The sequence below is a fragment of the Salmo salar genome, chromosome 20, assembly GCF_965601325.2.
Source record: "Salmo salar chromosome 20, fSalSal1, whole genome shotgun sequence".
Classification (NCBI taxonomy): Eukaryota; Metazoa; Chordata; class Actinopteri; order Salmoniformes; family Salmonidae; genus Salmo; species Salmo salar.
Window position 1 is genome coordinate 86,461,330 of NC_138310.1, and position 71,380 is coordinate 86,532,709.

A 71,380-nucleotide genomic window follows, 5' to 3' on the forward strand; every position below is an offset into this window, starting at 1 on the left:
GCCGGCCGCCCAACAACCTGCCCGCTTGACCCTATCCCCTCCTCTCTTCTCCAGACCTTTTCCGGAGACCTTCTCCCTTACCTCACCTCGCTCATCAACTCTTCCTTGACCGTTGACTACGTCCCTTCCGTCTTCAAGAGAGCGAGAGTTGCACCCTTTCAAAAAACCTACACTCGATCCCTCCGATGTCAACTACAGACCAGTATCCCTTCTTTCTTTTCTATCCAAAACTCTTGAGCGTGCCGTCCTTGGCCAGCTCTCTTGCTATCTCTCTCAGAATGACCTTCTTGATCCAAATCAGTCAGGTGTCAAGACTGGTCATTCAACTGAGACTGCTCTTCTCTGTGTCACGGAGGCTCTCCGCACTGCTAAAGCTAACTCTCTCTCCTCTGCTCTCATCCTTCTAGACCTATCTGCTGCCTTTGATACTGTGAACCATCAGATCCTCCTCTCCACCCTCTCCAAGTTCGGCATCTCCGGCGCGGCTCACCATTGGATTGTGTCCTACCTGACAGGTCGCTCCTACTAGGTGGCGTGGCGAGAATCCGTCTCCGCACCACGTGCGTAGGTTCATGCTCTACAACATTCGCAGAGTACGACCCTGCCTCACACAGGAAGCGGCGCAGGTCCTAATCCAGGCTCTTGTCATCTCCCGTCTGGATCACTGCAACTCGCTGTTGGCGGGGCTCCCTGCCTGTGCCATTGAACCCCTACAACTCATCCAGAATGCCGCAGCCCGTCTGGTGATCAAACTTCCCAAGTTCTCTCACGTCACCGCGCTCCTCCGCACACTCCACTGGCTTCCAGTTGAAGCTCGCATCTGCTACAAGACCATGGTGCTTGCCTACGGAGCTGTGAGGGGAACGGCACCTCCGTACCTTCAGGCTCTGATCAGTCCCTACACCCAAAGAAGGGCACTGCGTTCATTCACCTCTGGCCTGCTCGCCTCCCTACCTCTATGGAAGCACAGTTCCCGCTCAGCCCAGTCAAAACTGTTCGCTGCTCTGGCACCCCAATGGTGGAACAAGCTCCCTCACGACGCCAGGACAGCGGAGTCAATCAGCACCTTCCGGAGACACCTGAAACCCCACCTCTTTAAGGAATACCTGGGATAGGATTAAGTAATCATTCTAATCCCCCCCTACCCTCCCCCCAAAAAAAGATATAGATGTACTATTGTAAAGTGGTTGTTCCACTGGATATCATAAGGTGAATGCACCAATTTGTATGTCGCTCTGAATAAGACCGTCTGCTAAATGACATAAATGTAAATGTAAATGCAGTGGTAGTAGTAGTGGTAGATGTAGTAGTAGTAGTAGAAGTAGTAGTACTTGTTTTAGTAGTGCTAGATTTAGTGGTAGTAGTAGTAGTAGCAGCAGTATTATTAGTAGAAGTAGTAGTAGTGGTAGTAGTGGTAGTAGTAGTGGTAGCAGGCCTAGTTGTTGTTGAAGTGGTAATAGTAGTGGCATTAGTAGTAGTAGTGGTAGATGTTGTGGTAGTAGAAGTTGTGGTAGTAGTAGTAGTAGTAGTAGTGGTAGTAGTAGTGGTAGTGGTAGTAGTAGTGGTAGTAGTAGTAATGCTAGTAGGCTTATGGTAGTTGTAGTGGTAGTAGTAGTAGTAGTGGTAGTGGGAGTAGAAGCGGTAGTGGTAGTAGTAGTGGTAGGAGATCTAGTGGTAGTAGTGGTAGTAGTGGTAGTAGTAGTGGTTGTAGTAGTAATGGTAGTAGTAGTAGTGGTGGTAGTAGTATTTGTAGTAGTATTAATGGTTGTAGTAGTGGTAGTGATAGTAGTAGTAGTGGTGGTAGTAGTAGTAGAAGTAGTAACGGTAGTGGTTGTAGTAGTAGTGGTTGTAGTAGTAGTGGTAGTAGTAGTGGTAGTAGGCCTAGTGGTAGTAGTAGTGGTAGTAGGCCTAGTGGTAGTAGTAGTAGTAGTAGTAGTGGTGGTAGTAGTAGTGGTAGTAGTAGTAGTGGTTGTAGTAGTGGTTAAAGTAATAATGGTAGTAGTAGTAGTAGTGGGGTTAGTAGTGGTAGTTGTATTTGTAGTAGTATTGATAGTAGTAGTTGTGGTAGTAGAAGTGGTAGCGGTAGTAGTAGTAGTAGTGGTAGTAGTAGTGGTAGTAGGCCTAGTGGAAGTAGTAGTAGTAGTAGTGGTAGTAGTAGTGGTAGTTGTAGTAATGCTAGTAGGCCTAGTGGTAGTTGTGGTAGTGGTAGTAGTGGAATTAGCAGTGGTAGTAGATCTAGTGGTTCTAGTGGTAGTATTGGTTAGTAGTAGTGGTAGTAGTTGTAGTGGTGGTAGTAGTGGTAGTATTATTGGAAGTAGTATTAGTGGTGGTAGTAGTAGCAGTGGTAGTAGGCTTAGTGGTAGTAGGCCTAGTGGTAGTACTGGTGGTGGTAGTAGTATCAGTTGCAGTAGTGTTAGTAGCCCTAGTGGTAGTAGTAGTAGTAGTAGTAGTAGTAGTAGTGGTAGTAGGCCTAGTGTCTCAGTTGGTAGAGCATGGTGTTTGCAACGCCAGGGTAGTGGGTTCGATTCCTATGGGGGGCCAATACACCAAAAAAAATGCTTGAAATGAAATGTATGAAATGTTTGCATTCACAACTGTAAGTCGCTCTGGATAAGAGCGTCTGCTAAATGACTAAAATGTAAATGTAGTAGTAGTAGTAGTAGTAGGCCTAGTTGTGTAGTAGTAGTAGTAGTACTACTACTAGTGGTAGTGTTAGTAGGCCTAGTTGTAGTAGTGGTGTGGTGGTAGTAGTAGTAGTGGTAGTAGTACAAGTGGTAGTGGTAGGTGTGGTAGTAGGCCTAGTGGTAGTAGTAGTAGTTGTGTGGTGATGGTAGTAGTAGTAGTAGTAGTAGTGGTAGTGGTGGTAGTAGTACTAGTGGTAGTAGGCCTAGTGGTAGTAGTAGTAGTAGTGGTAGTAGGCCTAGTGGTAGTAGTACTTGTGGTTGTGGTAGTAGTGGAAGTAGTGGTAGTAGGCCTAGTTGTAGTAGTAGTAGTAGTGGTGTGGTAGTAGTACAAGTGGTAGTGGTAGGTGTGGTAGTAGGCCTAGTGGTAGCAGGCATAGCGGTACTAGTTGTAGTGGTAGGTGTACTAGTTGTAGTGGTAGCTGTACTAGTTGTAGTGGTAGTACTAGTTGTAGTGGTAGTACTAGTTGTAGTGGTAGTACTAGTGGTAGTAGTCCTAGTGGTATTAGTAGCAGTGGTAGTGGTATTAGTAGTAGTGATATTAGTAGTAGTGGTAGTAGTCCTTGTGGTAGTGGTAGTTGTAGTTGTAGTAGGCCTAGTGGTAGTAGGCCTAGTGGTAGTGGTAGTAGTAGTGGTAGTTGGCCTAGTGGTAGTAGTAGTAGTAGGGGTAGTAGTGATAGTAGTACTTGTGGTAGTTGTAGTGGTTGTAGGCCTAGTGGTAGTAGTGGTAGCAGGCCTTCCCTGTGGCTCAGTTGGTAGATTGTGGTGTTTCAACGCCAGCATGGTGTGTGCAGCACTAGGGTTGTGGGTTTGATTCCCACGGGGGGCCAATACACAAAAAAAATGCTTGAAATGAAATGTATGAAATGTTTGCATTCACAATTGTAAGTCGCTCTGGATAAGAGTGTCTGCTAAATGACTAAAATGTCAAATATAAAAAAAATGTTGTGCTAGTAGTAGTAGTAGTAGTAGTAGTAGTAGTAGTAGTAGTAGTCCTAGTAGTAGTAGTAGTAGTAGTAGTAGTGGTGGTAGTAGTAATAGACCTAGTTGCAGAGGGCCTAATGGTGGTAGTGGTATTTGGTTTGGTAGTATTCTCAAGCAATTGAAAAAAGTGTTTCAAGACAAAGGCGGGCGAGGAAGTGTATTTCAATGAGAATGGGATCATGACTGCCAGCTATGACATTGTCAACTGGCATCTGAAGGAGGATGGCAGTGTGGAGTGAGTTACTATGGGTCTCTATGATGCCTCGCTACCTGCAGACAGGCAAAATACTATCAACAACAGCTACTTAGTATGGACACAGAATTTTGTAAATGCATGATAGGTGTTGTAGGCTGTCATTTGTAACAGTATGCAGAGTAGTTGATTGTGTCACATTGGTCCCTAAAGTAAATCACCCACGCTTCATTGCAGGTGCCTGTGGATATAGGACTCCTGGCTGTCTTGTGCTTTGTGCTGGATTTTCTGGCTCGAAAGCTGCCTGATAACTTCAATTATGCCAAATTCATCACCTTCAGCATGCTCATATTCTGTGCAGTCTGGATAACCTTTATCCCAGCTTATATTATCTCTCCTGGGAAGTTCACTGTAGCCGTGGAGATCTTTGCTATTCTAGCCTCCAGTTTTGGTTAACTTATCTGCATATTTGCTCCTAAATGTTTCATTATGTTGCTGAGGCCAGAGCAAAACACCAAGAAACAAATAATGGGGAAGACATCCAGTGATGTATGTTATAACATTATGACATTATATCATATACCATTATAACGTTATTAACATATTTCAGAAAATGCCTACTAACTGAGACCGTATATCTGAAATGTTCTGTAATGAACTGTGAGGACAACAGCTGCTGCGTGTTTCCACCTTGAAGAATATAATATAAGTCAGTACTGTGTTTTTCAGTGTTGTGTGCATTTAAATAATTCACATTCAACAAGAGAATTGATTATTGCCTTTTGTCAAATAATTGATATTCTAACATGAACATGAGGACATTGTCGAAGACGGACAGGCTACCTCAGATGTTAATACTGTATGTAAACAAAATCACAGGGCATCTGAATATCGGTGTATTTTATACAATTACCAACTGAGCCATAGGGAAAGCTAACTGAGCATCAGGGAAAGCTACAAAACAAGACAATTGAGATAGACTATGTGGATTAAGTATACATTATGGAATACATGTTTTACATTTGCAGTGGTTTGAGGTTTGCATGTGTTATGCTTTTGCAACATAGTCAAGATGTATTTAGTCGTACCTCTGCCTGGCCCCCTGCCCAGACCAGTTTTCCCTGGTTGAAGGTAAAGCGCTGTTCAGGGGGCATCGAGGAATCATACAGCCCCACAGCATGGAACTGCAGGGTCCCATCCTCCTCCTGCTGCCAGTTCACTAGGTCGTAGCACGCCACCACATCTCCGTTAGCATCAAACCAGATCTCCTCTCCTGTCTTTACTCTAAACCTCACCTCCTTCAGGTACTGCAGCACCTGCTCAACAACATGGAGAGACAGACAGACAGACAGACAGACAGACAGACAGACAGACAGACAGACAGACAGACAGACAGACAGACAGACAGACAGACAGACAGACAGACAGACAGACAGACAGACAGACAGACAGACAGACAGACAGACAGACAGACAGACAGACAGACAGTAGGATGACTCTCTACAGGTAGAGGAGCTGCTGCTAATGCCACAGAGCTCAACCCCAGGGGAGGAAACACATCAAGGCCCCCAGCTCGTCCTCTAATACAACAACAACAGTAGCAGCTCCCCATCCAGGGACACAGTATCATATACAGATACTGTCAAATATTGGCCATCTTTGCATGATTCACTATTTATTGTAAAGTAAGTTGAAGTTGAAATGGAAACATTTGGTGTTCACATTTGATTTAAAAGTGCACAGGACCAATAGAAATGAAAAAGTCCAAAGTAATTTGGTTGGAAGCAATGATACTCGTTTACTGTCACGCCCTGACCTGAGAGAGACGGTTTATTTCTCTATTTTGTTTGGTCAGGGTGTGGGGTGGGCATTCTATGTTTTGTATTTCTCTGTTTTGGGCCGAGTGTGGTTCCTAATCAGAGGCAGCTGTCTATCGTTGTCTCTGATTAGGAATCATACTTAGGCAGCCTTTCCCCACCTGTGTTTGTAAGTAGTTATTTTCTATTTTGTTATTCTGTTACCTGACAGAACTGCTGGCCGTTTGTTATTTTTGCTTTAGTGTTCTGAGTTAAAATAAATATTAATTATGAACACTCAACACACTGCACCTTGGTCCCCTCTTTACGACAGCCGTTACATTTACTGTGTAACTTAACTCACCTGGGGTTAGTTGCACATGCGTACAGGTTAAAAATAGTAATCAACAAGTTTTGAAAAGAAAAACAGAATATTCTGCTCCATCACTCTCCATTGTATAGTGCAAGGATGCCAAGACCAGTTGAAGTCGGAAGTTTACGTACACTTACGTAGGTTGAAGTCATTAAAACTTGTTTTTCATCCACTCCACAAAGATCTTGTTAACAAACTATAGTTTTGGCAAGTCAGTTAGGACATCTACTTTGTGCATGACACAAGTCATTTTTACAACAATTGTTTAAAGACAGATTATTTCACTTATAATTTACAGTATCACAATTCCAGTTGGTAAGAAGTTGAAATTCACTAAATTGACTGTGCCTTTAAACAGCTTGGAAAATTCCAGAAAATGATATCATGGCTTTAGAATCATCTGATAGGCTAATTGACATCATTTGAGTCAATTGGAGGTGTACCTGTGGGTGAATTTCAAGGCCTACCTTCAAACTCAGTGCCTCTTTGCTTGACATCATGGGAAAATCAAAAGAAATCAGCCAAGACCTCAGAAAAAAAATTGGAGACCTCCACAAGTCTGGTTCGTCCTTGGAAGCAATTTCCAAATGCATGAAGATACCACGTTCATCTGTACAAACAATAGTACGCAAGTATAAGTAGCTATGGAATAATCTTGATATTAAGACTATAGACATGTCGATTTTTCTAAAAATCCAGGAGTGCAACCAGGGAGACAGTGAGACATTTAGTTAATATTGGGAAACAACCAGTATTTATCACTGACTGTTATGAGAAAGAGCGACAGACAGATAGAAGGAAGGACAGATGGAGAAGTCATCCCCGCACTGCCGAAACCTTGAGGGTTGGGGAGTAGCAGGAAAAAGGAGGGGGGGCCAGCAGGAGAAGGTAGTTGTCACGTCCTGACCAGTAAACGGGTTATTTGTTATTGTAGTTCGGTCAGGATGTGGCAGTGGGGTGTTTGTTTTATGTGGTTCGGGGTGTGTTGGGATTTGTGTTTATGTAGAGGGGTGTTTGTTTAGAGTATTTCGGGGTTTTTGGTTATGTTCAATGTTTTGTATTTCTATGTGCTGTCTATGTTATGTATTTCTTTGTGTTGGCCTGGTATGGCTCTCAATAAGGAACATCGTTGTTGCTGATTGGGAGTCACACTTAGGTAGCCCAGTTTTCACCTGTCATTTGTGGGATAAAAAACATACCCGATTTAATCTGATTATTACTCCTGCCCAGAAACTAGAATATGCATATAATTATTAGCTTTGGATAGAAAACACTCCAAAGTTTCTAAAACTGTTTGAATGGTGTCTGTGAGTATAACAGAACTCATTTGGCAGGCCAAAACCTGAGAAGATTCCTTACAGGAAGTGCCCTCTCTGACCATTTCCTGGCCTTCTACACTCTCTTTATTGAAAACTGAGGATCTCTGCTGTAACGTGACACTTCCTACGGCTCCCATAGGCTCTCAGAAGGCGGCAAAACGGTGAATGATGACTCTGGTGTCCCAGGCTGAAAAACAGTAGCGCATTTGGATAGTGGTCGATCAGAGAACAATGAGACTGGAGGCGCGTGCAAGAGGCGACACCATGTTTTTATTTTTTCGTCTTTGAACGAAAACAGGGTTTCCCGGTCGGAATGTTATCGCTTTTTTTACGAGAAAAATCGCATTAAAATTTTAAACAGCGGTTGACATGCTTCGAAGTACGGTAATGGAATATTTAGAATTTTTTTGTCACGAAACGCGTCGGGCGCGTAACCCTTCGTCACCCTTCAGATAGTGTCTGGAACGCACAACAAAACGCCGCTATTTGAACATAACTATGGATTATTTTGAACCAAACCAACATTTGTTATTGACGTAGAAGTCCTGGGAGTGCATTCTGACGAAGAACAGCAAAGGTAATCCAATTTTTCTTATAGTAAATCTGACTTTGGTGAGGGCCAAACTTGGTCTACTCAGAATATTGCAAAATGTGCTTTCACCGAAAAGCTATTTTAAAATTGGAAATAGCGATTGCATAAAGGAGTTCTGTATGTATAATTCTTAAAATAATTGTTATGTTTTTTTGTGAACGTTTATCGTGAGTAATTTAGTAAATTCACCGGAAGTTTCGGTGGGTATGCTAGTTCTGAACGTCACATGCTAATGTAAAAAGCTGTTTTTTGATATAAATATGAACTTGATTGAACAAAACATGCATGTATTGTATAACATAATGTCCTAGGAGTGTCATCTGATGAAGATCATCAAAGGTTAGTGCTGCATTTAGCTGTGGTTTTGTTTTTTGTGACATTATATGCTAGCTTGAAAAATGGGTGTCTGATTATTTCTGGCTGGGTACTCTGCTGACATAATCTAATGTTTTGCTTTCGCTGTAAAGCCCTTTTGAAATCGGACAGTGTGGTTATCTAAAGGAGAGTCTTTAAAATGGTGTAAAATAGTCATATGTTTGAAAAATTGAAGTTTTCGGATTTTTGAGGACTTTGTATTTCGCGCAACGCCCATCATTGGATATTGGAGCAGGTGTTCCGCTAGCGGAATGTCTAGATGTGAGAGGTTAACAGAACCTGGTATGGGCCTTGCCAACGGGGCTGCTTCCCGTCTTTTCTCCTCAGGGACTGGATCCACACCCAGTCTCCTGGTTGGATTGAGTGAATCACCTTCTCCTGTAATTAACCTGTTGGACACAATATCTAGGACATACGAGTTTGGTTAACAAACAGTCTTCTCATGTGCTCTGATAGTATTTCTTCAACTTCTATGTCTACCTGTTCTGGTATCTCTAACTCTGGCATTCTATTTGTTCAACCCGATTAGCTAAAATGTCATCCATCATTTAACCTGTTAGGACTAGGGGGCAGCATTTGCACGTCTGGATAAAAAAAATGTACCTGATTTAATCTGGTTACTAATCCTACCCAGTAACTAGAATATGCATATACTTATTATATATGGATAGAAAACACTCTAAAGTTTCTAAAACTGTTTGAATGGTGTCTGTGAGTATAACAGAACTCATTTGGCAGGCAAAACCCTGAGACATTTTCTGACAGGAAGTGGATACCTGATGTGTTGTATTGACTTTAAACCTATCCCATTGAAAAACACAGGGGCTTAGGAATATTTTGGCACTTCCTATTGCTTCCACTAGATGTCACCAGCCTTTACAAAGTGTTTTGAGTCTTCTGGAGGGAGATCTGACCGAACAAGAGCCATGGAACGATGATGTTCCATTAGACACCTGGCGCGCGAGTTCATGTTGGGTACCCTCGTTCCAATACGTTATAAAAGAGTATGCATTCGTCCACCTTGAATATTATTCATGTTCTGGTTAAAAAAGGCCCTAATGATTTATGCTATACAACGTTTGACATGTTTGAACGAACGGAAATATATTTTTTCCCCTCGTTCATGACGAGAAGTCCGGCTGACTTAGATCATGTGCTAACAAGACGGAGATTTTTGGACATAAATGATGAGCTTTTTTGAACAAAACTACATTCGTTATGGACCTGTGATACCTGGAAGTGACATCTGATGAAGAGAATCAAAGGTAATGGATTATTTACATAGTATTTTCGATTTTAGATCTCCCCAACATGACGTCTAGTCTGTATCGCAATGCGTATTTTTCTGGGCGCAGTGCTCAGATTATTGCAAAGTGTGATTTCCCAGTAAGGTTATTTTTAAATCTGGCAAGTTGATTGCGTTCAAGAGATGTAAATCTATAATTCTTTAAATGACAATATAATATTTTACCAATGTTTTCTAATTTTAATTATTTAATTTGTGACGCTGACTTGACTGCCGGTTATTGGAGGGAAACGATTTCCTCAACATCAATGCCATAGTAAAACGCTGTTTTTGGATATAAATATGAACTTGATAGAACTAAAAATGCATGCATTGTCTAACATAATGTCCTAGGAGTGTCATCTGATGGAGATTGTAAAAGGTTAGTGCATCATTTTAGCTGGTTTTATGGTTTTGGTGACCCTGTCTTTGACTTGACAAAACATTACACACAACTCTTGTAAATGTACTGTCCTAACATACTCTAAATTTATGCTTTCGCCGTAAAACCTTTTTGAAATCGTAAAACGTGGTTAGATTAAGGAGATGTTTATCTTTCAAAGGGTGTAAAATAGTTGTATGTTTGAAAAATTTGAATTTTGACATTTATTTGGATTCAAATTTGCCGCTCTTGAAATGCACCTGCTGTTGATGGAGTGCACCACAGGTGGCACGCTAGCGTCCCACCTAGCCCATAGAGGTTAAATGCCTATGTGCTTGTCTGTGTAAATAGTAACTTTTCTCTCCTTTCTTATCTCTAATCAATGCTACTATTTCGGCCTGCTATACAGAATAGTGTCTGGGCAATGGTTCAGTGTCTAACACCTTAGTTCCTGAAATCGCTTTCATTCCCCTTTTAGTTAGGATAACAACTACTTTCAACAAAATCCTCATATCTTTTCCTAGCGAATTTACCAAACATAACTTAAAATCAAAACCAAAATACATGCCAATGGAGCCGATAGTCTCTCCATGAATTAATATCCTAAAGCTAAGTGAACCAAATTCTCTTACTATTGTAACGGTCATAGTATATAGTAGACCAAGGCACAGCGGGTTGAGTGCTCATTTTAACGTTTTATTTTAACCTCTATGGGCTAGGTGGGACGTTAGCGTCCCACTCTATTCAATAGCCAATGGAAGAGCGTGGCGCGAAATACAAAAGCCTCAAAAATGCTATAATTTCAATATTTCAAACATACGACTATTTTACACCATTTGAAAGATAAGACTCTCGTTAATCTAACCACATTGTCCGATTTCAAAAAGGCTTTACAGCAAAAGCAAAACATTAGATTATTTTAGGAGAGTACATAGACACAAATAACCACACAGCCAATTTTCAAGAAAGCATATATGTCACAAAAACCCAAAACACAGCTAAATGCAGCACTAACCTTTGATCTTCATCAGATGACACTCCTAAGACATTATGTTATACAATACATGCATGTTTTGTTCAATCAAGTTCATATTGATATCAAAACCCAGCTTTTTACATTAGCATGTGATGTTCAGAACTAGCATACCCACCGAAAACTTCCGGTGAATTGACTAAATTACTCATGATAAACGTTGACAAAATACAAAACAATTATTTTAAGAATTATAGATACAAAACTCCTTTATGCAAATGCTATGTCAGATTTTAATACAGCTTTTCGGCGAAAGCACATTTTGCAATATTCTGAGTACATAGCTCGGCCATCACAGGCTAGCTTATTTGACACCCACCAAGTTTGGGGCTCACTAAACTCAGAATTACTATTAGAAAAATTGGATTACCTTTGCTGTTCTTCGTCAGAATGCACTCCCAGGACTTCTACTTCAACAACAAATGTTGTTTTGGTTCTAAATAATCCATAGTTATATCCAAATAGCTCCGTTTTCTTCGTGCGTTCAAGTCACTATCCGAAGGGTAACGCGCCGGCGCATTTCGTGTCAAAAAATGTCTAAATATTCCATTACTGTACTTCGAAGCATGTCAAACGCTGTTTAAAACCATACAAAGCAGCACAGATAGATCTAAAGATAAGACACTTGACAGAGAATTGACAGAGAATTTATACAGGATAGCCAAGGATGAAGGCCCCAGGGAGAATTGGACATGTGGAAAATGAAAGGGGGCATCCTACAAGAGAAGGTCTGACATAAGGATAATTTACTAATCTTACCAAAGACATTGTTTAGATATGCAGCAATATTGATACATGGGCTGAGCCATGTATCAATAGGGGGGAAGAATGGTCGAGCAGGTGATAGAACAGGTTAGGATAATTACTTAAACCACATTTTTTGTAGAATATCCATTCCAACATTTGAAAATGGACTTATTGAAATATTCCGAAGTGAGAGGAAGAAGGGGTGTTTAACAATAATAGATAAGTATAGCAAATGGGTAGAAGCGTTACCAACTTACTTGGTGGACATGATTATGGTAGCTAAAATATGAGGTCAAGATATTATCCCTAGAGTTGGTTTACTAGGATCTATCTCTTTAACCTCTCTAGGGTCGGCGGGACAAAATCGTCCCACCTACTCAACAGCCAGTTGAATCCCGTGGCGCGTTATTCAAATACCTTAGAAATGCTATTACTTCAATTTCTCAAACATATGACTATTTTACAGCATTTTAAAGACAAGACTCTCGTTAATCTAACCACACTGTCCGATTTCAAAAAGGCTTTACAACGAAAGCAAACCAGATTATGTCAGCAAAGTACCCAGCCAGAAATAATCAGACACCCATTTTTCAAGCAAGCATATAATGTCACATAAACCCAAACCACAGCTAAATGCAGCACTAACCTTTGATGATCTTCATCAGATGACAACCCTAGGACATTATGTTATACAATACATGCATGTTTTGTTCAATCAAGTTCATATTTATATCAAAAACCAGCTTTTTACATTAGCATGTGACGTTCAGAACTAGCATTCCCCCCGCAAACTTCCGGTGAATTTACTAAATTACTCACGATAAACGTTCACAAAAAACATAACAATTATTTTAAGAATTATAGATACAGCACTCCTTTGTGCAATCGAGGTGTCCGATTTTAAAATAGCTTTTCGGTGAAAGCACATTTTGCAATATTCTCAGTAGATAGCCCAGCCATCACGGCTAGCCATTTAGACACCGACCAAGTTTAGCCCTGACCAAACTCCGATTTACTATTACAAAAGTTTGATTACCTTTGTTGTCTTCGTCAGAATGCACTCCCAGGACTGCTACTTCAATAACAAATGTTGGTTTGGTCCAAAATAATCCATCGTTATATCCAAATAGCGGCGTTTTGTTCGTGCGTTCCAAGACACTATCCGAAGTGTAAATAAGGGTCACGAGCATGGCGCAATTCGTGACAAAAAAATTCGAAATATTCCATTACCGTACTTCGAAGCATGTCAACCGCTGTTTAAAATCCATTTTTATGCCATTTTTCTCGTAAAAAAAGCGATAATATTCCGACCGGGAATCTGCGTTTAGGTAAACAGAGGAAAGAAAACAAAGCATTCGGTCGACGCGGGCACGAGCCTGAGTCTCACAGTACTGTAACCAGCCACTACCCAAACGCGCTACTTATTTTCTGCCAGAGCCTGCAAAGCCACGATTCAGCTTTTTGCCGCCTTCTGAGAGCTCATTGGAGCCGTAGGAAGTGTCACGTAACAGCAGAGATCCTTTGTTTTGGATAGAGATGACAAAGAAGGCCAAGAAATGGTCAGACAGGGTACTTCCTGTACAGAATCTTCTCAGGTTTTGACCTGCCATTTGAGTTCTGTTATACTCACAGACACCATTCAAACAGTTTTAGAAACTTTGGAGTGTTTTCTATCCAAAGCCAATAATTATATGCATATTCTAGTTACTGGGCAGGAGTAGTAACCAGATTAAATCAGGTACGTTTTTTATCCAGCCGTGTCAATACTGCCCCCTAGCCCTAACAGGTTAAAATCATTTTTTAATGCTATTTTTCTCGTAAAATAGCGATAATATTCCAACCGGGCGACGTTGTATTCGTTCAAACACTGAAAGACCACGAGACGACTCTCAAAAACTCCTGCTGTGTTTCGCCCAGAGACTGGAGAGCTCTCATTCCACTTTCTGGCGCCTTCTGAGAGCCAACGTAAGCCTTAGAAAATGTCACGTTACAGCAGAGATGCTATATTTTTGATAGAGATGCCCTAGAAGGAGAACAAATTGTCAAACAGGGCACTTCCTGTATGGAATCTTCTCAGGTTTTTGCCTGCCATATGAGTTCTGTTATACTCACAGACAGCATTCAAAAAGTTTTAGAAACTTTAGAGTGTTTTCTATCCAAATCTACTAATTATATGCATATTCTAGTTTCTGGGCAGGAGTAGTAACCTGATTAAATCGGGTACTTTTTTTATCCGGCCGTAAAAATACAGTCCCTAAAACATTACACAACACGAATTACAATTTCATACTCATGTTATAACACTAGCTAGCTAGCTGGCTAATGTTAGCTAGTCAGCTAACATTCCAAATAGCGAAAAAAATATGCACAACCGTTTGTCTCTACATAAACTAACATATTCCTCTCAAATGTTCATTTTTTGTTTGACTCATTATGATGTTATAATTACTTACATTTGCTTCCACCGTTATGATTTGTCAGCCATCTTTGCTGAAGAAAGTCACCAGCGACAGATGGTGCGCATCAAATTCGTCATTGGAACCACTCGATATGATTAGTCATATAAAAACCTTGCGACCCAAATGCATAATGAGTGCTCTAACTCACCCTTGTGGTGGTCTGGAGCAATGAAGCCAGGACGCTGGGTACCTCCAAGTCCCGCTGTGTAAACTCACAGCTTTTAAAGGAGGAACCACTGTATGTTTCATACGTTTCCAGTAGAAACAGTCTCTTACTAATCCATAAATCTTGTCAAATCCCAGATGACCTGAGTCATTGTGTAGTGACTTCAACACCACTTCTCTAAATATCTCTGGCAGAAGTATCTGAGTGTGAAGAGGTCTATGTGGAGGACAGGTAATCCTGTATAGCACTCTTGTTTTCAAGCCTTCATTTCTCCTATTCTCTCAGGAGTAGAGAGATTGAAGTATGTCCCATTACTCTTGAAGTATGTCATTACTTGTTGAAAACATGCTCCAGAGCGCTCAGGATCTCCATCTGGGGTGAAGGTTCACATTCCAACAGGACAATGACCCTAAGCACACAGCCAAGACAAGGCAGGAGTAGCTTCGGGACAAGTCTCTGAATTTCCTTGAGTGGCCCTGCTTGAGCCCGGATTCGAACCCGATCGAACATCTCTGGAGAGACCTGAAAATAGCTGTGCAGCGACGCTCCCCATCCAACCTGACAGAGCTTGGGAGGATCTGCAGAGAAGAGTGGAGAAATTCCCCAAATCTAGGGATAAGGAAGAATGTCTATGCTAAATTATAATACATTGTTCTTCTCTACCACATAAGATCTCAGACTCCAAGATGGGAAAATGCTTACAAGAAAGAAACAGACTAAGACATTGAAAAAGGATAGAAAAAGACAACCCTGCTTTTCTAAATTAGGTATCTAGGCCAATGTTTCCCACCTCCTGTCCTCAAGTACCCCCGACAGTACACACAAACACACCTGATTCAACTTGTTAACTAATCTTCAATCAGGTATGTGTGTCCGGGGCTACAACAAACATGTGTACAGTTGGGGGTACTCCTGGACTGGAGTTGGGAAACATTGATCAAGCCCAGGGGTTCCCAAACTTTTTTGCTTCATGACCCACCAATTGAGTTGTCTTGAGTCGGGACACACCATATGGGTTGAGCAGTGAAAAAACATACTGTACACAGACCAAAGAATAAGTACAAAATGTAATCTTGGCAGCAGATATAACATTAGCTAATATCCTGCAATTCTACACATTTTGCCATGGAGCTGAAATAAAATGTTACAGTTTTAAAGCCATATTTTCTGCAATTCTATACATTTTTGCCATGTCTAATGCTGTGTTCGTATGCTCAAACATTATAGCAACTTCAATGGTGGCCTAAATATCTAGCTTGTATTTTGTTGATTGTAAATTTTCTAAGATTATAGGCTATTGTTGAACAAATATATAGGTTCATTATCTATTTTACATGCTTTCTATTTGGTTTTAGTCATTTAAGTTTACACTGAAAGTGTTTTCCATTCTTAAAATATATATAATGATCATCCTGTAACCACAAGTTTGTCCTGGCCCACAGTTTGGGAATCACGGACGTAGGCTACTCACCATTCTGTAGGCTACATATTTATGTTATTGAGTTCATAACTCTCCTCCAACAATAGCATGGTATTATTTCACTGTAATAGCTACTGTAAATTGCACAGTGCAGTTAGATTAACAAGAATTTAAGCTTTCTGCCAATATCAGATATGTCTATGTCCTGGGAAATGTACTCTGTGGTGTGTTTGTGGGGTTAGGAGGTTCAGATTGTCATAAAATATGAAAGACAATAATTATACATAACATATATATATATATTATAATCTGGGATGACACCCGTATGGTAGACCCCAGTTAGTGACTTTGACCTATATCTGATCAGGTTTTGTAAACTCAACCATGTTAAAACCCAGATGGTACAATTTTTGGGGGCAAGTGCTAGCAACAGCAATGAGTGAAGATTTTGAAGAGTGTGAATTCACGAGGTAGGTAATTAGAAGACTATTGATCTGCCAACATGTTTAATCTCGGACACCCAGCGCATCTGTTCACATGACATCAGAAGATTGAGACAATGACTGAATTGGATGAGAAGAAGAACTGAGAAGGAACTAAACAATAAATTGGTGAATTTAGTGGAAACTTGCCCGTTTGTAACATTGCATGGAAACAATCATTTGATGTTACCCCTCTGTAATTACAGACTGCAATTACAACCAGTTGCATGTTGTTATTACAGTGTAACTATGAGTTGTTACAATAAACTACAATACTTGTTACAGTGTAATTACACATTTGCAGTCTGTAATAAGGACCCCTTAAAATGAAGTGTTGCAAGAAATAGACAGCATGATGAGTTCATTGTTTTGTGGTTGTGATTTTACCTTTTAATAGAATTTGCAGATGTGATTTCACAATTTTATTATCTCTACTGAGTGAGAAAAACAAATATTCACCTTTGTGAAGAGATCTTTGAGAAATTAGCAGAGGAACCATTATCAGCCACAATTTTTTAAATATTGCACAGATCAGGACATAAAAAGATATGAGATGTTTTTTCCTATGGTTTATACACAATTATGTAGCATTTGGGGAGAAATATACAAAATAGCATTCCATAACTAGAAGCTAGAATGGCAAATATCTTCACAGCTAAAGTAAACTTCCCAGGAGAGCTGACATAAGCTGGGATAAAGGTGATCCAGACTGCACAGAATATGAGCATGCTAAAAGTGATGAATTTGGCCTCATTGAAGTTATCAGGCAGCTTTCGAGCCAGAAAAGCCAGCACAAAGCACAAGAAAGCCAGAAGTCCTATATACCCCAACACAGCCCAGAAACCAACAGCTGAACCCACATCACACTCTAGAATGATCTTTTCCTTATAGGTCTTCATGTTCTTGTAGGGGAAAGGAGGGGAGACTGTTAACCAAAGAACACAGATCAGGACCTGTATGAGAGTGAAAGCCAGAACACTGAGTCTCTGCTGTGGAGGACCAAACCATTTCATGACATTACTGGCTGGAAGTGTAGCCCTGAAGGCCATCAACACCACTATTGTTTTCCCCAGAACACAAGAGATGCAGAGGACGAAGGTGATCCCAAACGCTGTGTGACGCAGCATACAGGACCACTCAGAGGGCCGGCCAATGAAAGTAAGAGAACACAGAAAACACAGAGTCAAGGAGAAGAGCATCAGGAAGCTCAGCTCAGAGGTGTTGGCTCTGACGATGCGAGTCTGTCTGTAGTGGAAGAATATCAGTACTATTGTCATTGTCAGACACCTACCAAACACAGAGGTTACCAAAAGTATACCCATGAGTTCCCAGGTGATGCATTCGATCCCTTTCAAATTGCAGTTATCCCCCTCTTCGTTTGACTTGTTGTACATGTTACTGTCTCTGAAAGCATTAACAATTGTATTATGTACATCTTTAGATAGACCAGTAAAGTGCTGGCTGAGATTTTTCCCAGCATGAACATAATGAAGGCTAGTGTAAAGGCTACGAGTCCTGAGCTCTCACTTGTGGTGTTGCTGACCCGTCTGCACAGGCGATGCTGTTCATGCAGCAGACAGATTTCTTCTTAACGAAGGCCCTGCTGGTCCCTGGCAGACAGCTCTCACTGCAGATAAACCTGGGTAAATGGAACACACATTCACACTTTAAACCAAGGGATCCCTCATATTTAGTCACAATCACACACAACCATACATTATTCTTTAATACAAAACGTTCACTGTAAATAGACTTGGCCTAAAGTAGCACAGTCACACAAAGCAATTCAGAACAGTCACACAGACCATCTCCCTAACAGGTCCTTACCTCAGGCCAATGGCCTGCCCAGACAGCACTCAAACTGTTGGCCCTCTGGTTGTGAAGCGTCATAGTAGCCAATGGTCTCAAACAAGATGTACTCTGTGTTATCCATCTGCCAGTTGACCAGGCCGTAGACCTCCAATGGGTCCCCCTGCCCATCAAATAACACCCTCTCACCATGCTGACCAGGCCTTAGCCATCAATAACACCCTCTCAGCATGCTGAGTAAAGCCACAGTGTCACAGGCTACAGGTGTTATTTGTTGGTTTAGGAAAGCCACAGTGTCACAGACTACAGGTGTTATTTGTTGGCTTAGTAACGCCACAGTGTTACAGGCTACAGGTGTTATTTGTTGTCTTAGTAAAGCCACAGTGTTACAGGCTACAGGTGTTATTTATTATCTTAGTAAAGCCACAGTGTTACAGGCTAAAGACATTATTTGTTGGCTTAGTAAAGCCATACATTTACAGGCTACAGACATTATTTGTTGGCTTAGTATAGCCACAGATTTACAGACTAAAGGTGTTATTTGTTGGTTTAGTAAAGCCACAGTGTTACAGGCTACATACGTTATTTGTTGGCTTAGTAAAGCCACAGAGTTACAGGCTACATACATTATTTGTTGGTTTAGTAAAGCCACAGTGTCACAGGCTAAAGATGTTATTTGTTGGCTTAGTAAATCCACTCTCAGGTATGAAGGTAAGACCCAGATGCAGACACGCCGAATTAACAAAGGTTTAATAATCCAACAGGGGCAATAGACAGGTCAAGCAGGCAGGGGTCAGTAAACCAGAGGTGGGGCAACGGTACCTAACGGCAGGCAGGCTCAGGGTCAGGGTAGGCAGAGGTCAATAAACCAGCGGTGGGGCAAAGGTACAGGTCGACAGGCAGGCTCAGGGTCAGGGGCAGGCAGAGTGGTCAGGCAGGCTGGATCAGAGTAAGGACAGGCAATGGTCAGAACCTGGAGGGCGAGAAAAAGAGAGACTGGGAAAAGCAGGAGCTGAGACCTAAATCACTGGTTGACTTGACAAACAAGACGAACTGGCAACAGACAAACAGAGAACACAGGTATAAATACACAGGGGATAATGGGGAAGATGGGCGACACATGGAGGTGGGTGGAGACAATCACAAAGACAGGTGAAACAGATCAGGGTGTGACAGCCACAGAGTTTCAGGCTAAAGGTGTTATTTTTTGGCCTTGTTACCATAGTCACTGTTGGTTCTGAAGGCCCCCACCCAAGTCCAGCTAAAGTGTTTGTCCAGCTGAGCCATGGCTCTGCTCTTGTAGAGGTCACTAGAAATGGTGCTGAAGAATGAAGGGTATTGCCTTCTGTTACTCAGACAAGCACAGCTGGCTGAATGACTGAGCTGGAAGACAAAAAAAACAAGACAGTTCTTTTTAACACACTGCTCCAATGTTGCCATTCTGTTAAAAGTAGCACATAAGCAAGACAGTATTTTCACATAGTATCATCTCTGCATTTCTCTCTTATTAATGCATACAGACAGACACTCCCTGACTCACCACTGGTATGTGGAAGGGCTCCATGGTACGCATCATGCCAGACACTCCCTGACTCACCACTGGTATGTGGAAGGGCTCCATGGTACGAGCCTTGCCAGACACTCCCTGACTCACGACTGGTATGTGGAAGGGCTCCATGGTACGCACCATACCAGACACTCCCTGACTCACGACTGGTATGTGGAAGGGCTCCATGGTGCATGCCAGCTCTGTGGCCCCTCCTCATATCCGTTTATCAGAGCCAGGGACGCCCGCACAGAGGGTTATGCACGAGTTAAAAGGATCCTGTAGCCCAGAGACAGCCCTGGCAGCAGCTCAGAGCTGTTACTGATCTCCACTATGGCAAAGATCATGTTCTGGTTGTACTGGAGCTCACCTGGGTCCAGCCTGCAAAGAGGAGATCTAGTACTGTCACTTCAGTTTTAGGCAGTGAAATCCCAGGCAGATACAGATGGTTTTCAACACTTTTTTAAAATATGATTAGTCTTACCCTGTGATCATACATGTTTGTATATGTGAAAAAGAGACATAAACGCATTAAGTGTTTTTCACCATTTTCTTACCCTTCACACTGGATGCTTCCTGGGTTGACCTGCAGAGTTGGGTTCACACTCACTGGGTTTTGGTGAAAGGAGAAAATGTCTCCTAAGTTGATGTCTCCCTCCTTTGAGAACTGTGACAGTTATTTTGATCCGTAAGGTCTCCACACAGGCTCCCCAGCCTTAGCTGTGACTGTTAGCGGAGTGATCACCAGGAGGTCTTCCAGCTGCGGTGTCTCACTTGTCAGGGTCCTGACAGCACTCCATCTGGACTCCTTTATATGTTACCGTTAATGATGTGTGTGATACTATAGGAGCTTATCCCTCTCGTGGTGTGAGGGCTGTGCTTTGGCAAAGCGGGTGGGGTTAAATCCTGCCTGGTTTGCCCTGTCCAGGGGTATCGTAGGACAGGGCCACAGTGTTCCCCTCACCCCGCCTGTCTCAGCCTCTAGTATCTATGCTGCAATAGTCTATGTGCTGGGGGGCTAGGTTCAGTCTGTCCTATCTGGTGAAATTCTCCTGTCTTATCTGGTGTCTAATTCTCCCATCTCTCTCTCTCTCTCTCTCTCTCTCTCTCTCTCTCTCTCTCTCTCTCTCTCTCTCGCTCTCTCTCGCTCTCTCTCCCCTCCCCTCCCGGAGGACCTGAGCCCTTGGACCATGGCTCAGGACTACCTGGCCTGATGACTGCTGGCTGTCCCTAGTCCACCTGGTCGTGCTGCTGCTCCAGTTTCAACTGTTCTGCCTGCGGCTATGGAACCCTAACCTGTTCACCGGACGTTCTACCGTGTCCCGGAACTGCAGTTTTGGACTCTCTTTCTCTAACGCACCTGCTGTCTCAACCTCTGAAATCTCGGCTATGAAAAGCAATCTGACATTTACTCCTGAGGTGCTGACCTGTTGCACCCTCTACAACCACCGATTATTATTTGACCCTGCTGGTCATCTATGAACATTTCAACATCTTGAAGAACCATCTGGCCTTAATGGCCATGTACTCTTATAATCTCAATCCAGCACAGCCAGAAGAGGACTGGCCACCCCTTAGAGCCTGGTTCCTCTCTAGGTTTACTAGGATCCTGCCTTTCTAAGGAGTTGTTCATAGCCACGGTGCTTCTATATAAAAATCTATAACTGTGCTTCTCTGAGCATGCACTTCGTATAGCTTAGGACTACAGCCTACGGTATGGATCATTTGATTGAGACCACACTAAACAGCCTATAATCCCACTTGATGTTGCGCCCAGTGCGGAGAATCAGAGATGAGGGGCGGCATCAGGCACACATGGAAATATAGCCTAATTAGCAACTCATTCAAAAACAATAAAAATATTGAAATGTCAACAATTACAAATTACATGACCCTCCTCTGGACTAGATATAAAAAAATACTAAAACCTCCCCCTGAATTAAACTGAAACCTTTTTCCTCCAGGTCCCCGTTCCGTAACTTACATTATTGTGATTTTGCATGACTTTTCCCCATTATGTGTTTTTTTGTATTTTTCTCTGGTTTAAGTAATATGATATAACACTTTGGACCAAATATACAGAAAAGCAACCCAAAACTGGAGGCCAAAATGGCAAATATCTCCACAGCTACAGTGAACTTCCCAGGAGAGCTGACATAAGCTGGGATAAAGGTGATCCAGACTGCACAGAATATGAGCATGCTGAAGGTGATGAATTTGGCCTCACTGAAGTTATCAGGCAGCTTTCGAGCCAGAAAAGCCAGCACAAAGCACAAGAGAGCCAGGAGTCCTATATACCCCAACACAGCCCAGAAACCAACAGCTGAACCTACATCACACTCTAGAATGACCTTTTCAGTGGCATGGGCTGTGTTTTTGAATGGGACTGAAGGGGCGAGAGCTAACCAGAGAACACATATAACCACCTGTAGGAGGGTACAGCTGAACACACTGATTCTCTGGAGAGGAATAGAGCACTGGGGAACTGTATTGCCTGGCATTGTGGCCTGGAAAGCTATCACCACCGCTATGGTCTTCGCCAGGACACAGGACATACACAGAGCAAAGGTGATCCCAAACGCTGTGTGGCGCAGCATACAGGACCACTCAGAGGGCCGGCCAATGAAAGTAAGAGAACACAGAAAACACAGAGTCAAGGAGAAGAGCAGCAGGAAGCTCAGCTCAGAGTTGCTGGCCTTGACGATCGGAGTCTCTCTGAAGCAAAAGAAGACCAATGACACCACTGTGGTTAAACACGCTCCAACCAATGAGATTGCAGCCAGGAGGATTCCCATGGTTTCGTCAAATGAGAGAAATTCCACCACCTTTGGGACACAGCGACTCTTGTCTCCGTTGGACCAGTATTCCAGGGAACACTGTGTGCATTTAGTTGAATCTACAAGGAAAACGCTATAGTCAATCTGATCTATATTCAAGTCGTGTATTATACTCTAGAATTTAACACATTCTACATTTGATGTATCTTTCTGGTCAGTGGATTTGGTTAGTATCAGTCAGAGCGACATCAGAGGCCACTAGTTGTCCCAGAACAAAAATAAATGTTGCTTAGGGCTCCCAGAAGGCTACACTCTTAGAAAAATGTGCAATCTAGAACCTAAAGGGATTCTTCGACGGTCCCCATAGGAGAACCCTTTCAAGAACCCTTTTTGGTTCCAGGTAGAACAATTTTGGGTACCATATTAAACCTTTTCCATAGAGGGTTCTACATGGAACACAAAAGAGTTCTACCTGGAACCAAAAAGGGTTATCCTATGAGGACACCCGAAGAACCATTTTGGAACCCTTTTTTCTAAGAGTATAGAGCCGGCGGTGGTATCAGTTGTCTCACCTGTTAGGTTGCTGATCTCTCCAGCAGCACAGGGGATACAGGAAAAACAGCAGACTGGCATTCCTTTGATCTCTGCTTGGCGGAACCCTGGGAGGCAGCTGTCACTACACACAGACCGAGGCCTCTGAAACACAATACAACACCTGCTCACTCCCTGTCTCTCTCTCTCTCTCTCTCTTTAATCCTTCACTCACATTATTGAACCCATTGGTTACACAATCATTTTATTAATTCTCACAGTATGTGTCAACAGATTTCTCCCATCAATTAAAATATATTTAATGTAATTATCTGTATTTTTTTTAAGTACCTCTAACTGCTACCATGTGTTTTCTGTGTAACTGTGTACCTTTAAGGGATTGCCAGCCCATACTATCTGTATCCCATTCATGGCAAACTGGTCTCCATTAGGGAGAGAGGCATTGTAATTCCCCACGGTGACAAACACAGTCTCTCCTGCCTGGTCTCTCTGCCAGTTCACCAGCTCATAGATGGCTGTGGGATCTCCGTTCTCATCAAAATAAACTCTCTCCCCAGACTTCATGGGGAAGTTTACGTCTCGCAGGTATCTCAACACCTGCATAAGTTAAAATATCAACATGTACTTATAGTGTAAAATACATACACAACACTGTCCCCATAGGAGAATGCTTTTTGGTTCAAGGTAGAATCATTTTTGGTTCCAGGTAGAACCCTTTGGGTTCCATGTAGAACCCTGTATGGAAAAGGTTTTATATGGAACCCAAAATGGTTCTACCTGGAAAGCAAAGTGTTTTACTTGGAACCAAAAAGGGTTCCTCAAAGGGTTCTCCTATGGGGACAGCTGAAGAACCATTTACGTTCTAGATAGCCCCTTTTTTCTAAGAGTGTAGAATTTACATTTAAGTCATTTAGCAGACGCTCTTATCCAGAGCGACTTACAAATTGGTGCATTCACCTTATGATATCCAGTGGAACAACCACTTTACAATATTGCATCTAAATCTGTTAGGGGGGGGGGGGGTTAGAAGGATTACTTCAAGTACTTTAGAAATAACATTGTGTGATTGTAAATATTTGGCATTTTCATAAAACCTGTCAGTCAATTATCAAATCAGTTGAACCAAATGAACAATTGGTGGCCGCTCACCTGTCCTGGCTCGATGCTGTCTCTGTGTGTACAGTTCCTATTTACACCTTGGCCTTCACTGTGCCTGCAGGTCAGCAGGTCATGTATGGAGTGGGCCACAGCATACACTGCCTTATACACATTATTAGAGAATCTCAGCTCGGATGTGTCAGTAAAGGGGTTACTGATTTCCTCCAATCTCTCAGACCCAGAGCACTGACTCTGCCTAGGCCCACCGTCTTTCTCCTGCTGAGGGGAAAACCTGCAACTGAACGTGGTCTCCCAGAACTCTCTGAGCAGGGTGTTGTTTGGATCCTGGGCTGGACCAACCTGGAGAAGGAACTCTCTGAGGCCTGGGATCTTAGACTTACTGATGGTGAATCCCAGAGTGCCGCCGAGGACAGCAGAGTTCCTCCTGGTGGCCAGGCGATCAATAGATATCCAGGACTCACTGCCCACCCACTGCAGCCCGGTCAGGTTCTGGGCCAGTGCCTCCTCCAGCAGAATATCCATCTCCAACTGGGACAGAAAGGCCACAACAACCTTGGAGCTGGCCCTGCTGATCACCTCAACCACCCTGGCTATCTGCTCCCTGGGGTTGTTCCATAAGATAGCCTCAGAGTACTCTATACACACACCCTCAAGACCTGCAGCCTCCACGAAGGTCGCCATGCCGTTGTTGCCGTAGGCGTTGTCACTTCTAACAGCCCCCACCCAGGTCCAACCAAAGTATTTGACCAGTTGGGCCAGGGCTCTACTCTGGTAGAAGTCACTGGGGATGGTTCTGAAGAAGGAGGGGAACTCCTTTCTGTTACTCAGACATGCACAGGTGGCTAAGTGACTGATCTAGATAGAACAGGAGGAATAAGACAATAGTAATCATTTTTCATCAGCCAGTATTGTTCAACTGTATGTGTGAATTCATTACCACTGGTATTTGAAAAGCTCCTGTGGATCGTGACATCACAATAGTGGAAGAAGAATCAGAGGCACCGATGATGGCGTGGACTGCTGATTGGCCAGAGCAGGTCTTTCCCACCGTCCTCTCCTGACCGTTCATCAGAGCCATAACCGCACGCATGGAGGACAGTGTTGAGCCACAACTATCATATATCCTGTAGCCAATAGAGATGTTGGGGAGCAGAGAACTGCTGTTATTGATCTCTTCGATGGCGAAGATCATGGTCTGAGCTAAATGAAAATCTATGAGGTTCATGCTGCGGAAACAAAAGGGGAAAAAATAGCATTGCATTAGCTTCGCCTGGTAGAAGATCTGAAACTGCAGAAGTGACCATGGTCTGATTTCATTGTCAGGTTTAGTTCTTCTTTGAATCTTATGATTCCAATCTTCTTTTGTATTTAAAAAAAAAAAATTGTCACGTCAATGACACATATATCCATCACAGAGACTGGGTGACTTTGAAAGAGCTTACCTGGAGCAGGTGAGAGGAGGTGGTGTGTCTGTGAAGGAGTGCCGGGGCACTGAGATTTCGGTGTGGATGGTGAAGGCTCCTCCTATGGTCACGTGTCCTTCCTTGGACAACATAGGGAACTCTGGGCTCCCCAGTATCCGACAGAGAGCCTCCTCTCCCTCTGCCCCAAAGGCTCCTAACACCCCCATCACTACCACCCACAGCAGCTGCATCACACTCTCTCACACACTCTGTAAGAGGCGTCCTAACTGAGTCAGGGAAGACCTGACCTCCACCCCCTAAAATGTCTGTGTTTAATACATGCTGGAGACTGTGACGCTTTCTTCTAAGCAAATCAGAGAAGGATGAGGTCATAAGGGCTGTGTTTTGGCTGTGCTAGTGTCAAAATACACAACACAACTGTTTTATAACAAATACCCTGTATTATATATTCAAACTCCTGCATATTTAAGTTTGACCAATGTTGTTATACACATTTTCCTGGTGAGTAATAATGAATACAGGTTGTGTGTATTTGAGTACCGCTAATGCCAGCATATACAGGTGGATGAAGGTGTCAGATTCAAGTCCTTTGTGTGTTTAGTTGTGCTTCCCTCTCAACTCTGCATGTTTCCCTAAACCTTAGCCTCCAGATGTAATCTCTCAGTGTACACCCTAATCACCAAACCTTATTAGAAAACAGATGTTCATACACCTTGCTCACAGGTTTTTATGGGATGTGGGGGACATTCCTAACAAACTTAAAACTGAAATATGTCTGATGTTGTCTTACTAGTTTAATTTAGGTTGTGTCTCTGATGAGCAGTAGGGTCGTTCCACGAAATGAGCCCCTTTTGCATCCCTTTAATATTTTAAGTAGAAATTGAGCACCAATATCACATTTCAAAAGCCTGTTGTATTAAATGAAAATATATATATTTTTTTATATGTGTAAGATTTGTTAAAGTGTAAAAATTCAGCATTTTCACACGTCCCTCTGTGCACACTATGGCTTCTCAGAAGATTTCAACCAACTTAACCCCAAAATGTCTCCAAGTTTTCACCATCATTTTAAAGCCCCTGTTATTTTGTTGATTACTATTATTTATTTCAGGTGATTAGTAAATTGTTATTTTAATGAAAAAGAAAACTTCCTCATTGGTCCCGTGTGGCTCAGTTGGTAGAACATGTTGTTTGCAATGCCAGGGTTGTGTGTTCGATTCCCACGGGGTACCAGTACGGAAAACAAAGAAATGTATGCATTCACTACTGTATGTCTCTCTGGATAAGAGAGTCTGCTAAATGACTAAAAATGTAATTGTAAGGTCAACCCTGTTACATGAACTGGACTCTAGTTTTAATATGTGGAAACTATAGTTTTTTTGCCATTTTCTGGTGTTTTGTGGTGGAATACTGAGTGGGTCAATCATTACACATCGACCCTATTACCCATAGATAGATAGGCTATAAATGTTCTAACAATTGCATTTATTTTGTGAAGTTTGCATTCAATTGCCCCTCCCTGTTGTACAATATAAGCTTCCATTCCCCCTGTCAGAAGGACTCTCATGGCTGATTTACGATGAAGTCATCATTCCTGTTACGGTCAACCATGTTACTTTATTTTGCCCTTAAAGCTAGAATTCGTAGGGCTGGATTCAATCTGTATCGCAGAAGTATCGTGGACGATCTGTATTATAAAGCAATTGATATTTAAGGGCAATATTCCTGTGTTCAAGGAGACTGCGTTCATGGTAAACACTTTATTTATCAGCTCAATCGGAAATCATGATTACTATGATTAGTAGTAGAAGTAGAAGACATGATGTCATAATCTAGACATTACATCAACCAGGAATTGAATCCTGAAAAAAACTGGATTAGGACACACAGAGAGCAATTTTAGTTCTGTGTAGGTTGGTTGTTGGGTTTGTGGTACCTGTTGGATTGCTAATCTTTCCCTCTGCACATGGGACACAGTCATAACAGCATACGGGCTTTCCATTATGTACAGCCTCTTCCCACTGCACACTGACACACTTATCTTTAGGGGACAGAGAGTAGACATGGTTTACTCTAAATGTTACAGGTTTTACTTCAGCAGGGTTTGTTACATAAATGTTTTCAATTGCAATATTGAGCCACACATTAAGGATGGAAAGGATGTTTAATTGTCACATACACCAAATAGGTGTGGTGAAAGGTGTTGTTTTACAGGGCCAGCCATGGTAGTACGGTGCCCATGGAGCAAATTAGGGGTAGCCCTTTCCTGCAGTCAACGGCCAAATCACACTCTTTGGCCTCATGGGTGGAATGTTACAAATATTTTTCATAATTAATAATGTTTTTGTTTTTTCTTACCCTTCACACTGGATGCTTCCTGGGTTGACCTGCAGAGTTGGGTTCACACTGACTGGGTTTTGGTAAAAGGAGAAAATGTCTCCTAAGTTGATGTCTCCCTCCTTTGAGAACTGTGACAGTTATTTTGATCCGTAAGGTCTCCACACAGGCTCCCCAGCCTTAGCTGTGACTGTTAGCGGAGTGATCACCAGGAGGTCTTCCAGCTGCGGTGTCTCACTTGTCAGGGTCCTGACAGCACTCCATCTGGACTCCTTTATATGTTACCGTTAATGATGTGTGTGATACTATAGGAGCTTATCCCTCTCGTGGTGTGGGGGCTGTGCTTTGGCAAAGCGGGTGGGGTTAAATCCTGCCTAGTTTGCCCTGTCCAGGGGTATCGTAGGACAGGGCCACAGTGTTCCCCTCACCCCGCCTGTCTCAGCCTCTAGTATCTACGCTGCAATAGTCTATGTGCCGGGGGGCTAGGTTCAGTCTGTCCTGTCTGGTGAAATTCTCCTGTCTTATCTGGTGTCTAATTCTCCCATCTCTCTCTCTCTCTCTCTCTCTCTCTCTCTCTCTCTCTCTCTCTCTCTCTCTCTCTCTCTCTCTCTCTCTCTCTCTCTCTCTCTCCCCTCCCCTCCCGGAGGACCTGAGCCCTTGGACCATGGCTCAGGACTACCTGGCCTGATGACTCCTGCTGTCCCTAGTCCACCTGGTCGTGCTGCTGCTCCAGTTTCAACTGTTCTGCCTGCGGATATGGAACCCTAACCTGTTCACCGGACGTTCTACCTTGTCCCGGACCTGTTGTTTTGGACTCTCTCTCTCTCTCTTTCTCTACCGCACCTGCTGTCTCAACCTCTGAAATCTCGGCTATGAAAAGCAATCTGACATTTACTCCTGAGGTGCTGACCTGTTGCACCCTCTACAACCACTGATTATTATTTGACCCTGCTGGTCATCTATGAACATTTCAACATCTTGAAGAACCATCTGGCCTTAATGGCCATGTACTCTTATAATCTCAATCCAGCACAGCCAGAAGAGGACTGGCCACCCCTTAGAGCCTGGTTCCTCTCTAGGTTTACTAGGATCCTGCCTTTCTAAGGAGTTGTTCATAGCCACGGTGCTTCTATATAAAAATCTATAACTGTGCTTCTCCGAGCATGCACTTCGTATAGTCTAGGACTACAGCCGACGGTATGGATCATTTGATTGAGACCACACTAAACAGCCTATAGACGCACTTGATGTTGCGCCCAGTGTGGAGAATCAGAGATGAGGGGCGGCATCAGGCACATATGGATATATAGCCTAATAAGCAACTCATTCTAAAACAATAAAAATATTGAAATATCAACAATTACAAATGACATGACCCTCCTCTGGACTAGATATAAAAAATACTAAAACCTCCCCCTGAATTAAACTGAAACTTTTTTCTCCTGGTCCCCGTTCCGTAAATTACATTATTGTGATTTTGCATGACTTTTCACCATTATGTGTTTTTTTGTATTTTTCTCTGGTTTAAGTAATATGATATAACACTTTGGACCAAATATGCAGAAAAGCAACCCAAAACTGGAGGCCAAAATGGCAAATATCTCCACAGCTACAGTGAACTTCCCAGGAGAGCTGACATAAGCTGGGATAAAGGTGATCCAGACTGCACAGAATATGAGCATGCTGAAGGTGATGAATTTGGCCTCACTGAAGTTATCAGGCAGCTTTCGAGCCAGAAAAGCCAGCACAAAGCACAAGAGAGCCAGGAGTCCTATATACCCCAACACAGCCCAGAAACCAACAGCTGAACCTACATCACACTCTAGAATGACCTTTTCAGTGGCATGGGCTGTGTTTTTGAATGGAACTGAAGGGGCGAGAGCTAACCAGAGAACACATATAACCACCTGTAGGAGGGTACAGCTGAACACACTGATTCTCTGGAGAGGAATAGAGCACTGGGGAACTGTATTGCCTGGCATTGTGGCCTGGAAAGCTATCACCACCGCTATGGTCTTCGCCAGGACACAGGACATACACAGAGCAAAGGTGATCCCAAACGCTGTGTGGCGCAGCATACAGGACCACTCAGAGGGCCGGCCAATGAAAGTAAGAGAACACAGAAAACACAGAGTCAAGGAGAAGAGCAGCAGGAAGCTCAGCTCAGAGTTGCTGGCCTTGACGATCGGAGTCTCTCTGAAGCAAAAGAAGACCAATGACACCACTGTGGTTAAACACGCTCCAACCAATGAGATTGCAGCCAGGAGGATTCCCATGGTTTCGTCAAATGAGAGAAATTCCACCATCTTTGGGACACAGCGACTCTTGTCTCCGTTGGACCAGTATTCCAGGGAACACTGTGTGCATTTAGTTGAATCTACAAGGAAAACGCTATAGTCAATCTGATCTATATTCAAGTCGTGTATTATACTCTAGAATTTAACACATTCTACATTTGATGTATCTTTCTGGTCAGTGGATTTGGTTAGTATCAGTCAGAGCGACATCAGAGGCCACTAGTTGTCCCAGAACAAAAATAAATGTTGCTTAGGGCTCCCAGAAGGCTACACTCTTAGAAAAATGTGCAATCTAGAACCTAAAGGGATTCTTCGACGGTCCCCATAGGAGAACCCTTTTTGGTTCCAGGTAGAACCATTTTGGGTTCCATATAAAACCTTTTCCATAGAGGGTTCTACATGGAACACAAAAGAGTTCTTCTTGGAACCAAAAAGGGATATCCTATGAGGACACCCGAAGAACCATTTTGGAACCCTTTTTTCTAAGAGTATAGAGCCGGCGGTGGTATCAGTTGTCTCACCTGTTAGGTTGCTGATCTCTCCAGCAGCACAGGGGATACAGGAAAAACAGCAGACTTGCATTCCTTTGATTTGTGCTTGGCGGAACCCTGGGAGGCAGCTGTCACTACACACAGACCGAGGCCTCTGAAACACAATACAACACCTGCTCACTCCCTGTCTCTCTCTCTCTCTCTCTCTCTCTCTCTCTCTCTCTCTCTCTCTTTAATCCTTCACTCACATTATTGAACCCATTGGTTACACAATCATTTTATTAATTCTCACAGTATGTGTCAACAGATTTCTCCCATCAATTAAAATATATTTAATGTAATTATCTGTATTTTTTTTAAGTACCTCTAACTGCTACCATGTGTTTTCTGTGTAACTGTGTACCTTTAAGGGATTGCCAGCCCATACTATCTGTATCCCATTCATGGCAAACTGGTCTCCATTAGGGAGAGAGGCATTGTAATTCCCCACGGTGACAAACACAGTCTCTCCTGCCTGGTCTCTCTGCCAGTTCACCAGCTCATAGATGGCTGTGGGATCTCCGTTCTCATCAAAATAAACTCTCTCCCCAGACTTCATGGGGAAGTTTACGTCTCGCAGGTATCTCAACACCTGCATAAGTTAAAATATCAACATGTACTTATAGTGTAAAATACATACACAACACTGTCCCCATAGGAGAATGCTTTTTGGTTCAAGGTAGAATCATTTTTGGTTCCAGGTAGAACCCTTTGGGTTCCATGTAGAACCCTCTATGGAAAAGGTTTTATTTGGAACCCAAAATGGTTCTACCTGGAACCCAAAGTGTTCTACTTGGAACCAAAAAGGGTTCCTCAAAGGGTTCTCCTATGGGGACAGCTGAAGATCCCTTTAGGTTCTAGATAGCACCTTTTTTCTAAGAGCGTAGAATTCAAGTACTTTAGAAATAACATTGTGTGATTGTAAATATTTGACATTTTCATAAAACCTGTCAGTCAATTATCAAATCGGTTGAACAAAATGAACTATTGGTGGCCGATAGAGGTAGCCGCTCACCTGTCCTGGCTCGATGCTGTCTCTGTGTGTACAGTTCCTATTTACACCTTGGCCTTCACCGTGCCTGCAGGTCAGCAGGTCGTGTATGGAGTGGGCCACAGCATACACTGCCTTATACACATTATTAGAGAATCTCAGCTCGGATGTGTCAGTAAAGGGGTTACTGATTTCCTCCAATCTCTCAGACCCAGAGCACTGACTCTGCCTAGGCCCACCGTCTTTCTCCTGCTGAGGGGAAAACCTGCAACTGAACGTGGTCTCCCAGAACTCTCTGAGCAGGGTGTTGTTTGGATCCTGGGCTGGACCGACCCGGAGAAGGAACTCTCTGAGGCCTGGGATCTTAGACTTACTGAGGGTGAATCCCAGAGTGCCGCCGAGGACAGCAGAGCTCCTCCTAGTGGCCAGGCGATCAATAGTTATCCAGGACTCACTGCCCACCCACTGCAGCCCGGTCAGGTTCTGGGCTAGTGCCTCCTCCAGCAGAACATCCATCTCCCACTGGGACAGAAAGGCCACAACAACCTTGGAGCTGGCCCTGCTGATCACCTCAACCACCCTGGCTATCTGCTCCCTGGGGTTGTTCCATAAGATAGCCTCAGAGTACTCTATACACACACCCTCAAGACCTGCAGCCTCCACGAAGGTCGCCATGCCGTTGTTGCCGTAGGCGTTGTCACTCCTAACAGCCCCCACCCAGGTCCAACCAAAGTATTTGACCAGTTGGGCCAGGGCTCTACTCTGGTAGAAGTCACTGGGGATGGTTCTGAAGAAGGAGGGGAACTCCTTTCTGTTACTCAGACATGCACAGGTGGCGAAGTAACTGATCTAGATAGAACAGGAGGAATAAGACAATAGTAATCATTTTTCATCAGCCAGTATTGTTCAACTGTATGTGTGAATTCATTACCACTGGTATTTGAAAAGCTCCTGTGGATCGTGACATCACAATAGTGGAGGAAGAATCAGAGGCACCGATGATGGCGTGGACTGCTGATTGGCCAGAGCAGGTCTTTCCCACCGTCCTCTCCTGACCGTTCATCAGAGCCATAACCGCACGCATGGAGGACAGAGTCGAGCCACAACTATCATATATCCTGTAGCCAATAGAGATGTTGGGGAGCAGAGAACTGCTGTTATTGATCTCTTCGATGGCGAAGATCATGGTCTGAGCTAAATGAAAATCTATGAGGTTCATGCTGCGGAAACAAAAGGGGAAAAAATACCATTGTATTAGGTTTGTCTGGTAGAAGATGTGAAACTGCAGAAGTGACCATGGTCTGATTTCATTGTCAGGTTTAGTTCTTCTTTGAATCTTATGATTCCAATCTTCTTTTCCATTTGTCAAAATTATTTTTGTCACGTCAATGACACATAAATCTATCAGAGAGACTGTGTGACTGTGAAAGAGCTTACCTGGAGCAGGTGGAGGAGGTGGTGTGTCTGTGAAGAGGAGCTTACCTGGAGCAGGTGAGAGGAGGTGGTGTGTCTGTGAAAGAGAGCGGGGGCACTGAGATTTTGGTGTGGATGGTGAATGCTCCTCCGATAGTCACGTCTCCTTTCTTGGACAGCATAGGGAACTCTGGGCTCCCCAGTATCTGACAGAGAGCCTCCTCTCCCTCTGCCCCAAAGGCTCCTAACAACCCCATCACTACCACCCAAAGCAGCTGCATCACACACACTCTGTAAGAGGCGTCCTAACTGAGTCAGGGAAGACCTGACCTCCACCCCCTAAAATGTCTGTGTTTAATACATGCTGGAGACTGTGACGCTTTCTTCTAAGCAAATCAGAGAAGGATGAGGTCATAAGGGCTGTGTTTTGGCTGTGCTACTGCCAAAATACACAACACAGCTGTTTTATAACAAATACCCTGTATTATATATTCAAACTCCTGCCTATTTAAGTTTGACAAATGTTGTTATACACATTTTCCTAGTGAGTGATAATGAATACAGGTTGTGTGTATTTGAGTACCACTAATGCCAGCATATACAGGTGGATGAAGGTGTCAGATTCAAGTCCTTTGTGTGTTTAGTTGTGCTTCCCTCTCAACTCTGCATGTTTCCCTAAACCTTAGCCTCCAGATGTAATCTCTCAGTGTACACCCTAATCACCGAATCTTATTAGAAAACAGATGTTCATACACCTTGCTCACAAGTTTTTATGGGATATGGGGGACATTCCTAACAAACTTAAAACTGAAATATGTCTGATGTTGTCTTACTAGTTTAATTTAGGTTGTGTCTCTGATGAGCAGTAGGGTCGTTCCACGAAATGAGCCCCTTTTGCATCCCTTTAATATTTTAAGTAGAAATTGAGCACTAATATCACATTTGAAAAGCCTGTTGTATTAAATGAAAATATATATTTTTTATATATGTGTAAGACTTGTTTAAGTGTAAAAATTCAGCATTTTCACACGTCCCTCTGTGCACACTGTGGCTTCTCAGAAGATTTCAACCAACTTAACCCCAAAATGTCTCCAAGTTTTCGCCATCATTTTAAAGCCCCTGTTATTTTGTTGATTACTATTATTTATTTCATGTGATTAGTGAATTATTATTTTAATGAAAAAGAAAACTTCCTCATTGTAAGGTCAACCCTGTTACATGAACTGGACTCTAGTTTTAATATGTGGAAACTATAGTTTTTTTGCCATTTTCTGGTGTTTTGTGGTGGAATACTGAGTGGGTCAATCATTACACATCGACCCTATTACCCATAGATAGATAGGCTATAAATGTTCTAACAATTGCATTTATTTTGTGAAGTTTGCATTCAATTGCCCCTCCCTGTTGTACAATATAAGCTTCCATTCCCCCTGTCAGAAGGACTCTCATGGCTGATTTACGATGAAGTCATCATTCCTGTTACGGTCAACCATGTTACTTTATTTGACTCTTAAAGCTAGAATTCGTAGGGCTGGATTCAATCTGTATTGCAGAAATATCGTGGAAGTTCTGTTTATAAAGCAATTGATATTTAAGGGCAATATTCCTGTGTTCGCAGAGACTGCGTTCATGGTAAACACTTTATTTATCAGCTCAATCGGAAATCATGATTACTATGATTAGTAGTAGAAGTAGAAGACATGATGTCATAATCTAGACATTACATTAACCAGGAATAGAATCCTGAAAAAAACTGGATTAGGACACACAGAGAGCAATTTTAGTTCTGTGTAGGTTGGTTGTTGGGTTTGTGGTACCTGTTGGATTGCTAATCTTTCCCTCTGCACATGGGACACAGTCATAACAGCATACGGGCTTTCCATTATGTACAGCCTCTTCCCACTGCACACTGACACACTTATCTTTAGGGGACAGAGAGTAGACATGGTTTACTCTAAATGTTACAGGTTTTACTTCAGCAGGGTTTGTTACATAAATGTTTTCAATTGCAATATTGAGCCACACATTAAGGATGGAAAGGATGTTTTATTGTCACATACACCAAATAGGTGTGGTGAAAGGTGTTGTTTTACAGGGCCAGCCATGGTAGTACGGTGCCCATGGAGCAAATTAGGGGTAGCCCTTTCCTGCAGTCAATGGCCAAATCACCCTCTTTGGCCTCATGGGTGGAATGTTACAAATATTTTTCATAATTTCATAATTAATAAAATCCAGTGTTTCTATGTCAAACAGTTTTGTTATACTTCAGTTTTCTGTGATGTACACTATATATATAAAAAATATGTGGACAGCCCTTCAAATGACTGGATTCGGCTATTTCAGCCACACCCGTTGCTGATAGGTGTATAAAAGACATACAATCTCCATAGACAGACATTGGCTGTAGAATGGCTTTACTGACGAGCTCAGTGACTTTCAACGTGGCACCGTCACAGGATACCACCTTTCCAACAAGTCAGTTCGTCAAATCTTTACCCTGCTAGATCTGCCCCAGTCAACTTTAAATGCTATTATTGTGAAGTGGAAACATCAAGGAGAAACAACAGCTCAGCCACGAAGTGTTAGGCCACACAAGCTCACAGAAAGGTACCGCCCAGTGCTGAAGAGCGTAGCGCGTAAAAATCATCTGTCCTCGGTTGCAACACTCACTACCTAGTTCCAAACTGCCTTTGGAAGCAACGTCAGCACAATAACTGTTCGTCGGGAGCTTCATGAAATGGGTTTCTATGGCTGAGCAGTTTCACACAAGCCTAAGTTCACCATGTGGAATGCCAAGTGTCAGCTGGAGTGGTGTAAAGCTCACTGCCATTGGATTGGAGCAGTGGAAACACGTTCTGGAGTGGTGTAAAGCTCACCTCCATTGGACTGGAGCAGTGGAAACACGTTCTGGAGGGGTGTAAAGCTCACCTCCATTGGACTGGAGCAGTGGAAACACGTTCTGGAGGGGTGTAAAGCTCACCTCCATTGGACTGGAGCAGTGGAAACACGTTCTGGAGTGGTGTAAAGCTCACCTCCATTGGACTGGAGCAGTGGAAACACGTTCTGGAGGGGTGTAAAGCTCACCTCCATTGGACTGGAGCAGTGGAAACATGTTCTGGAGGGGTGTAAAGCTCACCGCCATTGGACTGGAGCAGTGGAAACATGTTCTGGAGGGGTGTAAAGCTCACCTCCATTGGACTGGAGCAGTGGAAACATGTTCTGGAGGGGTGTAAAGCTCACCGCCATTGGACTGGAGCAGTGGAAACATGTTCTGGAGTGGTGAATCAGCTGCAGGGTTTGGTGGACTAGAGTTATCCAATCAGAGACAGGCGTGATGGGACTGTGGATATTATTGCTTATATTGAAAGAATTTATCATCACTGTGCTGCTTTAAAATCAAGATGGCTTTTTAGTCCATGGGGGACATCATCAGTGATCATCAATATTCTGGGGGTGGGGGGACGGGGGTCACGGGGGGGACGGGGGGGGGTACTGTCTATTACATTCAATTACACTCTGCTGTAGGTCAATAGCATATTGAAGGGGAATGTCCTCCTTCCCAGTTTGGCCATAGCTCTGCGGTAGAGCTCCAGGGCTTCAGCTGTGTGGTGCTGTGTGGTGAAGCTCCAGGGCTTCAGCTGTGTGGTAGAGCTCCAGGGCTTCAGCTGTGTGGTGGAGCTCCAAGACTTCAGCTGTGCGGTAGAGCTCCAGGGCTTCAGCTGTGTGGTAAAGATCCAGGGCTTCAGCTGTGTGGTGCTGTGTGGTGAAGCTCCAGGGCTTCAGCTGTGTGGTGGAGCTCCAAGACTTCAGCTGTGCGGTAGAGCTCCAGGGCTTCAGCTGTGTGGTAAAGATCCAGGGCTTCAGCTGTGTGGTGCTGTGTGGTGAAGCTCCAGGGCTTCAGCTGTGTGGTGGAGCTCCAAGACTTCAGCTGTGCGGTAGAGCTCCAGGGCTTCAGCTGTGTGGTAAAGATCCAGGGCTTCAGCTGTGTGGTAAAGATCCAGGGCTTCAGCTGTGTGGTAGAGCTCCAAGGCTTCAGCTGTGTGGCAAAGATCCAGGGCTTCAGCTGTGTGGTAAAGATCCAGGGCTTCAGCTGTGTGGTAGAGCTCCAGGGCTTCAGATGTGTGGTAGAGCTCCAGGACTTCAGCTGTATCGTAGTGTTCCAGGGCTTCAGCTGTATCGTAGAGCTCCAGGGCATCAGCTGTGTCGTAGAGCTCCAGGGCTTCAGGGCGGATTTAATACATCTCAATACTCTGACATGACCATGTCTCCTCGTCTACTCCTCTTTCATCTGCACTGATTAAAAAAACACCGGACCGATGAATGAAAGACGTCAAAGAGGGAAAGGATAAGGCAAGCAGATGCATCTAGTGACAATAGCGTAGGGTCAGCTGTGGAGCTGAGTGGTTGGAGCTGTGGAGCTGAGTGGGTGGTCTGTCCTAGGCCTAGAGTCTGTGGTGTCTGCTGTGGAGCTGAGTGGGTGGTGTACCTTAGGCCTAGAGTGTGGGGTCAGGGCTCATGGGACCTTGGGCCCTGAGGCTCGGGATGGGCCAGGTCAGAGTCTCAAAGCTGATTTTCAGAGCTGATGGTTGAATAACTGTGATGTTAGATGGCTTTGGGCTATACATTTTGTTTTGCTGTCAAATTTGATGTGAAGTTCAGGGGCTGTATTTCAGTAACATTTGTCTATACCTGTGACTGCTGAGATGGTGTCCTCGTTAGCGATTACTGAGTGAGATTCCTGATTAGAATGCTTTATGCACTAATGTGCTGCTCAGGAGTTAAGTTTAGTATGATCTCCATTAGCTACTGCATATGAGGCAGATCCTCTTCCTGGGTTTCACATAAAACAAACAAATACATGACAAAGTACACAATAGTACTAGACAAGAACAACATAAGATAAGACATTAAATTGAACGTAAATATAAAATAAGAGTTATATAAAGGAAAGACACCAAGAGACAACAGAATACAGTTCACACACTATTCACATATACAGTACATTGTCATATTCTTATATACAGTACAGTACATTTTCATATTCTTATAAACAGTACAGTACATATAAAAATTCTTATGTACAGTACACATTCATATTATTATATACAGTACATGTTCATATTCCTATAGTCCATACACATTAATATTATTATATACAGTACATATTCATATTCCTATGTACAGTACATATTCATATTCTTATGTACAGTACACATTCATATTCGTATATACAGTACATATTCATATTCGTATATACGGTACATATTCCTATTCCTTAATACAGTATAGTTCCTATTCTTATACAGAGTACAGTACACATTCATATTCTTATGTACAGTACATATTCCTATTCCTATATACAGTACAGTTCATATTCTTATATACAGTACAGTACATATTCATATTCGTATATACAGTACTGTTAAATTAGATCTTTAGAAAGAGGGGCTGTGATATATTTAAGCAATAAGTTCCGCGGGGGTGTGGTATATGGCCAATATACCATGGAAAAGGGCTGTTCTGGATACAGCCCTTAGCCGTGGTATATTGGCCATATACCACAACCCCCTGAGGTGCCTTATTGCTATTATAAACTGGTTACCAACATAATTAGAGCAGTAAAAATAAAGGTTTTGTCATACCTGTGTTATGTGGTCTGATATACCACTGCTGTCAGCCAATCAGCATTCAGGGTTCGAACCACCCAGTTTATAATAATATAATCATTTTTTATATTTTTTTGATAAGCTAAACTTGCTTTTTGCCTGAGTAACCTCTGATGACATGGCTCTTTACACAACTGTTTTTGGTTTTGTGTACTTTGAAGAAACCCACAGTGGCGTTTCTGGTGGGGTATGTCCGTTTGTTTGAAGTCTATGAAACTAGTTTGTACAAGTGGTTAGGCATTTTCAACACACAAATGATTCTTAAAGACGAGAAGAGAAGTAGCACATTTCTCCTCAATCCTCAACCATGTTGGAGTGAGTATGCGTGTGTTTGTGTATATCACAGAGACTGTGGAACGATTTCTGTTCTTCCCTATGCTGTGGTAACTCCCCCTTTCTTGTATGTACAGTGGGGGAAAAAAGTATTTGATCCCCTGCTGATTTTGTACGTTTGCCCACTTACAAAGTAATGATCAGTCTATAATTTTAATAGTAGGTTTATTTGAACAGTGCGAGACAATAACAGCAAAAATATCCAGCAAAACCCATGTCAAAAATGTTATAAATTGATTTGCATTTTAATGAGGGAAATAAGTATTTGACCCCCTCTCATGCAGGTAACAAGCTGAGATTAGGAGCACACTCTTAAAGGGAGTGCTCCTAACCGCAGCTTGTTACCTGTAAAAAAGACACCTGTCCACAGAAGCAATCAATCAATCAATCAGATTCCAAACTCTCCACCATGGCCAAGAGCAAAGAGCTCTCCAAGGATGTCAGGGACAAGAATGTAGACCTCCACAAGGCTGGAATGGGCTACAAGACCATCGCCAAGCAGCTTGGTGAGAAGGTGACTACATTTGGTGTGATTATTCGCAAATGGAAGAAACACAAAAGAACTGTCAATATCCCTCGGCCTGGGGCTCCATGCAAGGTCTCACCCCGTGGAGTTGCAATGATCATGAGAACGGTGAGGAATCAGCCCAGAACTACACGGGAGGATCTTGTCAATGATCTCAAGGCAGCTGGGACCATAGTCACCAAGAAAACAATTGGTAACACACTACGCTGTGAAGGACTGAAATCCTGCAGCGCCAGCAAGGTCCCCCTGCTCAAGAATACACATACATGCCCGTCTGAAGTTTGCCAATGAACATCTGAATGACTCAGAGGACAACTGGTGAAAGTGTTGTGGTCAGATGAGACCAAAATGTAGCTCTTTGACATGAACTCAACTCGCCGTGTTTGGAGGAGGAGGAATGCTGCCTATGACCCCAAGAACACAATCTTCACCGTCAAACATGGAGTTTTGGGGGTGTTTTTTTGCTAAGGGGACAGGATAACTTCACCACATCAAAGGGACAATGGACAGGGCCATGTACCATCAAATCTTGGGTGAGAACCTCCTTCCCTCAGCCAGGGTATTGAAAATGGGTCGTGGATGGGTATTCCAGCATGACAATGACCCAAAACACACGGCCAAGGCAACAAAGGAGTGGCTCAAGAAGAAGCACAATAAGGTTCTGGAGTGGCCTAGCCAGTCTCCAGACCTTAATCCCATAGAAAATCTGTGGAGGGAGCTGAAGGTTCGAGTTGCCAAACGTCAGCCTCGAAACCTTAATGACTTGGAGAAGATCTGCAAAGAGGAGTGGGACAAAATCCCTCCTGAGATGTGTGCAAACCTGGTGGCCAACTACAAGAAATGTCTGACCTCTGTGATTGCCAACAAGGGTTTTGCCACCAAGTACTAAGTCATGTTTTGCAGAGGGGTCAAATACTTATTTCCCTCATTAAAATGCAAATCATTTTATAACATTTTTGACATGCGTTTTTCTGGATTTTTTGTTGTTGTTATTCTGTCTCTCACTGTTCAAATAAACCTACCATTAAAATTATAGACTGATCATTTCTTTGTAAGTGGGCAAACGTACAAAATCAGCAGGGGATCAAATACTTTTTTCCCCCACTGTATAACATGCGCTTAATCCATACATAAGTCATAGTGTAGGACTACATTACATTGTGAATTGACCGGTAGGCCTTCAAAGGCACATGATCCATTTACGAGGTAATCCATGCAATAATAATGGTCGTTTGGCATTGAAGACGACTTTAAAGGTGAGTCTAGACTGACTGATCTACAAATCAACTTGCATCATAAATAACTATTGAATAGTATTTGTAGATCAGGCAGGCAGTCACAATTTACCCATGATACATCACAGTTTTGATGCTCTCAAACAGAGCCACTGCGTCCGTGAGTGAGTCATTGCATGTGTGTACACGTCTGGCAGACAGTTTGTTTATGTTTGTGTAATTTTGGCAGATTGCAGTAATTTCATTTGATGTATTCACTTACATTATTAATCTTCACATCACCTCATTCCTTTGCAATTTAGGCCCATCATAATCATCTAGATAAGGATAAAATAATAATTAAAATAATACTTTTGACAGTCACACTAAATTACCAGTTAATTCAGCGTGCCTGATTTAGAGAGGCATTGAAGTGTGCTCTGTTCAATTTGTTGTAATAGTTTTTTTCCAGCCCTGTGGTTGTTTAATGATCTTATGATATGGCTCTTAGCCCAGGTTCAATTAAAAACCTGGGTTGTTTGTGTTTGTGCAGATGCCTGTCAGATCGTTTTCCAGGCGAGTGCTCTTCTGAGAGCCGTCGGTCGGGGAGTTAGATCTGAGCTCAAGAACACATGTGTTGAGGTGGAGGAGCCTGAGGCCTGCCCCCCCCCCGTGGTTTCTTCTGGTTCCCCTCAGAACCTAGGTAGGCGTCGCCTTCTGACAAGCCCCTGACTTACTGACAGAACTCCCCCTTGACTCTCAGTTCCCCTTCACTGCCTCCCACCTGGCTCCATCAGAGGAAGTCATGGCCTGTTCCTGGACCATTGTGGCATTGACAGTGGTCAACACTATGTGGCCAATACAGACTGGACAGAGAAACAGCACTTTCTAGTCACAAATGCAATGCTAACTTTCAAACATACAGCCTCCCTACTAAATAACACAGCGCTTTCAGCCTCCCTGCTAAATAACACTGAGCTTTCAGCATCCCTACTAAATAACACTGAGCTTTCAGCATCCCTACTAAATGACACTGAGCTTTCAGCCTCCCTGCTAAATAACACTGAGCTTTCAGCCTCCCTACTAAATGACACTGAGCTTTCAGCCTCCCTGCTAAATAACACGGAGCTTTCAGCCTCCCTGCTAAATAACACTGAGCTTTCAGCCTCCCTGCTAAATAACACAGAGCTTTCAGCATCCCTACTAAATGACACTGAGCCCATTGTAAGGCTCACATAGAGTTGCAATACATAGAGTTGCAATACACATAATTGCAATACACAGAGTTGGAATACATAGAGTTGGAATACATAAAGTTGCAATACATAGAGTTTCAATTCATGGAGTTTCAATACATAGAGTTGGAATACATAGAGATGCAATACATAGAGATGGAAAACATAGAGTTGGAATACATAGAGTTGGAATACATAGAGTGGAATACATAGAGTTGCAATTCATAGAGTTGGAATACATAGATTTGCAATACATAGAGATGCAATACAGAGAGTTGGAATACATAGAGTTGTAAAACATAGAGTTTCAATACATAGAGTTGTAATACATAGAGTTGCAATACATAGAGTTGTAATACATAGAGTTGCAATGCATAGAGTTGCAATACATAGAGTTGCAATACATAGAGTTGGAATACATAGAGTTGGAATACATAGAGTTGCAATACATAGAGTTGCAAAACATGGAGTTTCAATACATGGCTTTTCAATACGTAGAGTTGCAAAACATAGAATTGGAATACATAGAGTTGGAATACATAGAGTTGTAGTACATGGAGTTGCAATTCATGGAGTTGGAATACATAGAGTTGTAATACATAGAGTTGCAATACATAGAATTGGAATACATAGAGTTGCAATACATAGAGTTGCAATACATTGAGTTGCAATACCTTTTCAAGTAATTAACATTTTCCAGAATGCTATCCTCAACCATGTAGCTAAATCAAATCAAATCAAATCCATTTGTATTGGTCACATACACATATTTAGCAGATGTTATTGCAAGTGTAGCAAAATGCTTGTGTTCCTAGATCCAACAGTGCAGTAGTATCTAACAATTTACAACAATACCCACACATCTAAAAGTAAAATAATGGAAATAAGAAATATATAAATATTAGGATGAGCAATGTCAGAGTGGCATTGACTAAAATACAGTAGAATACAGTATATACATTTGAAATGAGTAAAGCAGTATGTAAACATTATTAAAGTGACTAGTGTTCCATTATTACAGTGGCCAGTGATTCCAAGTCTATGTATATAGGGCAGCAGCCTCTAAGGTGCAGGGTTGATTAACCGGGTGGTAGCTGGCTAGTGATGGCTATTTAACAGTCTGATAGCCTTGCGATAGACTCTGTTTTTCAGTCTCTCGGTCCCAGCTTTGGTGCACCTGTACTGACCTCACCTTCTGGATGATAGTGGTGGTTGATATTCTTGATGATCTGGCCTTCCTGTGTCATCGGGTGCTGTAGCTATCTGATTGATTACATTATGGTTCATGTGGGATAGTGAACAGATATACCAATGACACAGTCTTGGACTGCTGTAATACAATGGGACAGTCTTGGACTGCTGTAAGACAATGGAACAGTCTTGGACTGCTGTAAGACAATGGGACAGTCTTGGACTGCTGTAAGACAATGGGACAGTCTTGGACTGCTGTAAGACAATGGAACAGTCTTGGACTGTTGTAAGACAATGGGACAGTCTTGGACTGCTGTAAGACAATGGAACAGTCTTGGACTGCTGTAAGACAATGGAACAATTTTGGACTGTTGTAAGACAATGGGACAGTCTTGGACTGCTGTAATACAATGAGACAGTCTTGGACTGTTGTAAGACAATGGAACAGTCTTGGACTGTTGTAAGACAATGGGACAGTCTTGGACTGCTGTAAGACAATGGGACAGTCTTGGACTGTTGTAAGACAATGGAACAGTCTTGGACTGTTGTAATACAATGGGACATTCTTGGACTGTTGTAATACAATGAGACAGTCTTGGACTGTTGTAAGACAATGGAACAGTCTTGGACTGTTGTAATACAATGGGACAGTCTTGGACTGCTGTAAGACAATGGAACAGTCTTGGACTGTTGTAAGACAATGGAACAGTCTTGGACTGTTGTAAGACAATGGGACAGTCTTACACTTCTTACCACTATCCCTAGACTCTATGAAAGGAAAAGAGATTGAATGTAAGCAACATGAAATACACCTCAGCAGGCCAGATGGAGTTTCCACCATATTACTTAAACACAACCTATCCAATCCTTTCATATGTCCATTCTGGCATGGGCTAGGGGTTAGGTGTTGGTTTCAGAGTATGAGCCTCTCTGCCCAGACACAGGGGTTGACAACTATCTCAGTGTGACAGAGAGGCATAGAGGGCCTTATCATGGACTCTGTCTCCCTCCACTGACTGTGTTGACTGAGAGCAGCCTCTCTAGATCACTGTTAGTCAATGACAACATGCAGAAGCATCCACTCTATCAATCTGACGTTGACTGCAGGTTATACTATCTGGCATGTTATTTAGCAGGGGTTGTAGTTTCCTAATAAGGTGGGAAATACATGTTTTTTTTTATCACCATTATTAACTTGATTATTACAAGAAATTATGATGTTCTCCCAGTATTGTAGCTAAGCCTACTCTGGATGGACTCTCATTGGTGCATTAACATTCTCATCATTATTTGCCAAGTCTCGGTTAAAACCCTTTCCTGCAGTCAACTGACCAAATCGCCCTCTAGTGGCATCATGGGTGGAATATTATTCATATTTTTCATAATTCCATAATTAATAAACATTATTATAAAAACAAAAACTGCAGAAGTTCGTTTTTTTCTATGTCAAACAGTTGTGTTATATTTCAGTCTTCTGTGATGTATATAAAGTGTAATAATGGGATGCAAACTCAAAATGTAATACATTTCAACTCTATATCTGACATGGTGCAGGTGTATTTTCTTTAAGCCCATAACCATGTGTGTGAGGGGTAGACTTTTGTGACCCTGATTTAACCCACGGCAGTAAAAGGTTAGGGGAAATCTGCAATTGCTACATCCATTTTTGGAGTGATAAAGTAATGATATATTCCAATTGATTCTTGAAGAATATAGTCTTATCACATCTGAAAAAATATGAACTTGTTTTACTCCAATATTTGTAAACAATGTAAATGTAAAGAAACACTGTATAGCCTCACAACATGGTTAAAACTATCTTTTTAATATCATGGATGGTCAGTCTTTGCCTCCATCTCTCTGTCTATTAATCTGAGAGTGGTTACACTTCTCCAGGCCTATCCCTCAGCTTTTTACCTAAACAGTGGCGGTGTAAGCACTTTGCTATTGTGTCACCTGCAGATTGGCCTTTTAAGATAGAGAGGGTCAATTCCTAACTAGAAAAAATGTGTGAGTAAATCCTGTAGTGATGTCAATGGTAGATTTATTTTAAACTTTGAGATATGTGCTCATACAGCAGGCTACCTCAGCCCATATTGGTGACCTGGTTCCTGGAAAGACCCTATCTGTTACACAGGCCCATCTGTACATCAGCCTAGCACAGTCATTGTGATCTATCATTACACATCCGACTGTCATCCTCACAGTATTGTTCTATTAACATGCAACATGTAAGGATGTGAATATTTCAATGTCTTCAGAAAATGTTACTTCATCTCTCCATTTCTATAGCACATAGAACATTGTTTATTGTATAAATAAAATAGGTCTGCTCCAGCCCATAGCTAATAAGTGTGTTGATCATTGAATAGAGCAACAGTTACCCCTCTGAATGCCTCTTGCCAGCTTGTTGCATCTCCTAATGCATCTCCTAATCACTTCCCCCATTACTCTGCCAGACCTGGAGACTGATTATGGTTCTGCGCCACACCTGGTGAACCCTCGATTCATCGCCCCCGGCCCTGATGTCATCACCTGTGTATGAAACACCTACCTGCCCTCGCCTGCCCGCCCGGCCTCTCCGTTCCTCCTGTACCCCCTGGGTTTACCGTAAATTGGCAGGTCTGGGGCAAGGTGTCCTCACCGGTGCCCATCCCTAAGCGCCACGTTTAACCGCTTCAGCGAGTCTTTGTCATGCTTCGTTACATCTGGCCTAACGCGGCTTGTTAAAACAGCGCTCCGGGCAAGGCTGGGGTGTTGCAGAGGCACACAGGTGATTTTCCGGTTCTCTAAGTTCACAACAACCCTCCTTGTCTCTCTCCGGGGAAGTCTCTCTGTAATTGTTTTCCTTCGCCAGTCTGCTACAGTTAGTGTTTTTTCCCACTTAGAGGCCCTCAGCTGAAACCGTGGCAGCTCAGGGAGAGAAAATCTTGTGGTTGGCGTCTCCACCCACATGCTTTTCATTAAAGGGTAGGGGGGATTTTGAATGTCAAAAAGAATAACAGCTCATCCTTAAAATAAGTTGGGGGCTGTTTGTTTACCTATACTCTAGAACTAACGTGTGGTATACAGCTGTATATATACTATATACTTTACTTAAGTGAACGTACAGTGTTACAACAGTCTGAAAGAACACCCCCCCTCTCTCTTTTTCTGCCAGGCCTCACCTTTCATATAATATATGAATATCTCTCAGAACCCCATCTCTGTCACAGGGCAACTAGTGCTCTCAGTGGACCCAGTGCAATTGCAATAACTGAGTAGAACAAATGTAAACATTTTCCATTTGTAATAGGGAAATGTAAGATCCCTGTTTAATTTAGTTTAGAGTGATCAACACAATGATTATTCACTGTTATATTGTACTGATGACATTCTGTGAACACTAACCAGGTTTCCATCCAACCATTTCATGCGGATAACTTTACTTACGCATTAAAAAAGCAATGACAGGGCTGAAAGAAACAGGAAATCCCAGTTACAATTTCATAAATGTCGACATGGGATTTGTTTTTGTCAGTAAAATTAATTACGTGTGAGATGTCGGTGGAAACATCTTTATGAGCAAGTATTGATAAAATAACCATCAGATCAAAGAACTTAAAGTCACGCGATGATACGTTACGTTGTAGGCCTACCACCACGACTCAGAATAGCATGAAAAGTTTATAGGCAGATGAAGTAAGCTATGATGAACAACCCATGGTGGTTAGTGTAAAGTGATCATGCAGATCTCCAATAGGCTAAATATCGAGGGTAGGCTATTATTTGAAAGCTGGTGACATGATGATAGGAGCTTTTGCTCTTATCCATATCTCATCACACTTTATCAGCGGACTCCTGTCTGGAGAGCATGGGCCAAAACCAGATTGGGCAAGTTTGCTGTCCATTGCAACAGATTTTGTGACAAAACCATTGGCAGAGTTGAAAATGCTATGGGAAACCATTTACCTTATGTATTTTATTCGGTACGTGGGAACTTAACCACAAAAGTGATTTTTATGTGCACTACATCATCAAGCACAGCCTTTTATCCACAACAGGTACGTTTGCTGGAAACATAAATCTGGAGGGATTCAAAAAATATATATATGCAGATTTGAGAATATTTCCATAAAGAACTGTCACTAAATACTGTGGGATTCTGTAGCAGCTAAAAGTAACTTTCTTTTTGTTTTCACATTCCTACAAGCCTCTCGGGCTGGTGTTTACAAGACATCTGTTTTCACTTCCTATCAGCCTCTCGGGCTGGTGTTTACAGGACATTTGTTTTCACTTCCTACAAACCTCTTAGGCTGGTGTTTACATAACATTTGTTTTGACTTCCTACAAGCCTCTCGGGCTGGTGTTTACAGAATATTTGTTTTCACTTCCTACAAACCTCTCAGGCTGATGTTTACAGGACATTTGTTTTCACTTCCTACAAGCCTCTCAGGCTGGTGTTTACATAACATCTGTTTCACTTATTACCAGCCTCTCAGGCTGGTGTTTATAGAATATTTGTTTTCACTTCCTACAAGCCTCTCGGGCTGGTGTTTACAGAATATTTGTTTTGACTTCCTACAAGCCTCTCAGGCTAGTGTTTACAGAACATTTGTTTTGACTTCTTACAAGCCTCCCAGGCTGGTGTTTACAGGACATTTGTTTTCACTTCCTACAGGCCTTTCAGGCTGGTGTTTACAGGACATTTGTTTTCACTTCCTACAGGCCTCTCGTGCCGGTGTTTACATAACATCTGTTTTCACTTCCAACCAGCCTCTCGGGCTGGTGTTTACAGAATATTTGTTTTCACCTCCTACAAGCCTCTCAGGCTGGTTTTTACAGAACATTTGTTTTGACTTCCTACAAGCCTCTCAGGCTAGTGTTTACAGAACATTTGTTTTGACTTCCTACAAGCCTCTCAGGCTGGTGTTTACAGAATATTTGTTTTGACTTCCTAGATGCCTCCCAGGCTAGTGTTTACAGAACATTTGTTTTGACTTCCTACAAAGACTCTCGGGCTGGTGTTTACAGAATATTTGGTGCTGTCTGTTAAGGATATAAAGAGGCCAGTTAGACATCTTTTCAAGGTGTTTTTATGTGTTCATATGCCTAGTCCATATCAGTGTTAAATTGATGATATGACAGAAGTCATCAACAGTAATGTCAGCTGATCAATTTAAGTTCTGAGTTAGCTACCAAACCTTTTATTAGTGTCCTGGATTCAGACATAGCCTACATATGCTACTATATTGTCACCCTTTAACTTTACAATGGAGTTCAATGGACCATCATGTTATGTTTTTTCTGCCTGATTAACTAATCACTGCTCTGTGCCTCCTGCCTATTCCCTGGAGGAGCTCAGTGATACAGTAACTTTCTCAGTGTTGTTCTCTCTCTCACCATGTTGTTTTCATTATCATCTGAACAGGTCCTCCTCTGAGAGAGGTGCAACCTGGGACATCTTGTTATGACCCTACTTACTAAGCAGAAGTAGTCTCAGGGAGATATTAGAGGAGAGGAGGGGAACCTGTTACCTGGAGCACCACAACACACCTCTCCACCTCTCAATCACTCCCCCTCCCCCCCTCCCTCCCTCCCTCTCTCTCCATCCTCCTCTCTCGTTCTCACAAAGGGAGGGTATTAGTTAAGAGGAGCCAAACTATAGCCTGAGGCGACATAACACTCATTCTATCTGTTTACATCTTTCTCTCTCTGCCCTCCTCTCTGTCTCACATAGCCTGCAGCGCTAGTCTTAATGATCTGTTCCCCAACACCAGAGCACATTATTACACAAAGTGGGACTTAATGAGTCATTACTCCACAGGTTTACAGCAGAGATTTGGATTTAGAGAGTTGAGACATTGAGTTTTTTTGCATTATGATGCATTTACATGACACTACAACATTCTATGGCAGACATGTTAGCGCCCCATTAACATGACACGGGGAATATTTAAACAATACAATTGAACTGAATATCTAGAATTAGAACAATATTTAAAATTCTAAAAGTTGTGCCAACTCTCTAAATACTATGTATGTATGCTTTACTCCACTAAGAGACTCAGAGCTGGCATGAAGGGAAAAGAGCAATACTGTGTCCTGAATGAATCAGCTACACATGTACAGTACAGCGCATTAGGAAAGTTTTCAGACCCCTTGACTTTTTCCACATTTTGATAAGTTACAGCCTTGTTCTAAAATGGATTGAATAAAAAATGGTCGCATCAATCTACACACAATACCCCTCATTGACAAAGCGAAAACAGGTTTTTAGACATTTTTGCTAATTAAAAAATAAAATAAGGAATACCTTATTTACATAAGAATTTAGACCCTCTCCATTGATCATCCTTGAGATGTTTCCACAACTTGATTTGAGTCCACCTGTAGTAAATTCAATTGAATGGACATGATTTGGAAAGGCACACACCTGTCTATATAAGGTCCCACAGTTGACAGTGCATGTCAGAGCAAAAACCAAGCCATGAAGTTGAAGGAATTGTCCGTAGAGCTCAGAGACAGCATTGCGTCAAGGCACAGATCTGGGGAATGGTACCAAAAAAATTCTGAAGCGATGAAGGTCCCCGAGAACACAGTGGCCTACATCATTCTTAAATGGAAGAAGTTTGGAACCACCAAGACTCTTCCTAGAGCTGGCCGCCCGGCTAAACCGAGCAATCGAGGGAGAAGGACCTTGGTCAGGGAGGTGACTAAGAACCCAATGGTCACTCTGACAGAGCTCCAGAGTTCCTCTGTGGAGATGGGTGAACCTTCCAGAAGGACAACCATCTCTGCAGCACTCCACCAATCAGGCCTTTATGGTAGAGTGGCCAGACGGAAGGCTCAGTAAAAGGCACATGACAGCCCGCTTGGAGTTTGCCAAACGGCACCTAAATGACACTGAGACCATGAGAAACAAGATTCTCTGGTCTGATGAAACCAAGATTGAAGTCTTTGGCCTGAAAACCAAATGTCACATCTGGAGGAACATGCAACATTCCCTACAGTGAAGCATGGTGGTGGCAGCATCATGCTGTGGGTATGTTTTGTTGTGGGAGACTAGTCAGGATCAATGCAAAGATGAATGGAGTAATGTACAGAGAGTTCCTTGATGAAAACCTGCTCCAGAGCTCTCAGGACCTCAGACTTGAGCGAAGGTTCACCTTCCAACAGGACAATGACCCTAAGTACACAGCCAAGACAATGCAGGAGTTGTTTTGGGACAAGTCTCTGAATGTCCTTGAGTGGCCCAGCCAGATCCCAAACGTGAACCCGATCCAACATCTCTGGAGAGACTTGAAAATAGCTGTGCAGCGACGCTCCCCATCCAACCTGACAGAGTTTGAGAGGATCTGCGGAGAAGAATGGGACAAACTCCCGAAATACAGGTGTGCCAAGCTTGTAGCGTCATACCAAAGAAGACTCAAGGCTGTAATCGTTGCCAAAGGTGCATCAACAAAGTACTGAGTAAAGGTTCTGAATACTTATGTAAATGAAATATTTCCGTTTTTTTTTTCAAATATACATTTGCAAAAAAAAAATTCTTTTTTTTGCATTGTCATTATGGGGTATTGTGTGTAGATTGATGAGGGGAAAAAATGATTGAATCCATTTTAGAATAAGGCTGTAACGTAACAACATGTGGATAAAGTCAAAGGGTCTGAATACTTTCCAAATGCACTGTATACAGTACCAGTCAAAAGTTTGGACACACCTACTCATTCCAGGGTTTTTCTTTATTTTCACTATTTTCTACATTGTAGAACAGTAAAGATATCACAACTATGAAATAACACATATGGAATCATGTAGTAACCAAAAAAGTGTTTCAAAGGACCATTTGCCTTGATGACAGCTCTTGGCACTAGCTTCATGAGGTAGTCACCTGGAATTATTTTCCAACAGTCTTGAAGGAGTTCCCACATATGCTGAGCACTTGTTGACTGCTTTTCCTTCACTCTGCAGTCCAACTCATCCCAAGCTATCTCAATTGGGTTGTGTTGGGTGATTGTGGAGGCCAAGCCATATGATGCAGCACCCCATCACTCTCCTTCTTGGTCAAATAGCCCTTACACCGCCTAGATATGTATTTTGGGTCATTGTCCTGTTGAAAAACAAATGATAGTGCAAACCAGAAGTGATGGCTTATCGCTGCAGAATGCTGTGGTAGCAATGCTGGTTAAGTGTACCTTGAAATGAAAATAAATCACAGGCAGTGTCACCAGCAAAGCACACCCACACCATCACACCTCCTCCTCCATGCTTCATGGTGGGAACCACACATCTGGAGATCATTCATTCACCTACTCTGTGTCTCACGAAGACACGGCGATTGGAACCAAAAATCTCAAATTTGGACTCATCAGACCAAAGAACAGATTTCCACTGGTCTAATGTCCATTGCTCAGGTTTCTTGGCCCAACAAAGTATCTTCTTATTATTGGTGTCCTTGAGTAGCGGTTTCATTGTAGCAATTCGATCATGAAGGCCTGATTCACATTATAGTCATTTAGCAGACGCTCTTATCCAGAGCAACTCACCGTAGTGAATGCATACATTTCATAAAACATTTTTTTCCCGTACTGGTCCCCTGTGGGAAACGAACCCACAACGCTGCAAACACCATGCTCTACCAAATGAGCCACACGGGACCAGTTGATGTTGAGATGTGTCTGTTACTTGAACTCTATGAAGCATTTATTTGGGCTGCATTCTGAGGTGCATTTATTTGCCGATGTCTGAGGCTGGTATCTCTAATGAACTTCTCCTCTGCAGCAGAGGTAACTCTGGGTCTTCCTTTCCTGTGTCAGTCCCCATGAGAGCCAGTTACATCAAAGCACATGATGGTTTTTGCGGCATCACTTGAAGAAACTTTCGGTTCTTGAAATTTTCCGGATTGATTGACCTTCATGTCTTAATCTAATGATGGACTGTCATTGCTCTTTGCTTATTTGAGCGGCATAATAATATGGACTTGGTCTTTTACCAAATAGGGCTATCTTCTGTATACCACCCTTACCTTGTCACAACACAACTGATTGGGTGAAACGCATTAAGAAGGAAATAAATTCCACAAATTGACTTATAACAAGGCACACCTGTTAATTGAAATGCATTCCAGGTGACTACCTCATGAAGCTAGTTGAGAGAATGCCAAGAGTGTGTAAAACTGTCATCAAGGCAAATGGTGGCTACTTTGAAGAATTTGTTTAACACTTTTTTGGTTACTACATGATTCCATATGTGTTATTTCATAGTTTTGATGTCTTCACTATTATTCTACAATGTAGAAAATAGTAAAAATAAAGAAAAACCCTTGAATGAGTAGGTGTGTCCAAACTTTTGACTGGTACTGTTTATTAACATATACGTACTGTACATCACATGCAAGACTTTCCACAATACTTACTGTTTTGCTCCTATTCTGCCATGACAAAAGCAGTGTTATATAATTATTTTGTCATAACTCCACCGAGACACACATTCTTCATTGAGGAGTGTGTAAATTAGAAGTCTGAGACTTATATTTACATTACATTTACATTTAAGTCATTTAGCAGACGCTCTTATCCAGAGCGACTTACAAATTGGTGCATTCACCTTATGATATCCAGTGGAACAACCACTTTACAATAGTGCATCTAAATCTTTTAAGGGGGGGGGGGGTTAGAAGGATTACTTTATCCTATCCTAGGTATTCCTTAAAGAGGTGGGGTTTCAGGTGTCTCCGGAAGGTGGTGATTGACTCCGCTGTCCTGGCGTCGTGAGGGAGCTTGTTCCACCATTGGGGTGCCAGAGCAGCGAACAGTTTTGACTGGGCTGAGCGGGAACTGTGCTTCCTCAGAGGTAGGGGGGCCAGCAGGCCAGAGGTGGATGAACGCAGTGCCCTTGTTTGGGTGTAGGGCCTGATCAGAGCCTGAAGGTATGGAGGTGCCGTTCCCTTCACAGCTCCGTAGGCAATCACCATGGTCTTGTAGCGGATGCGAGCTTCAACTGGAAGCCAGTGGAGAGAGCGGAGGAGCGGGGTGACGTGAGAGAACTTGGGAAGGTTGAACACCAGACGGGCTGCGGCGTTCTGGATGAGTTGTAGGGGTTTAATGGCACAGGCAGGGAGCCCAGCCAACAGCGAGTTGCAGTAATCCAGACGGGAGATGACAAGTGCCTGGATTAGGACCTGCGCCACTTCCTGTGTGAGGCAGGGTCGTACTCTGCGAATGTTGTAGAGCATGAACCTACAGGATCGGGTCACCGCCTTGATGTTAGTGGAGAACGACAGGGTGTTGTCCAGGATCACGCCAAGGTTCTTAGCACTCTGGGAGGTACCTGTCTGCAGGGAGGTGAGGTGAGCCCTCTGCCTCCTCACATTGCTGTAAGATCAGCTGGTTCACTCAGGCAGAATGGTAAATGGTGTTTGTCTCCTGTCTCACTCCATTATGGTCCAATGTGCATGGCAGTTGTTTGTTATTCTCACTGTCTTGCAGTGAAACTGGCAGATGCTCTCGTCTTTCCATTGACCGGTATCCCTGGGGAGATAAGAGCAATCAGACAGGAGGTGATCTGAGAGGAGGGGGGGGGGGGCAGTCGGGTAGGCAACATATAAAGAGGGCTCTTGCCGTGACCCCACAATGAGTGGGTGAGGATGTGTTTGGGTCTGTGTGCTGTACTGTCTGTGAGGGTTCAGCATGGATGTATCTCTTTGGCAGTTGGGCAGGTGTATTCTAGGACTTTATGAGGATATGCAATATGTTACGGTTTAGTAGGGTGTGTTTTCTAAAACTGGAGGAATCTCTCTTCATGGGAACGCAGGCTGTTGTAGTGAGTTAACAACTCTCTTTACTGCATGGCTTGATTTTATGTCTCCTTATGGATTGTAGTACAGTAGGAACTGTCAAAGTCTCGGTGTGACTTTGTTGGATGTACAAGTTATAAACTGGTATATAGATTTTTGACTTATGTGAGCAAATTGTGGCAGTGCTGAGACAATGAAGAGATCAGGGTTCCTTTGTGTGACAGTGCTGTGCTTGGAGTTCTTCTGTCTAATCTCCTCCCAGCCTCAGTCCAAGCCTCAGCAGTGTAGACTGATGGCGGGTCCCTCTGCCCTGCCTGTGCTACAGAGGGAGGGGGATGTAATGCTGGGGGGCCTCTTCTCCCTCCATGACATGATGCTGCAGCCTGACCTCTCCTTCACCTCCAAGCCAGCCCCCACACGCTGCACCGGGTGAGGGTCTGAGTTAGTTCTCCAGACTATGGCCGTCACCATAAAAGGATTCAGTGTAATAGACTCATCCCTCTGTCCTCTCCTCTCCCACGCAGGTTTAACTTCCGGACATTCCGCTGGATGCAGACCATGAGGTTTGCCATCGAGGAGATCAACAGAGATGATCATCTGCTCCCCAACTTCACTCTGGGATATAAGATATATGATTCGTGCAGTACTCCTTATCACGCCCTGAGGGCTTCTGTGGAACTGATGGGGGGAGAAGGGGAGGGAGAGGTGGAGGGGGGATCCTGTCATGGCCTGGTTCCGGTGGTCATCGGGGATGGAGGCTCCACTCTGTCTCTGGTGGTGGCTCGCTTCCTGGGAGTCTTCAGAGTACCTCAGGTAGGCAGACTGACCACTTACAATGAACAGTATATACTACTCTTCACAGTTTAAGGGTGTTACTAACAGAAGTACATTGGCTGAAGAGTTACTTTTTTTTTCTTCCTCTCTCTCTCTCTCTCTCTCTCTCTCTCTCCTCTCTCTCTCTCTCTCCCTGTCTCTCTCCCTGTCTCTCTCTCTCCCTGTCTCTCTCCCTGTCTCTCTCTCTCCCTCTCTCCCTGTCTCTCTCTCCCTCTCTCTCTCCCTCTCTCCTTGTCTGTCTCTTTCTCTCTCCCTCTCTCCCTGTCTCTCTCGCTCTCTCTCTCTCTGTCTCTCTCTCTCAGGTCAGTTATTTCTCTAGCTGTGCATGTCTCAGTAACAAGGCAGAGTTCCCAGCCTTCCTCAGGACCATGCCCAGTGACTTCTTCCAGGTGACTTCTCATTCCATGTAACTCTCTAACTTATCCACTTTCTCTCTCTAATCTAATTCCTATCGAATCTCTACTCTAGTAGCAATTGAGTGTTGGGAAAAGGTTAATCCGTGTCTGATTCCAGGTGGATGCCCTGGTGCAGCTCGTCCAGCACTTCAGCTGGAAATGGGTGGGTGTGGTTGCCGGGGACGATGCATATGGTCGTGGGGGAGCCCAAATATTTTCTGAGAAGGTTTGTGGGATATACTGTATAATTTTCTCCTGTGTGGAAAAATACACAATGTGAATGTGTTATGGCTTAAAGTGTCTGCTAAATGACCATAGTATACCATTATAGGTGCAGAAGCTCGGTGCCTGCGTGGCCCTCCATGAAATCATCCCCAAAAACCACGCGGAGGGGGCCATGGCCTCCATCGTTGCCCGTATTCGGTCCTCCGGGGCTGGGGTGGTTCTGGTGTTTGCCCTGGAGCAGGATGCTGGAGCTTTGTTTGACGAGGCCCTGCGGCAAGGTCTGACAGGGGTGCAGTGGCTGGCCAGCGAAGCCTGGAGTACAGCCTCAGTTCTCTCCACCCCTCCCCGCTTCCTCCCTATCCTCCAGGGCTCTATGGGCTTTGCCATCCGCCGAGCTGTGCACATCCCTGGACTACAGGAGTTCCTGCTGCGTCTGCACCCCTCAGGCCCAGATGCCTCCAAGGACCCGTTCCTACGCCCTTTCTGGGAGGAGGTGTTTAGGTGTAGCCTGCAGGGTGATGGGGGTGGAGATAGTCAGAGGGGTAAACCTCTGTGCTCTGGGTCTGAGGACCTGGGCAGTGTCAGGAACATCTACTCTGACGTGTCTCAGTTGAGGATATCCTATAATGTGTACAAGGCTGTGTACGCCATTGCCCATGCACTGCATGCTATGAGGAGCTGCGAGACAGGAAGAGGACCTTTCCATCTGCATGCCTGCCCAAATACTGACAGTGTACAGCCATGGCAGGTACTGGACTGGTACTGGTCAGATAAATGTACTGATGTTTTAAACAAGAAAAATAGTTACTTTTAAATACCGTTTTAGACAAAACATTTTCTTTAACTTTCATATATAGTTTTAAGTAAGAAAAGTAGTTACTTTTAAAAATAGTTTTAAACAAGACAAATGGTTACATTTGAAACATTCTGAATGTATGCCCGATTGTCTTTCTCTCCTCAGCTCCTGCACTACCTGAAGCAGGTGGAGTTCTCTAACTCGTTTGGTGATGAGACTAAGTTTGATGTGAACGGGGACCCAGTGGCTGTGTATGACCTGGTGAACTGGCAGTTAGAGGCAGACGGTCAGGTGGAGTTTGTCACAGTGGGGAGGTTTGACGAGACTACCAGCCTGGGCAGGAAGAAACTATACATCCAGAAAACGGACATCATCTGGAATGGAAACCAGACAACAGTAAGGCTCTAATAAATGTCTGAACTTTTACATTTTAATCTCTTAATATTCTTTTTAAAAAAAGCTCTCCTAGTTAGATTTCTTTGGAAAAATATGATTTAATTTCTTCGAAAATGGTAACGCAAAGAGTAGCTGGAGGAGATGGATGCAACAGAGAATATTCATTTCATTAAACTGCATCCATCTACGATGTCTGTTAATCGTTTTGTTGTTGTTGTAAGAAATTGCATTTAGCAGTTTAGTTTTCCTTTTCAGATGTGTTCTTTTGAATTTCATGGTCATAGAATATGGTCATATAATACATTAATTAAGTTTTATTTGTATTTATTTTTGTATCTCTGTTGCTCTCATGTGTGTTCCTGTGCATTCATGTTTAATTCTGACTGAAGTAGTGTGTGATCTTCCTCCCCCCTAGGTCCCTCTGTCAGTATGCAGTAGCAGCTGTCCACCAGGCACTCGGAGGGCCATCAGGCCTCACCTCCCTATCTGCTGCTTTGACTGTGTGGTCTGTACAGCAGGAGAGATTAGCAATCAGACAGGTGAGGCCAGTCTACAGCCAGTATGGATGTGAGAATGTGTTGTCATAACCCAGCCTCACTAGAGAAATATGTCTTGACTTCTCCATGTTCCCCAGATGCTACAGAATGTGTCCGATGCCTACCTGAGTTCTGGTCCAATGAGGAGTGTACAGCCTGCATCCCCAAGCTGGTTGACTTCCTGTCCTACAGTGACACAATGGGTATCGCTCTGCTCTCCGTGGCCCTCCTGGGGTCCTTCTGCACTGCCACAGTCATCCTCATATTCTCCTGTCACCACGCCACCCCCATCGTCAGGGCCAACAACTCTGAGCTGAGCTTCCTGCTGCTCTTCTCCTTGACTCTGTGTTTTCTGTGTTCTCTTACTTTCATTGGCCGGCCCTCTGAGTGGTCCTGTATGCTGCGTCACACAGCGTTTGGGATCACCTTCGTCCTCTGCATCTCTTGTGTTCTGGGGAAAACAATAGTGGTGTTGATGGCCTTCAGGGCTACACTTCCAGCCAGTAATGTCATGAAATGGTTTGGGCCTCTACAGCAGAGAGCCTTCATCTCACTCTGTACTCTGGTCCAGGTAGGAACATTGACCCAGCTGTTCTCTTCGTATCATGCACCCTTGTTGGACTGTTACGTATCAACATGACAATTATTTTCCTCCTCCAGGTGGTGATCTGTGCTGTGTGGCTGGCTGTTTCCCCTCCCAGCCCACGCAGACTGATGACACGTGAGAGTGCCTGTGTCATCCTCCTATGTGATGAGGGCTCAACTCTGGGCTTCTGCTCTGGTGCTGGGCTACATCGGCCTTCTGGCCTCCCTCTGTCTCCTCTTAGCCTTCCTGGCCAGGAAACTCCCAGACAACTTCAATGAGGCCAAGTTCATCACCTTCAGCATGCTGATCTTCTGTGCTGTGTGGGTGGCCTTCATCCCTGCCTACGTCAGCTCTCCTGGGAAGTACTCCACGGCCACGGAGGTGTTCGCCATCCTGGGCTCCAGTTTCGGCCTGCTGACCTGCCTCTTCCTGCCCAAATGTTACATAATTCTGCTGAAGCCTGAGAAGAACAACAGGAAACACCTCATGGCCAAGTCTGCAGCTGACAAGACATTCTAGTGGATCTTACAACGTCTATCATTTATATCAGGGACCGGGCAACTGACGGCCCGCCCCCCCTTTTGTAGGCCCGCGATCAATTTACAAAACTGATCAATTTGGGGTTTTTTAGGAACTCGGTCAGGTTATCAACTTAATATTGAATATTAAGAATAGTAGAATACACAAGGTGAAATTTAGAAATGTGGTTCTGCGTCAGCATTTTGCTGTTGTTGTGTCAGTCACTGACAGTCTCTCAATTAGTCCATGTCAGCTAACATTACTAAAATTATAGTAATCATGGTCAAATTACCACTCTCATTCAGATATCAGATTGAAAACCGCAAACACTTCTCTACAACCTATGGCAAAATTTGTGGAATTGCAGGAAAATAGCTGTAAAATTGCTAAATCTTCTCTCTGCCACATGGGAAAATGTTGCAACAAACTTGCTTTAAAACTGCAGCAATTTCTCTACGCCCAATGGCAAACTGTGTAGATATATAAAACTTCTTCTCTGCTGTCGAAAAAAAAAAAATAGTCTCATAAGGTGGGGTGGCCTCCCAACAAAATGTAATTTAGGGCCCTCAAAAAGACTACTGCACCTTTGTGGCCCCTCCCTGATTTAGATTGTGTGGAAATTATAATGTAGTTTCAGGAAGTTCAATCAGGAAGTCTGAATGGTCATTTAACTATATCTCGTAAGCGTAACATAATACCCTTTGTTTCCTATTCTAGGGGCATAGTGGGAATGAATAGAAATGTATCATCATCACAGTGGGAATGAATACAAATGTATCATCATCACAGTGGGAATGAATACAAACGTATCATCATCACAGTGGGAATGAATACAAACGTATCATCATCACAGTGGGAATGAATACAAACGTATCAGCATCACAGTGGGAATGAATACAAACGTATCATCATCACAGTGGGAATGAATACAAACGTATCATCATCACAGTGGGAATGAATACAAACGTATCATCATCACAGTGGGAATGAATACAAACGTATCATCATCACAGTGGGAATGAATACAAACGTATCATCATCACAGTGGGAATGAATACAAACGTATCATCATCACAGTGGGAATGAATACAAACGTATAATCATCACAGTGGGAATGAATACAAACGTATCAGCATCATGATGTTCTCCAGAGTGGCGCAGGGGTCTAAGCCACTGCATTTCAGTGCAAGAGGTGTTACTACAGTCCCTGGCTCACATCCGGTTGTGATTGGTAGTCCAGTAGGGCGGTGCACAATGGGCCCAGTGTCGTCTGGGATAGGCCATCATTGTAAATAAGTATTTGTTCCTAAATGACTTGCCTAGTTAAATAAAGGTTACATTTAAAAAATATATATAATCATAGCGTCTTGTTTCTCCTCCTCTTCCCTGTTAGCCATGTGTTGAATGTCAATCACCTATTGACCTTATAGTCTATAAGCAAGGCACAACAATGCACAATTCTCACGCTTGCTGTTCAACCAATGAGCTCACTCTGTCAATTATCACCTTCTTCTCTCAACCAATGGGTGTACATCTTGGGAGGTTTAACCATGCTCTTTCACCTGCTGTTTTTCAGTAACCGTTTTCAACATCCATCCACCTCCCCACCACCACCAGCTATAATGGCCTTAATAAAGACACATCATTGGAACTCCTTTCCCCAGGTTTGGTGGGGGGGGGGTCAATCCCAGCTGCCCAACAAAAGGCACCTAGCTCTGAGAAGCATTCATTGGAGGCCATAGCCGAAACTATTTAATGCAATTTCATATTGCATTCTGTCTCTGTTGTTTATCCAGTTAAGCCTCAAAGTCCTCAAAGTCAGTTATCTACCACCGGAGAGTGCTGTTGTCCCACCTCAGAGTCAGTTATTGTAATGAAAGATCCTTCATCTTTACATTGATCCTCACTCAGCTTATCCTCTTACACGTCTCTCAGATCTTTGTAGTGTTTGACAGCTTTCCTAATACAAGGTGCTTTTTCACTGCAGGCCCACAAACTTTCATTCTCCTCTTTCACTGCTCAGTCAGAAAGCAACCCCTGCCTGCCTCCTAGACCCTGGCCCCTGATTTGATAGAATTTCATGGGTTTAAGAAACATAGAAGTACCTTCACACAGCTCTCTGGTAGGAGAGAGGATCTGAGAGGCTCGGTCACTGGAGGCCAGGCTGAATAGGCTGTAGCCATGCAGAATAACACAGGCCAGTGATGGGAGGTGCAAAGGGCCAGAGTGACGAGAGTGATGAGTGAGACCAGAGTGATGAGTGAGACCAGAGTGATGAGTGAGACCAGAGTGATGAGAGAGGACAGAGTGATGAGTGAGGCCAGAGTGATGAGCGAGACCAGAGTGATGAGTGAGACCAGAGTGATGAGTGAGACCAGAGTGATGAGAGAGGACAGAGTGATGAGTGAGGCCAGAGTGATGAGCGAGACCAGAGTGATAATAGGATGACATGTGTGACCTCATATTTTCAGCGCCTGTAGAAATTAGAGTGATTAACTTCAGTGTCACAGTCATTCTTCAATTACATTTAATTATCCCCCACCATAACCCGCTGTCACTGGTATAGCTCAGAGACAACTGAAAGTTTAGAGAAAGAAAATGGGTGTCTTTAAGGAGAAAGCAGCCGACTGTAGACGAAAGTTGAAGAGTGAAATTGTGAGAGGTTGCACCCTGACCTGAGAGAGCCGTTTTTCTCTGTTTGGTTAGGTCAGGGTGTGACATGGGGTGGGCATTCTATGTGTTGTAATTCTATGTTGGTTTTTCCTTTGATTGGCCTAGTATGGTTTCCAATCAGAGGCAGCTGTCTATCGTTGTCTCTGTTTGGGAATCATACTTAGGCAGCCCTTTTTCCCACAGTCAGTTGCGGGATATTGTCTTTGTTTGGTTGCATGAATTTTTGCACTACGAAGCTTTTCGGTTGTTGTGTTTTTTGTTGTTGTTGTTGCTGGTTCACCTTTAAAATAAAATATGATGAACCCAAATCACGCTGCGCCTTGGTCTACCTTTAACGACGAACGTTACAACTGGCCTATCTTCGATTTTGCCATCTATTGTTATCTCCAATGTTTTGACATCTTCCATAAAATGCAGCCTTGAATCTGCCATAAAAATAGTTTGAAAGAATAAGATGAAGCTCCGGTAAAATGGATAACTATCGAAAGATAGTTGATATGTATTTTCTACTTTGTAATAGACACGGTGCAACCTTTGGTAGGTAGACTGCTGGCAGGCTTCGGCTGCGGTACAGCAAAGCCAAGTCAGTCCGTGCTCATGGTTCTCACAGGGGAAGTGAAATGAAAGGCTACAATGACTTGGCTTATGATCATGTGTAACCGATGTGAAATGGCTAGTTAGTTAGCGGTGGTGCGCGCTAATAGCAATTGAATCGGGTGACGTCTCTCGCTCTGCGACCTTAAGTAGTTGTTCCCCTTGCGTTGCAAGGGCCGTGGCTTTTGTGGCGCGATGGGCAACGATGCTTCGTGGGGTGTCAGTTGTTGATATGCGCAGAGGGTCCCTGGTTCAAGCCCAGGTTGGGGCGAGGAGAGGGTCGGAAGCTCTACTGTTACATTGGTGCCGTGACCCGGATCATTGGTTGCTGCGCAAAAGGAGGAGGTCAAAAGGGGGGTGAGTGTAACCGATGTGAAATGGCTAGTTCGTTAGTGGTGGTGCGCGCTAATAGCGATTCAATTGGGTGACGTCACTCGCTCTGCGACCTTAAGTAGTTGTTCCCCTTGCGCTGCAAGGGCCATGGCTTTTGTGTTGCGATGGGTAACGATGCTTCGTGGGGTGTCAGTTGTTGATATGCGCAGAGGGTCCCTGGTTCAAGCCCAGGTTGGGGCGAGGAGAGAGACGGAAGCTATACTGTTACACATGCACTCTGCAAATGTTATGTAACTATACTGTAAGTTCCTTGAATTGAATTTCTCATGTGCCTTTTCATTATCTGGATAGACACTTGTGGTTTCCAGCTAATGTGACACCAATCAAAGCAGTTGAGTGTGTAGTGAAGCAAAACGTCAGTGGTAAAAATCCTTTGTCTTGGGGAGACAGGAAGCGCGGTTGGCAAAATACTATCACATCATGCAATTATACCATTTATAAAATGGTCATACAGTGCATTCGGATAGCATTCAGACCTCTTAACTTTTTCCACATGTTGTTATGTTACAGACTTATTCTAAAATAGATTCATTTACATATTTTCCTCATCAATCTACACACAATACCCCATAATGACCTCACAATACACCATAATGACATTTCAATACCCCATAATGATGAAGATATTTTAGCAAATTTATAAAAAAAAAAAAAACAGAAATACTATATTTACATAAGCATTCAGAGCCTTTGCTATGAGACTCAAAATGAAACCCAGGTGCATCCTGTTTCCATTGATCATCCTTAAAATGTTGTTAAACTTGATTGGAGTCCACCTGTGGTAAATTCAATTGATTGGACATGATTTGGAAAGGCACACACCTGTCTATATAAGGTCCCACAGTTGACAATACATGTCAGAGCAAAAACCAAGCCATGAGGTTGAAGGAATTGCCTGTAGAGCTCCAAGACAGGATTACGTTGAGGCACAGATCTGGGGAAGGGTACCAAATCATTTGTGCATCATTGAAGGTCCCCAAGAACACAGTGGTCTCAATCATTGTATTCTGATGTTAACCAAGGCCTTCATAAACACAACCAAATTATTATGTTTGTATTGCGTATATTAAATATATTATTTACACTGTTAGAATGTTACGGTTAGAATGATGCTCATTAGCGTGAAGGGGGGTCCATCGAGGACCAGCGGTTCTAGGGTTAAGGGATATGTCAGTGAAGACCACCTCTTCCAGGGCAACAGGAGACACCATACTTCTCGATATACTGAGCTAGAGGGAGGAAGAATCATGTCTAAATCAATTTAGGATGGGGTGAAATGCTAGTGCTTAGAAATTAAATTTAAAGTTTGTTACGGATAGTCCTCCTACATCTTTCCATCTTTGTAAGTTTGTTAATTTTATCCGGGATCGCTTACCATACCATATGAATTTTGAAACCGCACATTTTATCCTTATAGACAGAAGGGGAAACATGGGAAGCATTGAACTACAGAAATTCAGCCGTGGCAATATATTCATTTTGACATTCACTTCTTCTGGATTGGTGGGTCCCTTGTGGGACGGTTGAGCTAATGTAGGCTTTGCGCACACACTGCTGCCATCTAGTGGCCAGTATCTAAATTGCACCTGGGCTGTAATAATACATTATGGCCTTTGTCTTGCATTTCAAAGATAATGGAAGAAAAAAAAATTTAAACGGTTGTTTTTTTCTTTGTATTTCCTTTTACCAGATCCAATGTGTTATAATCTCCTACATTCATTTCACATTTCCACAAACTTCAAAGTGTTTCCTTTCAAATGGTACCAAGAAAAATGCATATCCTTGCTTCAGGGCCTGAGCTACAGGAAATTAGATTTGGGTATGTAATTTTAGGCGAAAATTGAAATTGAAAGAAAGGGGCCGATCCTTAAGAGGTTTTAAAGCAACTGCAATGTTAATCCATGTACTGACGTCGGATTTAATTGTTTTGAGGATACTGTTCAAGTTTCTGGCAATGATTTTATCTAAGGAAGGAAATATATCCACTCCCAAATATTTAAAATGGGAAACGATTGGGATTTCATAAATATATGGAGTACTCCATTGAGGTCTTGAGAGGCAGTTGAGCTGATTTGCTTGGATATATTTTATAACTTCAGATTAAGCTGAATGCATCTCATATCAAATAAAATTTGTCACATGCCGAATACAACTGTGAAATGCTTACTTACAAGCCCTTAACCAACAATGCAGTTTAAAAAATATTTACAAAATAAAGTAAAGTACATTATTTAAAAAAAGTAACACAAGAAACGTACATAACAATAACTAGGCTATATACAGGGGGTACCGGTACCGAGTCCATATGCGGGGGTGCAGGTTTGTCGAGGTAATTTGTAACGTGAATATGCATAGGTAATAAACAGCGAGTAGCAGCAGTGTAGAAACAAAGGGGAGGGGGGGACGGCAATGTAAATAGTCCAGGTGGCCATTTGATTAATTGCCATCTATGATCTTCAATGTGTTTGGAAGTAATTGAGATTCATTACTAGATATAATAAAATATTGTCTGTGTATAATGAGAGGAAGTGATCAGTAGATTTTAGGGGAAAGTGGTGTTAGTTCCTTCAATTGATAAATTGCCTTGGCCAGGAGTTCCATGGATAATAAAAATAGCAAAAAAGACATTGGATCACCTTGTCTGCTGCTTCTTTGGATTCTGAATGTAGTGGAGCCAATTCCCATATGTTCCAAGACAGACCAGAGATATGACCATTCTAGTCTATCAAAAGCCTTTTCTGCATTGAGAGATAAAACAGCCCAAAGAGAATTTTGTTTCTGATGAAGCATTTAAGATATGTAATAATCAACAGAGGTTATACAAGGAAAAACTTTTTTTATTATTATTTGTTTTCTGGCTTGTTGTGGATTTACATTCAGAAGTGTACAGTTCTTTACAGAAGCGGGAGAATATTTTATTGATAAATCTGGGTTCTGATAGTAATTCCCCTTTTCCAAATGCAACAGTTGCTATATGAGCTAATTTATCATTAATGCGTAGCTTGTTGGCCACTAAACAACTGGAACGATTACCATGGTTGAGTCTAACTCGATGAATTGCACATTTTGCTTTCTGTCTTATCAATAAATTAAGTTCTGTCTTGACTTTGGAAATATTAATAGCTAACGGGTCTGAAAAAAGTGTATCTGGAGAACGCTCTAACGCATTTAACAACATTTCCAATTCTGCTACTTCTTTAATTGTGATTTACTCAAACCAGTTGCAAATGCAGTTGTAACATTTTTTTTTTTAAACCTTGGGTGGTATTCCATAGAATCCGGGGTTATTGACTGAATTGTTATTGAGCATTATGCATTAATTTAGTTGAATTTGAAATTGATCACAGAATGTTAAAAGGCCATCTTGTGGCTCTTTTAGCAGATTCTACAATTTGTAATTGGCAGAGGTCGGCGTGGTGATCAGACAAGTTCATATGTTGAATTTCTATTTTCTTAATTTTAGAAAATAGAGGTGTATATAATAATACAAAATCGATTCAGAAGAACGTTTCAGGAAAAGTGTTTTATGCCTGTTTCAGTAGAACGTGTATCCATTTGCATTTGGATGATGTACTCACCAGGTATGAATGAGGTTGTAATCAGAGAGTATATGTTAGAAGAGCTTTGGTTGCATGTGGATTTCAGGTGGTCATATTAGATTTGTCCCACATGCCCAAAATGGCATTCATGTTTGTCCTAATAACAGATGGAATTCAGTAAATTCTAGCAATATGCTGTTCAGAGAATCCAAAAAAAACATATGATCATATCAATTCAGAGCATTAACATTAATAAAGAAAATGTTCTTTCCATTATGGATGCATTTTTAGGAAAGTGATTTTGCCTTCTTGGTCTTCACCTTTGAGCTTGAGTTTCTTATGTAATATTATGGTTACACCTTTAGTTTTGTTGGGGCTGATGAAAAAGTAGCCATTTTCTACAAATGGTCCCTCATTTTATGTGCTTCCTTACTGATTAGGTGTGTTTCTTGGAACATTGCTATGTCAACATGGTTTCTTGCCAGAATATCAAGACAACTTGAAGGACAGTTTAGCCCTTTCAAATTCCAAGAGAGAATTGCTAGTATTGCCATTGTTATATTAACAAAATAATTGTTATCTTTAGTGTTGATAAGCCCATGGATGTGTAACAAAAAGCAGAACTAAGATGGAAACTCACCCATTGGTCGTTTCCCATACAGAAAACCCTCCCTGTAAACCATTCTCCCCTCTCTCCGCTTCCCTGTCCCCCCTTCCCTAACCCCACCTCCCTAACCCCATCTAGCCCCACCACCCTAGCCCCCCTTCCCTAACCCCACCTCCCTAACCCCCATTCCCTAACCCCACCTTCCTAGCCCCCCCTCCCCTAACCCCACATCCCTAACCCCACATCCCTAGCCCCACCTCCCTAGCCCCCCCTTCCTTAACCCCACCTTCCTAGCTCCACGATGCCTAGCCCCCCTTCCCTAACCCCACCTCCCTAGCCCCCCCTTGCCTAACCCCACCTCCCTGCCCCATGTTTTAGTCTTCAGGTATTCATTATTTAGGGTGGGTAATGAAGAGAATAAAACAAAAAGTAGAAAGTGAACATAACAACAGATAAACAGTCAAATAGGACCTGCAGGCATTTAAGTATTCCATACTACATACAAAAAAAGTGGCATATGCAAAAAAATTCAGTCTATAATCTATATTGTTGATCATGGCCTGTAGGCCAAGTCCTCCCTAGGAGATCAATTCAAAAACTTGCCGGAAACAAAAGGGGGACAGAAGTCAACAGGAAGAAAAATAAACGAAAGCAATTGTGTACTCGCTCATATGGGACTGGTCATCTCTCCTTAGCAGTCGCAACAAACAAACAAATTGTAGGGGAATAGCTTCCAACCTACACATAGTGTACAAAACATTAAGAACACCTGCTCAGGTTAAATAATGATTTTCAAGCCTTGAGACAATTGAGACATGGATTGTGTATGTGTGCCATTCAAAGGGTAAGTGGGCAAGACAAAAGATGTAAGTGCCTTTGAACAGGGCATGGTAGTAGGTGCCAGGCGCAACGGTTTGTGTCAAGAACTGCAACAGTTTCTGGGTTTTTCATTCCCAACTGTCTCCCGTGCGTATCAAGAATGGTCCTCCACCCAAAGAACATCCAGCCACATGACACAACGGTGGGAAGCATTGGAGTCAACATGGGCCAGCATCCCTGTGAAACGCTTTCGGAACCTTGTAGAGTCCATGCCTCGAGGAATTGAAGCTGTTTTGTGGGCAAAAGGAGGGGTGGGAGGGTGGGATGCAACTCAATATTAGGAATGTGTTCCTAATGTTTGGTTTACTGAGCACATATAGGTATATTTTTCCCATGTAGGGATTCAATGCATTGTAGCCCCACAAGGAAGCAGCCTTAGTCCCTGTGGTACCTGAATATTATTGTCCGTTGTTTATTCATTGGTGTGACGTCATCACTGTGTTAATATCCTGGTAAAATAATACTAACAAAGTCCAGTACACAGCATATTCGTAATGTTTCTTGTACACACTTAAGGGAGATGTCCTCATCGTTGTCTTATGCTGAAGGCAGCATCATAGCCATAGGCAAAGGCTGCGTGATAGTGCATGGATAGCATTCCTGAACATTGAGCCAGTCATAATGGGGGTTTTCATCTGTCTACTCGTACCATTGCGTCTTGGTTTTGAGCATCCCTGGCGGTGGAGAAATGTGTGTTTTCTCTTCTGTAAGGACAAGATGAGTTTTGTCGGGTGGATGAAGCCGCGTCTCAGATGTAGCTTACATCATTGTGCAACATCATGGTTAAACTCAAGGCATCATACAGCTTGAAAAAGTGGATTTCTACTGGTGTGGGGATTTAATAGGGGTGGCAGCGTAGCCTAGTGGTTAGAGCATTAGACAAGTAACTGAAAGGTTGCAAGATTGAATCCCTGAGCTGACAAGGTAAATATCTGTCATTCTGCCCCTGAACAAGGCAGTTGTTCCCTGGAAGGCCGTCATTGAAAATAAAAATTTGTTCTGAACTTACTTGCCGAGTTAAATAAAGGTAAAATAAAAATAGTACAGTATGATGTAATATCTGTCTGAATGGGTCCATCAGATGTTGTTGAAGAACAGATACTGTATCTCCTGTACTACACATTACCTTCAATAACATCACCCTCACAGGCTTTCTCCAATTACCCCCAATTACCTGCTCCCCAAGTTATCCTCCAATAACAAGTCCCAATTAACCCCCTCCTGCCCCTTCCTCCCTACAAGCACCCCCTGGTGGCTGTGTGCTTGTTTTTTAGCCGGGGGCTCATTTCTCCCTATATCAGCAGCTCCCCTTCTCTCCTCTTCCTCTCCCTTTTTCACTCTGACTCTCTGCAGGAGATGCCAGACTGACAGACACTCATCCTCTCTCTCTCTCTCTGTCTGTCTGTCTGTCTGTCTGTCTGTCTGTCTGTCTGTCTGTCTGTCTGTCTGTCTGTCTGTCTGTCTCACCAGGATAAGGTTTACTGTTGCCAGGTAGAGTAGAACAAGGTTTTGTCTGTCAATCGCTGTTTTTTCACATGTCTGGTTACAGGTGACTGTGGTGTATGGTGTATCTCTTCATTGAAAGCACTTTTTGTTGATATCCTTCTGTCTACAGAGTGTTCTGTCTGGAAGGTCTTGGTTTGGTCTCTCTCCAACAGGTGACGGAACTCTCCCAGTCTTCGGCCTTGTCTCTCTCCAGGTGATGTGCTTCTGGGGCTGGCTGTGGCTGCTCTACTGTCTCCATGTCCCTGGGTGTGTCTGGGGTCTGGATGGAGGTGGAGAGGGGGCTTGTCGGCTGGTAGCTAAGCCCATTTCCGGCAGTGTTTATCGGGCAGGAGATGTGGTCATTGGGGGCCTGTTCCCCATCCATGTGGAAGCCCCACTACCAGAGCAGGAGTTCAGGAGCATTAAGGGAAATTCTACCTGTACAATGTACGCAGCTTGTGAGATAACAGCTTTTTGTCATTGTGTTTTCACTTGAAGGTAATGTGTATTCAGTTACCTCCTATCTGTCCGCTTCATCCTTTCTTCCGTCTGTCAGTTTCAACCAGCGTGCTTACCGCTGGCTCCAGACTATGACCTTTGCAGTGGAGGAGATTAACCGTGACCCAGCCCTCCTGCCTAACCTCACCCTGGGGTTCCTGGCTTCTGACACATGCCGGTCAGAGGGCACCACCCTGGGGGCAGCCCTAGCCATGGTGACCGGCAAGGAGGCCTCTGTGGTGGGCACAGAGTGTGGCACAACCCCCGAGGTTCCCGTCATCATCGGGGATGCCCGCTCCTCAGCTTCCATCGTGGTGGCACAAACCCTCGGGCCGTTTGATTTACCCATGGTGAGGCAGGGGTTGGATTACAGGCTGGGATGAGATGATGACTCTTTTCACATTACATTTCAATGTCTTTCTAAATTTCCTTCTCTAACATTTACTTTCCTTCTCCCTCTGCTCTCTGCCTCTTACAAATTATAATTATCCTTGACTCTCGCTCTCTCTCTCTCTGTCTCTCACTGTCTCACTCTCTCACTGTCTCACCCTCTCTCTCTCTCTCTCTCTCTCTCTCTCTCTCTCTCTCTCTCTCTCTCTCTCTCTCTCTCTGTGTGTGTTCTCTCCCAGGTGAGTTACTTTGCCACTTGTGCATGTTTGAGTGACGACTGGAGGTATCCCTCGTTCTTCCGTACGGTACCCAGCGATGCCTTCCAGGCTCGAGGCATGGCCAGGCTGCTGCGTCAGCTAAGATGGGTGTGGGTGGGGCTGGTGTCAGAGGATGGTGACTATGGCAAGTTTGGGGTTCAGCTGCTTCTCCAAGAGCTCCAGGGATCTGGGGTGTGTGTCGCTTACTCTCAGGTCCTCCCCATGGTACGACCTCACTCTGATGATCTGACAGTATACTCTCTCTCTATCTTTCTCTCTCTCTTTCACTGTGACTCCCCCTCTCTTCTAATCTAATAGAAACGCTCTCTCTGATTTTCTCTGACACTCTTCCCTCTCTCTCACTGATGGTCATCCCCAAGTTACCGTCTAAGAGAAAGATCAGGCACATCGTGGACACCATCAGAGGATCTACTGCCAGAGTGGTTGTAGCATTTGTAGGATTCGCGGGTCATTCAGGGGTGAGCAGTTACCGGTCAGAGTATTGTTAATTATTTGTATCACAGCTATAGCAGTGTCCTTGTGTCTTACCATGTCTTGATGCCCTTTATAGACACAATCATTTCCTAATTGATAATCACGCATTTCTGCTTGACTATCTTGATCTTTTTAACGATTTCATTCTCCAGGCCCTGATGGAAGAGGTTGTCCGTCAGAACATTACAGATAAGCAGTGGATTGCCTCAGAGGCCTGGGTCACCTACTCTGCTCTCGCCACCCCAAAAAACCTACCTTCTCTTGCCGGGACAATCGGTTTTGCCCTGAAGAAAGCCAACATTCCCGGCCTGGGGCCTTTCCTAACACGCCTCCATCCAAATGGGGACTACCAGAAGTCCGACCCATTCCTGAGAGAATTGTGGGAGGAGATGTTTGGGTGTTCTCTGGGGGTTGACCTCAGCATGACCCAGTCGTCCAGGCGACAGTGTACTGGGTCAGAGGTCATAGGTGAGGGAGACTTTACACCTAAATCTCTGTTTTTTTGTCCAGATTCCCAATTTTATCTCAGTTAAATATTGTGTCAATCCTAGGTGAGGGGGAGAGCCAGTATGCTGACGTGTCTCAGCTGAGAGCCAGCTATAATGTGTACAAGGCTGTGTACGCCATCGCCTATGCCATACAGGATATGGTGGCCTGTAGACCAGGGGACAGAGTCTTTAATGGTGGACAGTGCCCTGATATCAGGAAGCTTCAGCCCAGCCAGGTGAGAACAACATGTTGATCTGTTTTCAAGTTAACAACACTAATGTTTCCAGTCAGGATACAGTGAAAACACTTTGTAAGGTTTGAGTTCTAAAGAACCAAAGCCACAACTGGTTCTAACTCTTCATCCTGTTCCAATGCCCTTTTCTCTTTGAGATTGTTCATTATCTGAGGGGAGTGAACTTCAGTACTCCTGTGGGGGAATCTTTCCACTTCGACATGAATGGAGATCCGCCTGCCTCTTATGACATCATCAACTGGCATGTGACCCCCGAGGGGACGGCAGAGTTTGTCCAGGTCGGACATTTTCTGTCCTCTGAGGGATCGGACGACCAGTTTCACATGGACATGGATAAAGTGGTGTGGGGTGGGGGCAGCGGAGAGGAGGTGAGAACTGTTCAGTTTAGTTTCACTGAGGCAGAGAGGAGGGGGGGTGTGTGTGTGTGTGTGTGTGTGTGTGTGTGTGTGTGTGTGTGTGTGTGTGTGTGTGTGTGTGTGTGTGTGTGTGTGTGTGTGTGTGTGTGTGTGTGTGTGGTTCT

The 71,380-nt window shown here is 43.2% G+C and overlaps 4 protein-coding genes across 4 annotated transcripts in view; 2 read left to right on the forward strand and 2 right to left on the reverse strand.

Annotated features, from left to right (window-relative positions):
* Positions 1-19,407: 19,407 nt before the first annotated feature.
* Positions 19,408-26,116, reverse strand: LOC106581483 (extracellular calcium-sensing receptor). The gene is made up of 7 exons (XM_014163557.3): positions 25,533-26,116; positions 25,028-25,316; positions 24,121-24,945; positions 23,341-23,568; positions 22,992-23,115; positions 19,637-22,538; positions 19,408-19,479 (listed from the first exon to the last, which is right to left on the reverse strand). Exons 1-6 carry the CDS (start codon positions 25,742-25,744, stop codon positions 21,628-21,630), a joined length of 2,589 nt encoding a protein of 862 aa, XP_014019032.3. The 5' UTR covers positions 25,745-26,116; the 3' UTR covers positions 19,408-19,479; positions 19,637-21,627.
* Positions 26,117-26,849: 733 nt separating this feature from the next.
* LOC106581482 (extracellular calcium-sensing receptor) lies at positions 26,850-33,376 on the reverse strand. Its single transcript, XM_014163556.3, has 6 exons — positions 33,152-33,376; positions 32,601-32,889; positions 31,694-32,518; positions 31,043-31,270; positions 30,670-30,793; positions 26,850-30,228 (listed from the first exon to the last, which is right to left on the reverse strand). Exons 1-6 carry the CDS (start codon positions 33,361-33,363, stop codon positions 29,318-29,320), a joined length of 2,589 nt encoding a protein of 862 aa, XP_014019031.3. The 5' UTR covers positions 33,364-33,376; the 3' UTR covers positions 26,850-29,317.
* A 7,580-nt stretch (positions 33,377-40,956) lies between these two features.
* On the forward strand, positions 40,957-58,373 carry LOC106581468 (extracellular calcium-sensing receptor). The gene is given in 13 exon segments (XM_014163537.3): positions 40,957-41,002; positions 41,375-41,524; positions 45,707-45,786; positions 54,284-54,450; positions 54,546-54,834; positions 55,158-55,244; positions 55,369-55,476; positions 55,582-56,223; positions 56,437-56,667; positions 57,083-57,206; positions 57,302-57,774; positions 57,864-57,977; positions 57,979-58,373. Coding segments are annotated over 13 exon segments (2,841 nt in total). The 3' UTR covers positions 58,309-58,373.
* A 10,248-nt stretch (positions 58,374-68,621) lies between these two features.
* The window catches only part of LOC106581478 (extracellular calcium-sensing receptor), a 6,447-nt gene continuing 3,688 nt past the window's right edge, over positions 68,622-71,380 (forward strand). Inside the window, exons 1-7 of the mRNA XM_082966075.1 lie at positions 68,622-68,925; positions 69,035-69,326; positions 69,606-69,848; positions 70,004-70,078; positions 70,271-70,586; positions 70,670-70,842; positions 70,998-71,228. Of these exons, the coding sequence (XP_082822201.1) occupies positions 68,696-68,925; positions 69,035-69,326; positions 69,606-69,848; positions 70,004-70,078; positions 70,271-70,586; positions 70,670-70,842; positions 70,998-71,228 (1,560 nt within the window). The 5' untranslated portion in view covers positions 68,622-68,695. The remainder of the gene's footprint in view (positions 68,926-69,034; positions 69,327-69,605; positions 69,849-70,003; positions 70,079-70,270; positions 70,587-70,669; positions 70,843-70,997; positions 71,229-71,380) is intronic.

What these genes read in the sequence shown, in the direction of transcription:
- LOC106581483 (XM_014163557.3), bottom strand. Translation starts at nt 25,744, where the DNA reads ATGCAGCTGCTGTGGGTGGTAGTGATGGGGGTGTTAGGAGCCTTTGGG. An exon ending in CCTCCTCTCACCTGCTCCAG is followed by an intron (nt 25,317 to 25,532) that starts GTAAGCTCTTTC and finishes TTGTTTCCGCAG; the next exon opens with CATGAACCTCATAGATTTTC. An exon ending in GAGCTTTTCAAATACCAGTG is followed by an intron (nt 24,946 to 25,027) that starts GTAATGAATTCA and finishes TGTTCTATCTAG; the next exon opens with ATCAGTCACTTAGCCACCTG.
- LOC106581482 (XM_014163556.3), bottom strand. Translation starts at nt 33,363, where the DNA reads ATGCAGCTGCTTTGGGTGGTAGTGATGGGGTTGTTAGGAGCCTTTGGG. An exon ending in ACAGCATCGAGCCAGGACAG is followed by an intron (nt 31,271 to 31,693) that starts GTGAGCGGCTAC and finishes TAACTTATGCAG; the next exon opens with GTGTTGAGATACCTGCGAGA. An exon ending in GGGCTGGCAATCCCTTAAAG is followed by an intron (nt 30,794 to 31,042) that starts GTACACAGTTAC and finishes ATTGTGTTTCAG; the next exon opens with AGGCCTCGGTCTGTGTGTAG.